Genomic DNA, 72,089 nt, shown 5'->3' on the forward strand with positions numbered 1-72,089 from the left:
ACTTATACATAATAACTCAACAATGTGTAAGGTGATGTAAATACCTTAAAGAACTTCTTAGACAAGACCATGATTGGGACATACAGATTTTTGCCCATTTCCCCAATTTTGCTCTGCTTTTAAACACATTGAACGTCAGTTTGGCAGCTTATATAATGTTTGCATATCTTATGCACATGGCTGTTTATGTTTTAACAGAAAAACTGGCGAAAACCCTGTATAATTTCACATAGCGTTTGAATGTTTTCTTAAAATTAGTTGATTTTTTAAGTTATCAGTGTAACTTTTAAACACAAAAATGTACAGCCTCCTCTAATTGTTTGTGATTCCATTGAAATAAAACTAAATGAAAATCCAATAGGCCTGCATAGAATATGTTTCCAGTAAGTCAGTTTGTAAGTAAATATATATTTTTTGGAAATGTTTTTCTGGTGCACCTTAAAAAGCCATCAGGGATTTCAACATTAGATGTTGCCTAAATGCTGCATAAATTATGTACTATTACAGTGTAACTTGGAAAACCCACTTAGTGCCTATCCTGACCGCAGGGAGGAGTTTTAACATGAGAGGAATGATTATTCAATGCTGCAATATGTCTCTGAGCTTTTAGTAACCAACTGTCTTTATGTGGTCTTGCCTAATCAAATTGATCAAGACCTCTACAGACCTAACCAGCGGTAAGGCCTTGAGGTGAAGTAATGTGGCTTAAACACTTCTGCTCGTGTTAGAGAGAGACATAAATAAATTAATAGCATGTAGGGGAGAGATTTCTCAGGGTAGGTTAATTTCTGTATAGGCACAGACATAAGTCATGGAAACAAAAAGTTATTATTTCCACCATAATTGCCCAGGATTCTTTCTGTTCAGAATACATGTTGACCTGTTGTGACAACATACACCAATAGCAGAGGATGATGTCACAATCCTGCCAGTAAACATTCTAGGCTTTCAGCAAAATGTAAAACAATTATGGAAGAAAAGAAACTTGGAACAGCAAAAAAAAAAAAAAAGGCAATGTACAAAAATATCAAATCATTACTTTGGTCAACGGGAATTGTACAACATATTTATGTAATTTTATAACATTTAAAACATGTCACTTTCCCTGAACCACAAGGAACAACTTTCTTGGTAAATATACATGAACACATTTGATTTTATTGAAATATTGCACGGTTCTCTGGAATACTCAATTCTGATTGGTCATTGGTGCAGTCCAGCGGTCAGATATTGCTCTATAACTACCGCACATCAGGGGATTGAGATGTATCAGAGTGTTCATCTGGGTTCTGTGAGCCATCTCTCCTGCTTCTCGGGTAATGCATGGTCAGCTGGTTGTTATCGCAAAATAAACCCTTTCAGGGTGGAGTAGGTAGTACAAGAGTAGGTAGTAAGTAGTAGGTGGTCCAGGTATTTCTCGCATATACATTTGTGAATTCTGATGATGCTGACACTACTCCATTGGCATAGCCAACTGTTATTGGTATAGGCCTAGAGAAGAGTGTATATTTGGACACAGCCTAGGTGTTTAAAAACCAACGTACAAACCACTTCTAGAGAAAACTTGTGTAAGTGGACGTTTGACTCTACACCTAATAGTTACAGAGATATATACTGCAGTTACGCTTGTGGCAAATTGCACTTATAACAACTAGCGCCTGTCTCCCCAATATATTTGCCGTAGATGTATACAAGCATTTAGAACGTCTATGATGGACATTTCAGGTGATCTGTTGTGTTTGCCAATTTATATTTGCCTAAAATCTTCAGGTCTCAATCTAAACTTTTAAGACATTTTCAAGTCTTACAAGCCTAAAAAGTCAAGACTGGAGTATGTTACACTACAGCTGAGAACTGCGATTACAGCATTTACTAATCAGCCTAAACATTTGCACTATATTTACACAAGCGATATCGATGACAAAGTTTAATGAAATAAACAGGCCTTTGTTGGCGACTGTCCTTGCTGCGGAACGTAGCGTGATGACGTAGTGGACTTCCATGACATATTAGATGTTTTATAATATGCTCGCCCACAGCTACATATTACATTAGATTCTCTTTAAAATATTGTGCTAGTTAGTGTTGTCTGTATGGCATATATCCTATACGCAATTTTGTTTGACAGGTTTTATTAGCCCAGTGGCTAACTAAAAGTTAGTAGTTTGTATAAGCTTTAATGTTTAAATCCATCCATATAATAAATGTTATTTTCTTTCTGGCAGCTTCAAAATTTGGTGTTTAATTTAAAGACTGGATATATGCTTTGTTTTGTATTTTGTCTCCACGAATCTGCTCTACTTGTGCCGTATCGTAATCAACCATTGCATGATACATAAAGATTCTTTTTATTCGCGTCATCTCAAGTGAGTCATATTTTATATTATACCACAGGTCTGTTGAATGCTTGATTCTGATTGGTTGACGGATGTTCTAAGGTGTGCAATTATTTTTCAAGTAAACGCACAGCTATGAAGTAGTTCCAGGTCTTTACCACATAACAAATCCATTTCACTTTGCCAAATTATTTCAGTTATTTCAAAGAGCCCTACAGGCTACCACAACAAAATAACCAATTTAAACATTGATTAAGTACAAGAATGACAATGTCCATAATATCATAACTTTATTTCAATTTCAATTGAAAGGTGTCCTTGGGCTCCCTCTCTTTCTCTCACTCTCTCTATTGTGAATATATTTCTACCTGATCTAACCTTAAAAAATACTTTTGTTGCTAATGTAACCAGGTGGAATAAGACATAATTTGTTGTTCATTTAAAAAAGCATTTAAATTAGATGTTACCACAGCAGATTTACTACACGAGAGTGGTAAATCAGTCAAACAACATCACTGTCCTTCAAAGTCAAAACATAGAAACAACACATTTGAATTAGGTATATTTACACACTTTAGAAGGAAAAAAAAGTTATCCTAAATATATGTGCTTTATTTGGTAGAGGTTTGATTGTCAAAAGTCCAAAATATTATTTTTACGTAGCTGAAAAAAGCCAGTTTAAGGGATCAACTGATCTAGCAGAAAAAGCTTTTTAAGGTAACAGTTGCAGGTTACCACTTTTTAGTGATCTGTCCTGTGACAGATGGGTTTGGTTCAACTACGATTCAGAGGAAACAAAGCGTGAACATTTGAAGAAGATTTGGCTGGAAATAAACACCAAACAATTTAAGCCAGTTTCAGTTTTGGCATAGTTACTCCATTTCGCCTTTTTGGGGCAGAATTTGACAGCACATTTCAAGATATACATTCAATCTGTGATGTCAAAGAATCGCTAATAATATAATGTATATATCTAATGATCATTTAGTGAAGACTTGGAAGCTTTGACTATTTTGTTTACCTATTGTCCCTTGTACCTGCCGTGTGCGACTCGCCCAACCGTCAAAGTGGGCAAATGATCTATGCTCATACACAGTTAAAAATCATGGATCTGAACATTTTATATCCATTATATCACGGATTACGTCATGGATGTCCTTGATGTAGTAGATTAAATCCACTACGTCATTGCACCTATTGGTCTAGATTTGTAGAAATTATTCATTGGAAAAAGGTTTGGCTATTGCCTACTAAATATTTCATTACAAATAAGACATTTTACACTGCCAAGCACTTTCTAACCACGTTTAAGAAAGACTTGGTTGTAAACTGTTCATTTTGTCTAATGCAACCACAAACTGAAACTCATCTTTTCTGGCATTGTCAGTATACAAAGAGGTTATGGTGGGAGCTTTCTAAATGTATTAATGACAAACTGTGCAGTTATGTTTTACTATATGAACATGTCATATTTAGATTTTTCAAATATAACAAGAGTGTGAAAGTCTTAAGCACCAAAGATGTTTCACAAAAACATTTGCCTTAAGATGGTTATTCACTGTATATCTTCACCTTTAGTGTGTAAATAGGAAATATACATATTAGACTCCTAAACATTCCTTTTCCAAATAAAATAAAAGAACAGGGAGCCCTGCACCAAATGGCATGACCCCCACAGAGCCCCCCACTGAACATTGAGTCAGTCTGGGATTACATGAAGCAAATGAGATAGAATAAATAGTAGAACTGTGGCGAATTCTCCAAGATGCTTGGAACATCCTATCTGCCAACAACAAAGACAAACTGTGTCCAGGTGTACCTAGGAGAATTGGTGCTGTTTTTAAGGCAAAGGTGGTCACACCAACTATTGATTTAGCTTTCTATGTTTACTGGAATTTGCATGACATAAATTGATCAATGAAATCTATTTATGTCATTATGTTTGAAGACATCCACACTATGCAACATTATTCACAAGTGCCTAAAACTTATGCACAACACTGTATATTATTAATCTAATTAAATTAGTTCAGTTTTACATTCACCGGTGTAAATTTACCAATCAGAAGCCTGTTTTTTCTGTGAAAAGAAATTGAAAATTATATAGATACTATTATGGTGAGGACCAAAGCTGTAAAAACTGTGCTCTTATGTAATACATCTAAGATTTTTGTGAAAGCAGCAAGCCTGATGTTATTGAAGCTCTTGCTCCCCTTGGTGGTCAAAGTATGAAGCAATTCTTTTTACTCCCCTTCACGGCATTCAATGATATATACTGTATATACATAAAAGGGAGTTTCGTCAACTATGGCCACTTTTCTGTATTATTTTGTTACAGAATAATCTTGTCCTAGACCTCAAGTTTCAATCTTAAAATATGAAGGACATTTTTTTCTTTATCTAAACAACCCTGATAGCACATGTAGATCGCCCAATGTCTATTTGATGTATTTACATCTGGAACATCTGGGACGCATCACAATCCAATTAACATCTGCTAAACATCTTAAAGACATTCTAAATCATAAACATCACAAAAGGCATCTGCAGAGTGTCTTATTGACATCCAAGTGGAAATGTCTTAGAGGTAAATACCAAAAAAATATTTCTTCCAGATGTAAACACATCAAATAGACATCTGGGTGATGTGAGTGTGAGGTGAAACTGTGCATTAAAATAAAAAAACACAAGACAGTCATTAACATGAGAATTCAAACTTTTTATTAGTGTATTTATGAAGTCTGCATATGCAACACGCCTGAAAATCTTATCGCCTGAAGTTCACATCCTAATAATACATCTCTCTAATAGTAAAACAAGCTCACCAACTTTTAAATGCTTTGCAAAAAAAGGAGAAACATTTAAAGAAAAAAGTAAAATAAAATTATATATATTCACATTTATATGCATATATGTCTGGTCCACTTTCAGGTCTATTTGGTTTTCTTTCCACACCCTGTCAAAAATGGCAAGCAGAATGTTCCCAGTGTCTTATGGCCACTATGGGTCAGCTTTTCACTAGATGCACTTTTAAGTACAATCGCAAGAGTAGTACAGTCAATGAAGGAACATATGGAGACGAAGGTGGGAAGAGGGGAATGGATATTTGAAACGCCTGGTCACTGCCACAACAAGTAAAGAATAACGGACAGCTATATCACAGTCATTAGTAAAAAGTTGTACAACAAGCACGCACACTAAAGTTGCAGTTCTCCATCAAAGCAACCTGTTTGGAAGTCTTTTTTCCCAACAGCAAACCAAACGAACACTGCGATGCTTTCGTAGTATTTGACGCTAGGCTGAATTGCCCCTTCGGGTAACCACAACCTTGAGGGGTGGTGGAGTACACAGTATTTTTTATTTTTGGGTGAAAATAAGAGGAAAAGCAACTAAAGTAAAAATTCAGATGTATTTCAGATCGATTGGGGTTTTTATGGGCGAAGTGTTCAGCGGGATAACAGCTTGAATTGGAAATGGAAAAAAGAAAAGATCTCTGCTTATAAAACCTTCATGCTTAATAACGTTTTGTACGATCGAACATTTAATTATGAAGCAGTGTTCCTTTAAAAAGAGGGAGAGCTAAAAAAATATTCAATTCTAATAAAAAGGAAGAGCGCTTTAAAGATCTTAAATATATTTATATATAAAAATACATGAAAATACAAAAAGTAGCTAAAAGAAAAAGGGAAATCATGTAATTGTGAAGGACAACCTAGTTTACTGAACACTTAAAGCTTAAATACTTGGATTTGTGTTTTTTTATTTTTTTTTTTATGCAAGATTATGATTGCATGAGACCATTTTAATAACCTTTGAAAGTCTTTGTTCATTCTTAAAAACAAAAACAAAAAAATTTTTCCTGAAGAAAACAGACTCCAAAACCACTCTATAGCTAACTAGTGAATATTTCACCCAGTGAATAAAATGTTAAATAGGAAGGGTGGTTTAACCACACGGAAAGGAAGGTAAGAATTAAACATGGGTCTTTCTTTTTTTTTTTTTTTTTTTTGGTTTCCTGTCAACATTCCTATCAGTTTGCATCTGAATACAAGAAGCACGTCTTACAGCAGCATATCTCAAATCAAAGGCAACACTCTTATATAGTGGTTTGGCTATCTTTTAGCATTACTTTCAGAAATCGAAGTTGAGGACCATGACTTGGTCTTAACGCTTTAATTTACACAATTATTCCACGTGAATAAAATGAAAGAATGTTACTTTTTGCCAGAAAAAGTTAACTCCTTGAACAATCGAATTCAGATTGTTAAAGTCGGAGTATTCACTTCATTGTTTAACAGGGGAGCAGCTTTACTGCTACACAAGTGTGTGAAGTTATTTTCTGCCTTTCAGAACTTCCACACAACATACACACTATCCCTCCTTCTCAAAACAATAGAAAATAAAATAAAAAACCAATATACATTTAAAATTCTACAACTAACACATTTAATATTGAGGGATTTTAGGATAGAAAACAAGAGAATTAAAAGGTGCATGAAGCTGATGTGACAGCAGGTGCCGTGTTCGTTTCTGAATGGTGAGAACATCAGTGTTTTTGGGGGAGGCGTGGCATGCCAAGATAGACATAAAGGGTCACAAGTACTATGAATGGGGGGGGCTATTCTTTGAGTCTGTTATTCTTGGAGTTGTCATTTGAGATGATTGTAGAATCAGTCGTTTTTGGGTCAGAAGAGAGATGGAGCATCTTCATGGCGATTAGGACATACTGGAACATCGTACAGAGGGCGAGCCCATCTGGGTCAGAACCTTATCCAGCCACTGCAGGGGACCGTTCAGATGCAGCTCGATCCAGCAGGGAGTGCTTGTGACTGTCTGCCGTCTAATAAACACACAAGAACAGAACAGATAAGATTCATATACAACAATAGTTGGGACAGTATGGAAATGCTAATAAAAAAACAAGTGAACGGGGACATTTTTTAGGGTTTAAAAAAGGCAGAAATATGAAGCACTTGCATTAATTCTTCTGTAAAACCTCATGTAATGAGCTGTAAAGTAGTTAAAAATGTCATTTTAGGGTTTGTTGACATTACATCGTCATAGCAATTTACAATTAAGTTGTAAAATTGACTAACTTTACACAGAAAAGGTTAGTAAGTGATGTTATCACACTAAAATAATGTTCACACATACAGTGGATATAAAAAGTCAACACCCCCCGTTAAAATGCCAGGTTTTTGTGATGTAAAAGAATGACAAAGATAAATCATGTCAGAACCTTTTTCTACTTTTAATGTGACCTATAACGTGAACAATTCAATTGAAAAACAAACTGAAATCTTTGTGGGGGAAAAATGAAAAACCTTACAATAACCTTGTTGCATAAGTGTGCACCACCCTCTTATAACTGGGGATGTGGCTGTGTTCAGAATTTACCAATCACATTCAAACTCATGTTAAATAGAAGTCATTACACACATGCCATCATTTAAAGTGACTCTGATTAATCACAAATAAAGTTCAGCTGTTCTAGTAGGATTTTCCTGACATTTTCTTAGTTGCATCTCATGCTTCCAAAGCATCAGAGGGATCTCATTGTTGAAAGATATCAGTCAGGAGAAGGGTACAAAAGAATTTCCAAAGCATTAGATATACCATGGAACACAGTGAAGACAGTCATTAGGTGGAGAAAATATGGCACAACAGAGACATTACCAAGCACTGGACGTCCCAACAAAATTGGTGAAGACAAGAAGAAAACTGGTCAGGGAGTCTTCCAAGAGGCCTACAGCAACATTAAAGGAACTGCAGGAATTTCTGGCAAGTACTGGCTGTGTGCTACATGTGACAACAATCTCCCGTATTCTTCATATGAATGGGCTATGGGGTAGGGTGGCAAGACGGAAGCCTTTTCTTACAAATAAAAACATCCAAGCCTGGCTGAAGTTTGCAAAAACCAACATCAAGTCTCCCAAAATCACATGGGAAAATGTGTTATGGTCTGATGAAACCAAGGTTGAACTATTTGGCCATAATTCCAAAAAGTATGTTTGGCACAAAAACAACACCGCACATCACCCAAAGAACACCATACCCACAGTGAAGCATGGTGGTGGCAGCATCATGCTTTGGGGCTGTTTTTCTTCAGCTGGAACCGGGGCCTTAGTCAGGGTGGAGGGAATTATGAACAGTTCCAAATACAGGGCAATTTTGGCACAAAACCTTCAGGCGTCTGTTAGAAAGCTGAAGATGAAGAGGAAGTTCACCTTTCAGCACTACAACGACCCAAAGCATACATCCAAATCCACAAAAGCATGGCTTCACCAGAAGATGATTAACGGTTTTGAATGGCCCAGCCAGAGCCCAGACCTGAATCCAATTGAACATTTGTGGGGGTGATCTGAAGAGGGCTGTGCACAGGAGATGTCCTCGCAATCTGACAGATTTGGAGCACTTTTGCAAAGAAGAGTAGGCAAATATTGCCACGTAAAGATGTGCCATGCTAATAGACTCCTAACCAAAAAGACTGAGTGCTGTAATAAAATCAAAAGGTGCTTCAACAAAGTATTAGTTTAAGGGTGTGCACACTTATGCAACCAGGTTATTTGGAGTTTTTTTTATTTTTCCCCCTCAAAGATTGAATTTGTTCACGTTATAAGTCACATTAAAGGTGGAAAAAGTTCTGACATGATTTATCTTTGTCTCATTCTATCTTTGTCTAATATTTTAATGTTCAATTAAATGTACATTTTTATGGTAATCAATATTATGCCAAAAATTCTGTTGATTGAGCTTAATTTGTATTGAACCCAGAATATTCATTTAAGGCTTTATACTATGCAATGCACAAGCCATACATCAACACTGTCCAAAAGTGCAACTGACTTCTCTGGTGATGTTACAAAGTGGTAAACACTCGAATGTTCCAACTTTTTTGGAGCGTGTTGGAATTATCTGATTTGAAATGAGTGTATATATAAAAAACGAAAAATCTAAATGTTTAACATCCAAAAATGTGTAGTTGTAGTGATTTTAATATAGCACAGGGTTAAAAGAATTTACAAATCACTTTTTTATTTTTTATTAGCAAATAAGGTATTTATAGTGTATAAAAGTAGGGCTGGGCAATATGACAAAAAACAAAAACACAAATGCTGTTGATTTAGGATCAACTTGTAATTAACCCAGAATATTCCTTTAAGACTCTAAAGCAGTGTTCGCATTAACATGCACTGTGTAAACAGCATACCCTTTACCTTCATATAACAAGTGGCTTAGTGAGCAACGTATTCCACCACAAAAGGATATCTAATGCAATTCCCCCACAACTCTGCAGTAAATAACAAACATAACATCTCCGGCCAACTTCAAAAAATATGTTAACACAAAAAAAAAACAATTTCAGTTGCGCTGTTTCCTTAACTTTCCGTCGTAACCTGCTGCATCATTGCACTGCAATAGAAGAGTTTTCCTTTTTTACGTGATACTAAAGGAAAACTCTACTACACTTCAAAACTACACTTCAAAAACCTATCTTTCAGTCTTTCTGCAAAAACCCTGAAATAAGCCCAATGGGTATTAAGTGCATGTAAACAGGGGGTCAAAGACTGACTGGACTATTCATAAAAATTTTCCCTTTTGAGTTCCGCATATGAAAAAAATTTATCGAAGTTAGGATCACTGAGTGCGAGTAAATTACAATAGATTTTTGGGTAAACTATCCCTTAAATTGGAACTCCTATTAAATCAAACTTTTGTTAAATACTGTTTCATAGAACTAAATGTGATGCTTGCCAAACCTCTCCATACCTGTACTCGGCTCCCCAGCCTTTGACAAAACTCATGCGAATAGTGCACATCCTGGTCAACTGATATACAGCTTCAAAGCCCTGGTTCACTGACTGAGCCAGTAGTGCTGCAAACTCCTGGTTATTGAAGATCTTCAGGTTACAGCCTAAAGAAGACAATACAATCACCTCAATATGCATGACATAAATCAAAGTTGAAGCAAATTCTGAGGGATCTCTTACCTGGGGGGATTTTACAGACTGTCGCCGGGTGCCAGCCATACCTCTGATTACAGTTAGGGCTCTGAACGAAGATGGCGCTGTCGCTAAGACATTCAGCAAACACCTCCCCTCCAATATAATACAGTCTGACCCCTCGTCCTATTCAACACAAACACAACATAAAAAAATTATCCATGTGGCTATTGTCATCAACACTATTTCGATGTGTAAGCATAGTCTTTGCATATGACAACATTAATGTCCCTTTAATAAATGAAAGTAATTTTAGAGTGTTGGTAAATTCTATGGTCAACCAATATGTCAGTTTTGCCAATTAATTGGTGCTGATATCTACTTTTGGAATGATCGGTTATCGAAAGAATTTAACGCTGAGAATTTCTTTTTTTTTCACTCGTGGCTGGCATTGGAGCCTCTAGAAGTGAAATACACTCACCAAGCACTTTATTAGAAACACATGTACACCTACTTATTCATGCAATTATCTAATCAGCCAATTGTGTGGCAGCAGTGCAATACATCATGCAGATTTGAGTCAGGAGCTTCAGTTAATATTCTTATCAACCATCAGAATGGGGAAAAAACGTGACCTTAGTGATTTTGACCGTGGCATGACTTTTGGTGCCAGGCAGGCTGGTTTGAGTATTTCTGTAACTGCTGATCTCCAGGGATTTTTCACACACAACAGTTTCTAGAGTTTACACAGAATGGTGCCAAAAACAAACAAAAAAACATCCAGTGAGCGGCAGTTCTCGGAAATGCCTTGTTGATGAGAGGTATGACTGGTTTGAGCTAAAAGGCTACAGTAACTCACGTCAAACCATGAGGTAGCTGGGCTACAATAGCAAAAGACCACATTGGGCACTTTATTAGGACAATAGTTTTCCTAATAAAATGCTAAGTGAGAGTTTAAACAAATCACTGACACCTTGACGTACATGCATTGCGTCTTGAACCTCCTATCTGGTGAATGATGATCAAAAAGTCACCTGGACAATGTAAATTAATATATAGGCTATAAATACAACAACTTTATCTCATGAATGCTTATGTCATGCATTGTTTAACAGATTTAAGTCTCTGACCATTTATGGACAAATGTTTATTATTGGTATTATGGTTGCACAATGCACTATATCTGTGTTCATCACAGTATGGAAAGACCATAAAAATATTTTAAAAGCTATAGGCCAATTAATCGGTTATCATCTTTTTCCACTGTCTTTGTTATCATTACAGGCAAAATCGAATACTGAATTTGGGGTGAACAATTTCTTTAAATAAATGGGAAAATCGAGAAGACATGGCCGATGCACCTATATGTCTACGGGTCATCTCCACAGTGGCGTTGCGGTTGACATTGGACAGGAGACCAAGGCAGAATCGCTCTGAATTGGAGGGGTCTGTGAAGCCGTCCACAGTAAGAGAAGGCTGAGAGGCGTGGAATGTTTCACCAACTCGCTGGTTAAGTTCATAGTAAGCAATGGAGCACCAAAATGCAGGCTCTGAATAAGTCACTGGCTGCAGGTCTGTAACATAGAAGGGGAAAGACCAATATATTGAGAACAGACTTTGACAAACTTGCACAATTTTTTTTTACTATAGCACTGTGCATTGTGATTGTTTAACTGATATTTTTTTAGTTTAGCTACATGTTAGTATGAAATTCTCATCTTGTTCTAGACCAGAGAAGTTCAGTCCTGATCCTGGAGATCTACCTTCCTGCAGAGTTTTGTTCCAACCACACTCTAAAGCCCGTTGCACGCTGTACAATGCTTTTTTTCCACAAACCATGACACAAGTTCTATTCGAAATATGTATAGCTTGTCTAAACAATACACATCGTTAATTAGGGCTTTCCAGATTCAACTTTGCTATGCGTGATTCAAATTAAATGTTTCTTTTTTTGTTGTTTTGTATTCGTGCCATTCTAAACTAAAGTGTAAGAGCAGTATATATCTGTTAGGAGTGAAATTACATATGTTAGCCAGCAGGTGGTGGCAAAAGATCATTTTTGTGTGTATTATGAGCCAGTTGGTGATGTAAAGTGAATCCATAAGTCATTGTTTACATAGAACAGCGCTCTGTGATCGCTCGTATTACCACTACATTACTTAAGCTAGGACGTTGTTTTAAACGGCTTTAAATGAACAATTTCAGGATTAAGGCTCATTGCAGCTGAGAGAAACAACGGACTGTTTGATTACAGAACTCGAGGCACTTACAGAGTTTCCACACTGGATACACACTGTTTAAAAATGGCGGAGGAAGTCGCTGTTTCTATAGTGATCGACTCTTGCGTGGCTACCACGAAATAGGGACAAATACCCCCGCTTGGACACTACTTTTCCGCTGAGAAAGCTTACCTACAGAACGCTGACAGCATATCTGCTTGGGAGTGGCAACAGGTGACACACATGCTCCGTCTCTCTCTCTCGCTCTCTCTAACACACACACACATCAATCCATCCTTGTTTATCTAATAACTTGTTAGAAACAGCACAATACTATTTCTGAAGTGAACTTTTTGAATTACTAACGGAGGTTTGGACGCATCATTTGTTTTAAAGCAGCAATGTCAGATTCTGATCCATCGTGTAAGAAAGTAGTTCCATGCACAAATGCGTTTTTATGACCTTACTCGGTTTTTCCAATTTTTTTTAAAAGTAATTGTTCATTGAACTGTTGTATATAAGCAATATCACACTCACAATCGTGCTATATGGCCCTACATCAGCACTGCTGTAATTACCTACAGAACTCGGCCTGTGGCCAAATCACAGCAGTGCTGATGTAGGGCCATATCGTACTCTTGCTCGTGTGATATTACTTAATTATTCAATGACAAATGGTTCGTGTGGATCTAGTCTTTGGACACACATTACACTGAACAACTTTTACTCTCAACTCACTGTAACTACGTTTCCACCCAAGGATTTTTAGCAAAAAAAATAAATAAAAAAGCTGATGGAAATTTCATAATATTTTTCCATTTAACTCTAGTGCATAAACTAAGTCGATACTTCAAATGTCACGAAAAATTGGTTTGGAAACACTTTGTCGAGAAAATTGGCATTAATGCAAAAATGTTGTTTCATATGACAGAATTTACACCAATCGTTAACCTGTGTTAATTATGACAAGTTATACATCCATGAAAGCCAATGTACATGATTATGGATATTTTAATAGCATATAGATCCGATGTTGCAAACATGACATTTCCAGGAGTGCCAACACATATATCTCAAATTATACACATTGACAGTGCACGGAGATCAAACGTATGGCCACTGTTTGTGATTAATTTAATCGTGGTAGCCATCTGTTTACTTATTAAAGTTTCTTTTCCACACCATTCAAAATAATAGACAGCAGTCACGGAATTAGCCACAATACAATTTATTTTTTATAAATGTCTATGTCTAAAGATATTTAAAATTAAATATAAACACACAATACAAGGAGAAAACCTTCAGTATGCTTTTTGGAAAACTAACATAGCCCAATTCTATAAAAAAATATTTATACATTTGAAAAAATGCTGTCAAAATTCCCAGTATTAAATAAATAAATTACCAAACGAAAAAAGCAATAAATAAAAAAAAAAATTATTACCAAAATTAATTTTATATATTTTTAGACCTATATATACCTTTTCTTAGCTAACTCAAATTAGCCTTACCCTGTTCTTTAGATGAAAAAGTCAGCTGAATGACATCCTCAGAATGTTCTACACATGTATTCAAGAATATAAACTATCAGAATTATTTGTCCAATGAGTTCACATTTTGAACATTTAAATATTTTAAATCTAACCCTCTTTCCCTTGGATCGCATTTGTTGAGCTTATTCAGAAAAAGTAAATTATGACATTAAATTAATTTGAGATGACAATCAAGTTCAGTTGGTCATTAAAAGTTGCTGGACAAATATGCGGGACATAATGCAGTTGTGATGGCAATGCTTTTGATTAGATGATTGTTCAAAATAGCCTACTGAATATCAGGAATGTATCATATGTAAACCCTGGTATTACACCGCATACATTTTTCTTTAATACCTGTGCGCACAGCATATACTCATCGATGGATGATCCTTATACTAAAGACCGAAAGTTTCCCCCACTACTTTTGCTGACAGGTCGCCAGCTTGAACAGGGCCATTCCGAATCGCGTTCAGGTCTGAACCGGTGGCAGCCTGCGATAGGCGCAACATCAGGACCAATATTACAGTCCTATCAGAAGGGCAACTGTTCCCATTTGATTTCAATTCCTCCTCTTCTGATTGAATTTATTTGAGAAATTGAAATGACAGTATGCGGTCTAATTTCAATGAATTTTCTCAATATTCTCCCCGTTTTACCAAAATATAGGAGGAAAAAAATTAGGGACATCTGGGAGGTGAATTAGCGATCAACACACATTTATGTATGGAAACAACTTAAGGACAGATTTCTTTTGCAATAAACAAAAACGTATGCGACACTGTTTTTTTTAGGCGTGACGTCATCACGCACACCATTTGTATCGATAAAAGTTCATTTGAATGGAAACAGGCAGATAACGGCAAATTTCACAAAACTTTTTTTTTTTTACACATTTTCACTTTGTCGATAACAAAACAGCACAAAAAGTGGACTGAGACTAGGCTACTGAAATTATGTAAATATTTACCAGCCGGTTGCCAAAAATATACAGTACATTTTAGTCACATAGCACGAAATTTGGCTGCAAATGCGAATGATTTCCTCTCATTGTAGTGGAAGGTTACGCATAGAGTATAAGACTGATCTTATATTGATTGAATCAAGAATATCAAGATTCAAAATAAAGATCACGTTCCAAAAGAAAATCTATATTTTAACTCACCCCTAACATTAAACCTGTCTCATTAAAAAAAAAAAAAAAAAAAAAGTTTAACATGATTTGCACCCTTTCAATGCAAATATTTGCACTGACAACAATATTACAAATCTTTTTATAAATTACCTAATGATTACGACGCATCGTCAAATCTAATTTGTGGTGAAAATTAGATCGGATTTCATTATTTTGGAATTATCATTTTCTAAAATATACACAAAAACTATTCAAGGTTTTTACCAAACCTTCTTAATTTAAGACAGTACAGACATGCACCAGACTTGAGCACACATGCATGTAGTACCAAGGAAGTCTGACATACGTGTGTGGCTGCAAATATAAACAAAAAAAAATAACCATTATAAATGTCAAGTGCATTATAAATCCAATAGAAATAAAGGATATTTGTTGTAACAATTAGAGGTCGACCGATTAATCGGTTTATTAGGCAGGCGCATCTGTGGGCAGCCTAGTGTTGTTGTGGAACACGTGTTCGACGCACGCTGCCCCTAGAGTCATTTTCCAGCAGAGTGAGCAGACCTCATCCAGTGCCTCAAGGAAGGAGCACTTCTTAATTTTTTTTAAAAAAATTAAAAACTTTTGATATGTTACTGCCAACTTCAAGAAAAAACGCGACAAACGCGATAGTTGACATGACGTTCGGCTACTTTGCATATTGATAGCGTAGTTGAAGTTGCATTATCACAGCAGAAGGGTTGCTATCGTGTCACAATAAGCAAGCAAGCATTTTGCAATTACAGACAGTGAATCTGAGACTTTTATTTGTTCTGTTTCTGTGTCTTATATTTGAGAGGGTTGTCACTCAATGCAGAGAAATAAGTAATAAAAATATACCAACACAGTATAGGCTATTGAAGGACTGGCTTTGGTAAGCTCGGACGTTACCGGTTCTGCTGTCGGTACTGGAGAAATTAAGAAAATACATTTATTATTGCTATGAAGAGAAAGTTATTTTATCTCGCCAGCCATTTCTATGTATAATAATATGAAACCATTTGTCTGTGATGCAATTTAGCTATTCGCAGTCAGAGAGAGAGAGAGAGAGAGAGAGAGAGAGAGAGCGAGATCTCGCTCATGCGGTGCCACAGCGAGCACAACAAGAGCCCAGCTTAATGAGTGACAGAACTAAACATTCAAACATAGCCTGGTTTAGATCTGTGATATTAGTCTGATATTATTTTAGATTTCGCCTTCCAAAGATTATAAAAAGAATATTTATACATAAGTCGCATTCTGTCTAGCACAACTTCCTTCCCTTCACAGCGGTGCACTGACATTTCTCCCTAAAACTCAAACTTAACGTCAGAATCAGCACGATCGGTGATTGTTGTAAAATGCAGTCTAGCTACTGTTGCTAAATTGCGGGACGCGTTTAATAATAAAAAGAGCGCAAGAGATACCGTTCCCAAAGCGACGCAGCTCTGAAACACACGCAAAGAGACAAGCAAAGTATAGGCTACTTTGGGTTTCATGCGTCTAAACGATCAACTATACACAAAAGTATGTCAAAACGACCGGCTTGGAGATTCACTTAAACACAGTTTATGTCTTAAATGGACGTAGTTATGGAAATAGTTGGGAGAAAATATGCTGCATCAGGAGCCTATTAGATCTGAACTCGGTCTTAAAGGGGAAGCAGTCTATATAAACATGCTGACGATTGAGCCATTACTGCGAATCAAACAACAAAAGGCAAAGAGAAAATCACTTCCAGCTCTTGAATGAATAACTTTTGCATTAATGAGCATTAATCAATCTATGATAAAATATGCAGTGTTATTTTACAATTGATTACTTTATTAGATTTCTTTTTAGACCACACCGTGAACAGTAATGTTAGTAGACCTTCCTGAAATTAAATCACTGTGCCTATATAACGTTTATATTTGTGTATATATATATATATATATATATATATATATATATATATATATATATATATAACAAAAAGAACCGTTAAGAATACTGTTAAAGTACCGGATCGATAAGCAGTATCGGTAAGATAGTAATACCATTAAAACCTTAACGATACCCATCCCTAGTTATGCCTGTGCTTCTCTTGGATGCTCTGAATATTGGATTACGTGTCTGGATTGCACCTTAATTAAAGCTGCATTTGGATCTCAACCTTCGTGTCTCTGAGCAGTTCAGTAACACCTGCTTTGTTTATTTAATATATTTGTTATACATTATTTATACAATATGTTTTTACATTATACATTTTTAATTTTAAGTGTACAAGTGCAGATTGGTCACGTGTTCAATAAATGTATTTGTTGAGAAATGTTGTCTATCTTAAGTAATTATTTGTGTTACATTTTATCTTTCAAATAAAAGGTTTAAATAAGAGGTTAAAAACAAGCACATATCGGCCAAAATAAATCGGCAGCATTAATCGGCCATCGGCCGACCCGGATTTCAAAAGATCTGCATCGGCCTGAAAAAACCAATATCGGTCGACATCTAGTAACAATGACTTGATGCAAACACACTCAGCTTGTGTGTAAACTATGGAATAGGCGTAAGAGGCACATTACATCTGTGTATAATGCAGAGTTAACATTTATTGCACTTATTATTAATTGTCACAACTATTAGTTGTTTATAAAGGCGGTATTACACGGTATGCGGTAACAGAGTTCCCTATTCATTTTCAATGGGAGTGGCGGAGTTTATCCAGGCTATTTTTAGTTAAATTCTTTTATGAAGAAATTCCATTTTATGGAGATATAAAAATCTATTTAATGTAGCCGGGGAAGAAAGCACCATCAATGAACTTACAACACTTGGTCAAATGGACACAACAGTTAAGTACACAAAAAGCAAAACAGCAGCATAATCTTTCTTATTTAGAAGCGAACTTTCTTTTCCTTCAATCTCACGTGCACTGTGTCTCTTGAAATAAGTTTCTTGTAAACAGAGGCGGTATCTGTATCAAATCGGGAATGGATATTGTAACGATGATAGACTGTTAAATTGCATAATCTATGCATTAAAATTCTTCTGCCAGATTGATGCATTGCGATTGCATTTTTACACCCCTAATGCAGTATTATTAAAATTTTGTGTGTAAACTAGGAAGTCAGAAAATCCACAGGTGTCTTTAAATGCTCAATCATCATGGTCAATAGTAACCAAGTCTGAGCTAAGATGTATATCATTCCATCTGACATAAGTGGCAACTAATGTTGTGCTTTAACCCAAGACATTATACCCAAATCTGGGATCTTCTTATGCTTTGACAAATAACAAATATAAAAGGACAGAAAACTATCGTACAGTGTGCAATAGGTTTAACACAGCAGACAGGAATTATCAAGCTAACCTAAAACGTTTTGCTTATTTGGAGCTATACTCTGCAGGAACTAGATCTCCAGGACCGAGAACCCCAGCTTTAGACCAATTGTAGATGTTTAAGATGTTTTAAGAGAAAGTTAATCCAAAAATGAAAAATCTCTCATTATTTACTCACCCTCACGATATCCTAGGCGTGTATGACTTTCTTTCTTCACCAGAACACATTTTAAGAAAAAAAAATAAAAATAAATTAAATTTCTCAGCTCAGTAGGTCCTTAAAATGCAAGTGGTGATCTGATTTTTGAAACAACAAAATTCACAGACAGTCAGCATAAACATCATCGATACGCCTCCATCAGTTAATGTGTCTTCTAAAGTGACATGATCAATATTTAAGTACTTTTTCATGAACTCCAAATCATGCTTCCGTTCAGCAGCAGTATGCGTGACGTGTTCGCATTAGCATTTGAAACACGCAAGAACTGATGCATGTGCGTCACAGCCAGAAGAGCAGCGCTGTTTACAAGTGAGGAACATTGTCCAAGGTTGTATGTAGGTTGTTTTGGTTTAGATCTGTATTCATCTGTTTCTTTACTCACAATGGTGCGTTTCTGTTCTTATCCTGGATGTCTCAATCAAGGGGAGAACGTGAGATTACGTCCGTATCATGACAACGGTAATACGTCACACGAAAGACCACATGAAATCCACCCTATCTTGAAGCTAACCAGAAGCGATGGATTATAGTTAACAAGTACTTCAATATTTATATTTTTTCTCACCAAAAGTGACCGTGTCACTTTAGAAGACATTAATTTAACTGCTGGAGATGTATGGATGACGTTTATTCTGGCTGTCTGTGAATTTTGGAGCTTCAAAAATCAGATCACCATTCATTTGCATTTGAAGGACCCAATGAGCTCAGAAATCTTTGGAATTTTCTTCACATGTGTTTTGGTGAAGAAAGAAAGTCATACACACCTGGGATATCATGAGGGTGAGTAAATGAGAGAATTTTCATTTTGAGGTGAACTATCCCTTTAAAAATAAAGATAAGCATTTAGTTCTTACCCATGGCATGATTGACAGGTGAGAGTGTGCTCGGCGACAGTTCCGCAGGAGAACCTGACAAAAAGAGGAGGTTTTTTTATTTACAATAACAGAGCTAATAGCAGCACAGGGTGGTGCTATACAGTTGCTAAGGTGTTGCGAGTGTTTTTTCCCATGTTGCCATTCTAGTGTTCTGGATGGTTGCTTAGTGGCCCAGCCAAAAGAGGCCACGCAAGTCTCCATTCAAAAGCCTATGTATTTTTTGGCCTGTTTTAGGGACCACATTTACATGCACTTAAAAAAACGTTTTTTTTTTTTGTTTTTTTTTAATTGCCGTTCTGAAATGTCATGTAAACGAGAACACCGTTTTGTGTAAGACCATATGCGGCTTACATAAAAGGTTTTTGAGCAGTGCATGAGCAGACCGGATAACAAACATCATAGGATGGAGCCCAACAAGTCAAAACAGCGGAAAGTATTCAACATTTCTGAGTACAGTGGGAAAAACACACACATTATTAACTACTCCCATTTACACTCAACAAGCACTTTATTAGGAACACTATGGTCCGTCTGACAAAAACAATCATGCATTGGTCAAAATTACTGAGATCAAATTTTTTCCCCATTCTGATGGCTGATGTGAATATTACCTGAAGCTACTAACTCATATCTGCATGACTATGCATTGCACTTCTGCCCCACGATTGGCTGATTAGATAATCGCATGAATATGTAGGTGTACAGGTGTTCCTAATAAAGTGCTCCGTGAGTGTATACACACCGACGTGTCCCTAATCAGAGTTTACATAAGAGGGAAACCCCACTTCTGCAGTGCAATTCCCCTAAAGGTCACAATATAAAAAGTTAAGGAGACAAACACGGCAACATATCTGGAATATCTGGAAAAGAATGGAAGCAACAGAAAAACAAATAGCGAAGCTTTACATGGATGCCATGTTTTTTATTTACACAAGCATCACGGGGAACTTGCTGTAAAGAAAGCTGCATGTATCCGGCAGTAAAGAGTACGGCGCTTACACAGTGCATGTAAATGGCAATGCCACTTTTTCACTATAAGCTGCTTTTTGGTGTCTATGTAAACGTAGCCTCTGTCTGTCAGTAGCAAATCTACTCATTTAAGAAAAGCCACATGAATTTGAGGTATTATTAATGTCTAAAAAAACATGGGAAATGTTTTGTGCCAAAGTTTTGTAGTCAGGGAAGGGATTAGAGCAAAATGCTTAACCCTAATTAGAAGCAATATAATTGGTTTCAAACATTCTATATCAGCTTTTAACAACAGAAGCTTAACAGAAAGCCCAACTAGAAAAGAAAACTACTTCGATAAACGCACAATGTTTTATCTAAATCCAAAAACACAAGGATGTCATTTCCATGTAGTGATGCAACTGTGGGAATATACCTGTGTCCATACTTTGATTCATCTGCTGGTCGCTGGCTTCCCCATCCTCACTGATGTATCCCGGTGGAGGAGTTTCTAAAAACATTTAAACAAACACTTCATATAACTCTCAAACTACACAATGACACATCAAGATAGATTTCAAATTAAGCAGAAAATCCCATTCCATTTTGAAGTGTGCACCTGGTATGTAGTTGTTAGGGGGCTCGATCCCTGTGGGGAAGTTGGTGTTTTCAGGAATGGAGTTGGTGTAGTCGTCAAGAGGAGGCAGTTCAGTCAAGATCTCTGTGTGTCTTGGCACAAGAACAGGAGGAAGAACTACAGGAGAGTGCAATCAGAATCAACAAGTCTGTACCGGTACTCAATATGCAAAGCTTAAAGCCCCTTTGTGATGAATAAGGATGGGAATTGTAAGAAATGTAACGATTATGGATTTAATTCCTCTTAACGATTCCAGTTCCTTAACAGTCCCAGTAATTCTTTTAGAACTTTTAAAGGAATAGTTCACCAAAAAATTAAAATCCTCTCATGGCATCCCTAATGTATATGACTTTCTGTCATCTGCTGAACTCAATGAAGATTTTGCGAAGAATGTATTGGCCAAAAGAGACAATGCAAGTGAATGGTGCTCCACAAATCACATAAGCCAGCATCAAAGTAATCCATAAGACGCCAGTGGTTAAATCAATATCTTCAGAAGCAATATAAATTTTGGCACCCAACAATCTTAATTTGTGTTCTGCAGAAGAACGAATGTCATACACATTTAGGGTGGCATGAGGGTGAGTAAATGAGAGAATTTTAATTTTTGGGTGAACCATCAATTTAGGGAAGAACTATTTGATGAGGATTACTAAAATTCTCATTATTATATGAGAAATACAATTCTTGTTGTATTTACTGCCCTCTGAAGTCTGTAGCAAAATGATGAGATCATTTCAGATTTCTACAGAGCAGAAATAAATTTAATACAATTCCTGTAAAACATGTGTTTGCAGACTGAGACATATATACAAATTCAATAATTGATCCAAACTCTGAATTTAAATAAATAAAGAAAAACCTAAACAAACAAGAAATGTGAGGGCATATTTTACTTAAACTTTTATAAAATTCCAGTTACTAAAACAAAACTCATGTATCTTTAAATACACATTGTCATTTGAACAGCCAGTCAGTAACTGCACTGCTTGATTAAAGTCTCATAGGTCTGAAGTAACATTACAAACATAACATTAACAGTTCTTCATGTAAAGCCCACTTAAAATACTCTCGTTCTCAGAATTCTTGTGTAATTCTTAATTATAATGCAAATAAAAAAGTACAATAAAATAAAAAACTGGAAAATTAAGCCACCTAATGTTGTTCTTGAAATGGAAAATTACAAAAAAAATCTAAATATGTACATACCCATGATTCTAAGAACTTTAAATAACTCAATATAGCAAAATAGTGCGAGTATAATGTCTGTGTACATTAGACAATCCCATAAATAACGTGGTTTGTTTATATTCAAATCAGTTATGAATTTCCGCTGTTGGCACTCTTTTAGTAAGATTATTAAAGTGCATCTAATGTGCATTTAAAACAATTTCTCCCTTTTTTATTAATGAATGAAAGTGTCATTCTCCTGTACACTTAAGTTGTGCATAATTCTTAAAATTATTTCTTTATAAATTGCGTCAAGAAATATTTGGAGGGAAATGCATTTTGTAATAATTAAATAAATACATTTTACATCAGGAAATGTTTTAGAACTTGCATCATTTCACAATAGTAAAAAATCAAGCAATCACTTAACACTGTTTCTATTGTGTGTTTGAAAGATGAGGTCTCATTTCTGCAATTGAAAAACAATGACTATTTCCAAACAAGTTTTCAACCAATGGTCCTATGGATGAAAGGAGGAGTGTTTGAAACTTGATATTCAACAATTAAAAATGCTACATAACTATATAACATGATATTGTGCAAACTAGAAATGTAAGAAAATAATTAAGGCTCCAAGACAAAGCCGCATTAAACTGCTTATGTGCATCCTGAACATGGAATGACGCTACATGATATTTTTTCTCTATACCTGGCGTCTCCACCCGTTGGTAGTGGTAGGGGTTGACGCACACTTCATCCTTCTTGAGGTTGAAGGCATACTCGCATGTCTCGATGGCGCGCAGCTCATGATGGCTGTGCAGGTCGGGCCATCGCCACAGGCGACAGTAGATGACATGAGGCAGACCTTTACGGTGAGACACCTGCAGACGCCCGTCCAGAGATCTGACAAGAACGGCCACATAAAAAAGGCGAGAGAAATGGAAGAGAGGGAGCGTGCCAGGTGACCAGAGGAAGACATGCATGAATGGAGAAAAGAGTGAAAGCGGCATGATTAGACAACAGCTCGTGAACAAAAACAGAGAAACATAACAATAACCATATACTGTGACTAAAAAAATATTAATGTTTAGCTACAATAAAGGAATAATAATATTTTCAACCAGTGGTTCTCAACTGGAGGGTGGTGGCTCAAAAAAGTTAATAGGACCGTGGACAGCAGGACAAAATAATGCCACATGCAAAAAGTATAAATGCAACTAACAATAGAATTTGTTACAGTGTTAATAGACTTATCAACTTTTAAAACAAAGAAAAGGATTTCTTGTATATTTGGTTGTTGACGTCAAAGGCTGTGTGCCCAAAAAGCTAGGTAGTTTGGCAGTTGGTAGAAACTAGCCATGAAAGGCCAATGCAAACTTAGACAGGTTGTGTAACATGGCCTCATCCTCAAAAAAAAAAAAAAAAAACCTATGCAAGGTAAAAATAATAATGAAGTGAATTAAATCCCTTTTTTGTCATTTTCTGGCCAACATTAACATCATTCTCATTAAAACAGGAAATTTGAAAGAGACATTTCGAAGAGCTCATATTATTTTTAAATAACATTTCAGCCATGTACTATATTGTTTGTTATTTGCTAGTCGGTTGCAAGTGACATCATGGGGAGGAGCATTTTCATTCTAGATATCGTTTGATTGGGTAAAAATCTGGGGGAAAACAAGTCATCGCTATTTTTGTAAAGTTTTCACCAAAAGAGAAAGAAAATAGATTTTTAAAGGGAAGGGCATTATTAAATAATTTTGTAGTAAGAGTACTCTAACCCAAAAAGAGTAATCGATTGCATGTAAATTTAAATGCAAGGTTAAAATAACAGGTATGGCACATTAGCGACACAAAAGTAACCAAGAACGGTTTCAAACTAAGCTAACGAACTTTGCGTTTCTTTTGGACAAAATTAAATTAATAATATGAATTAATTTAATCCTCAATATTTTTTTTTTACAATTCTCAATGCATTAAGGACTCTGTGAGATTTGGTGAGAGATTAAAAGGGAAAGTACAGTGTAATTCAGCATTGCCTATGGCAGGCAAATGCCCAAAAGAAAATTAATTAGCAATTTTCAAATAGTAGTTTTAATAGTCAATTAGTTGATGCTGTACGAGTACTCGATTAGTCGCACATCCCTTTGTTAATTGTCAACTCTTAAAAGTACAGCATATTTATGGCCACATCCAGCTAATAAACATGGATTAAAAGCTTTAAAAACTTGATTTCATCGGGTTTAAATATGGTTGTCGATTTAATGTGTTAACTCAGTTTGAATAATTAAAAACATAATGTGACAGGGTGAAGGGCAGGGCGGGTCATGATTATACACACCCAGTCCCTTATCAGGCTAATTAAGCCTCCGAGAGGGATAATGGCTGATTGCGGACGGTGGTGCGACGAGAGAGAGATCGTTTATGGACATGTCCGTCATGTGTGTGTGTTTGTCTTTTGTTTAAGTCAATCATTAAAATATTGTTTATATCGCCAGGCCGGTTCTCGCCTCCTACTTTCCATTGAACTGCGTTACTCTGGTACCGAAACCCGGGAAGGAGGGAGGGATACGCCGTAGTAGAGTTCTCGCCACTAACATCCACCCCAACGGAGCAGCCGCGGCCGTCTGCAGGGGGACGGAGAAGCCCGGCCGCCTGGAAGCGTAGGAACGGCCGACGACCGCGAGGGGAGAAGGGGCTCACTGCCGACCGCCTGGAGCTGAAGCACCGCTGCCAGGGGCGGGGGGAGACCTCTTCTGTTCCCCGAGAAAGAGGCAGGGAGTTCCGTCCGCCAGGGGCTGGAGGACTGCCTCCGATCTGCCTGGAGAGGCACAGCTGTCGTCCGTTAGAGGGTGGAAGAGTGGCCGAGGAACAAGCTACGGCATATAGGAGAACATGGCGAGTGAGTACGTTTTTTTTTTCCATCTCTCTCTCTCTCTCTCCCTCTCACTGCCAATGCGCGTTGGCCTTTTCCCTCTCGTTTAAATTTTACAGTGTTTTTTGGGGGTACTACACTGTTACAGGAAGTATCCCCTCCCCCCATTTTTTATACTTCTGTTTCCCTCCCCTTATCCCCTACCTCATCCAGGTAGACGGGGACGACCTGCCGGCAGACGGGGCTTAAGGCACACCCTCCCCCAGGGAAAGGGTGGTGTATGCCATGCCGGGGGCTCCCCTGCCTGAGAGAACGAGGGAGGAATGTGACAGGGCAGAGGGCGGGCCGGGTCATGATTATACACACCCGGTCCCTTATCAGGCTAATTAAGCCTCCGAGAGGGATAAAGGACGATTGCGGATGGTGATGCGATGAGGAAAGGATCATTTACGGACATGTCCGTCATGTGTGTGTGTGTGTGTTTGTCTTTTGTTTAAGTTAATCATTAAAATATTGTTTATATCGCCAGGCCGGTTCTCGCCTGCTACTTTCCACTGAACTGCGTTACACATAATTAAAAAACATTATGCAATTAATCATGCCCCCGGACCATCATAAGGTATTTTCTTGTTTTTAAGAGTCTTAAGCGGGAGGTAGTAAGCGCAACAATAGCGGTATAGGCAACAAACTGCATTGATATTAGACAGCATATGATGAGAACGCTTTTTTCGTTCAACCAAACCTGGATGGATCGCAACTCCAAAATCAAAAGTCTCAAGACCTGTTTTTCAAAGTTTCAAATAATGTTTAAATTGACAGCATTCTACAAATGCAGCGTTTATGATGTGTCGCAATCAAAGTGAGATGCTTCAAAAGTGTCCTTCTGGCACGTTTAAATAGATATGTCCTTAGAAAAGCCTGAATAACATCGAAGTTGGGCAGTTTGATGAATTCTGTTATGAAATTTATTTCTGTGGCAAGTAGGCCGAAGACAGGCTTGTGTTCAATGATATAAAACATTGTCTTCTAAAGCCACTTTTTGTATTGTTTAATCAATGCTTTACTTGTCTGCCACAATAATGTAGTATATTTCAATAATCAGATTTATATATAATAAATATATATTATATATATATATATATATATATATATATATATATATATATATATATATATATATATAAAATTATTAATCATCAGATATACAATAATTTTGATTTGGGGGCCTTTCTCGACAAATATTACAATTAATTAATCAGAATAGCACTTAATATCTTTGTTTAACAGTTTTATTGGATTGACAGCAATAGTTTTTAAAAGGCATTTTTGGGTTCCTTTTGTATGATAATTTGTTTTTATTGTGTTAGATCACCACTTGACATCCAAAGTTCAATCAGAAAAACCTAAAGCACATCCAGTTGAGAACCACCATTTTAAACTTTGCTTTAGATAAATGAAATTATTAATTATGAAAACAGGTTGATCAAGACTGCTTCAAAACTACTGCATAATTCAGAATTAAAACTCTACATTCATTTTTAAGACAATTCATCTAAATTTGAATAAAGCACGTTAAAATGTCGCTGGTACTTGTAGCCCCCTGTGCACTACATCCCCACCTGTGACCCGTGGGGTGAGTGTGGCACAATGTCAGTAGAGGATATTCACCTGGTTTGGTCAGGGTAGCTGTAAAGGCCTGATGTATCCCACTGTTCTATCGTATTTGGTGTACTCAGTCCCCAAATTTCAGAGCAATTGCTGTGCACAGAAAGTAAAATAACAAAACAAAAAAGAAAAAAAAAAGAAACAAAAAATGATAAACATGGGGCATGATTCATTCAAAAATACCAAGATGAAGTACCATGTGGGGGGGGAAATCGAAGGGCATTGTTTGTTTTATTAGAGATGTTTCATGCAGGTCGCCTGAAGTTGGCGAACACCACAGTTCACCTCAAATAAAAGAAGCCACTCTAAATGGAGAATTCACATATAACAGTGAAATGAGAAAACCGAAGAGAAACTGACAAATGCATTTATACAGTAAGAGTTAGGGCTGGGCAATATTTTATAAGTTTCCAATATAAATCACAATGATTTGTAATTTTTTGGCAATTATATTCCCTAAAAGCATGTCATTAATCTAATTTTACAATTCTTCCTTGCCTTGCAATTGATGAGTGTTAATTTGAGATGCTTTAATTGCGTACCTGATTTAAATGTCAAAAGTTTTATTTATTTCTATAAATCAGTTCAAAATGTTGTTTGAAACAGCCATTTCAATTATTTGATTCAAAAAAACTTTGTTTGCGTCATTCAAAAATATTCATGGTGGTCTCTGCATGGCAATTTTCATAAATTGAATTGATTTAGTAATAAACAGCAATTATTTGGCTACATATGTATTGTTATACTGGTGTGCACAAATGAAAGGGATTAAATAACCATATTTGAATTCATTTATTGAAAAACAATGCCATTTTTAACTTGACAGCATTTAATAGCTTACAGTCCATTATACATTTTGAATCTACATTGTAACATTGTTTGTTCAGTTGAAATAATGGTTCCTTTGATTGGCGAAAAAATATCAAATGTCATCAAAAGGCTAAAAACTAGATATAATATTAAATATATCACCCAGCTCTATTTACAGTGCATAATCTCTGCCCTGATCACTATGAAGTGTTCTACTGAGACAGGGCAATTAACGTTATAAAAGACGTTTCAATCAGGGGTTGGTTCAGATAACAACATTTAAACAACATGCAGCACAGGACAAGAACCTACAACCTAGTGTTGTTCAACTAAAGCACACTCAAGATAGGAAACACTAGAAGTCAATTAGACAAGTAGACAGACCTACAGTTGCTCTGAAAAAGAAACATGTGATGAGAAACATGAAGAGACATGGTGATGTGACAGGAACAAGACTCGCACAGACTTGATATGTGATGAATGAAGTTTAGGCCCCTTGTGGTCTCTGAAAAAGATTCGCTCTGAAATGATAGTTCATAAAACACGTGCCAGACTCAAACAATACCTTGGAGTTCTTGAGTAATATCTAATCAAGCCTGCTTTTGAGATCCTTTAATTTGAAATTGTTTATATAGTTTTAAATTGTCTGAATTTTCAAATTTTTTGAAGGTTGCACAAAATAATGCTTTGATATAAAAAAGGAACAACAAAAGCCAAAAAACAAACCTTAATGCCTGAGATTTAGGGTTGGGAAGTAACAAACTAAAAGGGCAATGCTAGCACTCGTTTTAGCAACTGTACTAAATGTATATTGTTTTAAGTGTTTTTTTTTTTTAAATAAATAAATAAATAAATAAAAAGTCCTGGAATATAGACAATACTCCTTGCAGTATACCCACTCAAATAGCTTTAATGAAACTTCTCTTGAAATAGTTTCACAAACTGTTTCAAGAGTAAAAAGACTGTTTAACTCATTTTTAATTTGTAAGTAGCTTATAGCATTTACAGTTTAACACAATGAATAAGCATTTATCAAACAAAGACCATCAGAACATTTTTGAGACAAAAGGAGTAAGAAAGAAAACCCATGGAGAGAACATAAACATGAAAGCAGGTTATTTGAGTACTGTGTATCGCTAACCCTGAACCTGTAAACCCTGTGGCTACCTGCAGTCAAAAGTTCATGTGACAGTCCCTGATGTAACGCTGTCACCTGAGGTATTGTGTGATGCTTGCTCGCTGTATAACGTGTCCTTATTCCTTTAGGAAGTTAACATTTTATGATGCACGGAGAACACCGTTAATAGTACATTTTAGTAAACAGTAGACCAAGATAACCTACAAAACTGTTTCAACTGTTGAGGAACAAACAGCTGTAAAAACATAAGGGCTAAGAACTGAAGAAATTCAGCATTTCTTTTTAATTTATTTTTTTATAGTAACCAGTGCTCAACGCAAAGGATTTTTTCCACTGACACAGTCGGGGGCCAGTGATTCAGATTTGTACTTGCCCTGGCAACATTTTCACTGGCCCCAACACAAAAATGAAAAAATAGCTGTTTTTACCATCAAGGCTTTAAAAAATGTGCCAGAAACTAAACATTTTATATATACACCAATCAGCCACAACATTAAAACCACCTGCCTAATATTGTGTAGGTTCCCCCTTGTGCCGCCAAAACGTCGCCAATTCGGGCATTTTCATCTTTGTGAAGGACCCATGAATTAAACCACGCACAAGGTTATCCTGGAAGAAAACTTGCTACCTTCTGCTCTGACAATGTTCCCCAAATCTGAGGATTGGTTTTTCCAGCAGGACAATGCTCCATGCCACACAGCCAGATCAATCAAGGTGTGGATGGAGGACCACTGGATCAAGAGCCTGTCATGGCCAGCCCAATCTCCAGTCCTGAACCCCCCATTGAAAACCTTGGAATGTGATCAAGAGGAAGACGGATGGCCACAAGCCATCAAACAAAGCCGAATTGCAAACATTTTTTGCAGGAGGAGTGGCATAAAGTCACCCAACAGCAATGTGAAAGACTGGTAGAGAGCATGCCAAGATGCATGAAAGCTGTGATTGAAAATAAGGGTTGTTCCACCAAATCTTGATTTCTGAACTCTTTCTAAGTTAAAACATTAGTATTGTGTTTAAAAATGAATGTTTTCTTTGCATTATTCGAGGTCTGAAAACACTGCATATTTTTTGTTATTTTGACCAGTTGTCATTTCCTGCAAATAAATGCTCTAAATGACAATATTTTTATTTGTAGTTTGGGAGAAATGTTGTCAATACTTTATAGAATAAAACAAATGTTAATTTTACTCACATACCTATAAACCGTAAATCCAGAGAAACTGATAATTCTACAGTGGTAATTTTGAAGACAAATTCCCCCAAAAGTGTATAAGATTTAGAATTTGCAAGCTATGATTTATGGCATATATCAGCACTTTACACATATCAAATTCATTAATGCATCATATTAACCTCAGCCATCCTACTATTTACATAGATTTGTAAGCAAAGAGATCTGTGCAGGAAATGATGGGTTTTCGGTCACCCGTTTAGTCATTCGGTCAACTTTGGGTCCTGTATAGTTTTCACAAGCATCAAAGTTTAAGTAACAGAGTTAAAGATTTGATTATTGGCTGAATGTAATAAACATGAATCCCTGAGAGAGGAGACATTGCTACTAAACCGGCTGTGATGTAATATAGCAAACAGTAGGTAGATATTAGTCCTAATTTATGAATTAAGAATGCCGATATAAACATGAAATTAGACAACCTATACAAGACCAACACTGACTGATACACAAAGCACAAATAAAATAAAAAAATATCTGTAAATTCCAGAAATGAGAAATGTATCAGGTGTGTTATGAGAAGGATATGAATAGACTGTTTTAAATAGTCATCTTCACCCTGCAGCTGAACAGCTCTGAAAATAATAATATAGTGATACTGTTTATAGCCAATCAAATGTCATTAGAATGTCAAAATGTTTACATTTTGAAAAACATTACCTAGGCTAATTAAATGTATACTTGCAGTTTGGATACTGTGTAGCTCAGATTTCCAGCCATATGTAAAACTGGGGTTTAACAAAGTTTATTAGGTTTCATTCAGCACTTCATCTCAAAGGCGAAATAATGAGAAAATGCGAAAAAAAAATTACTTTTACTATGGAAACAACACTTGTGCTTTGTCCCATTTCGAGTGCCCGTTAAATAGTGTTTTATATTCGCTCGGTCCGACAAGCCAGATCCAAATCCGATACTGTGTGTTAGTCATGTTCATTACTGTCAAGCTCCAAAAATGACATAAAAGACACCATTCAAGTTGTTTATATGACTCGTACATTTTATTCCAAGCAACTTGCCATATCTCTGTGAATCGCAATAGGCTGTGTTTAATAAGTAAATAGTATTTTATAGTAATATAGTATGCATGTGCAGTGCAAGCACGTTAGTGAGTGGTGCTGCTCTGACACACACATAAGCAAACGCAGCCCTAGGTGATTCACTTGCCGCTATTTTTACCCTTCACGCAGTGCGCAATATTTGAGCGTAACTCATGAACAACATCTCAGATGTAGATGCTCAATATTTCGGTTCACTTATAATATGCATTTAGAATGGCACTTGAGGTGCATTTTACCAGAATTTGAATAAGAAGTGAATTAAACAGTGAACTTGCCTACAAACAGATACATACAGGACTTCCAAGATAGTTCAGAATGTCAAAATAAAAGCGTGAGGTTTTAAAAAGTGCACGATTGAAATATTACTGTTGTATTTATAATTAAGTCAATAATGATAATATTAATAACAATTTATTATTGTCATCATTAGTATGTGTTTACAATTTATAACAATATATAAGTTGCATAGGTTACAAAAAAATAACTGTGTGAATGAAACAAAATTTAACACAAAAAGAGATCTGAATCCTGTAAAAGTTTTCCAGATGCAAGTTGAAACATTTTTGGGGAAAAAAGAAGATAAAAAAAGGCAACATGTTTCTTTTCTACTGAAGACTTGAATTACTGATAATGATGCTACATTATCAAGTATACTAGTTAATACTAAAGTGTTTCTTAGTAAGCTATACATTTATATTGAAATAATGTGTAGTTAGAGGTTTGTGTTTCTTTGCATATTAAAAAGTACTCACAATTATTTCCACACAATACTGTAAAGATGTTCTAAACTGATTATGCAAAATAAAAAAAAGTCAAGTCAAATGAGCACTTATACAAAAAATATAATTTCCAACCATTCTGAAAATTGAAAAAATTGTGCATTATTCATTGAGAAAGATTATTTTGATAAAAAACGGGGAAACTTTATTAATTGGCTGAACAACCATGGCAATCTGCACATTCAATGTTCTCAAAATGGCACTACTAAAAGTGTTAAAACAGATATGCATCATACATTAACAATGGCAATTTTGGAATTGACACAAGAGAGAAAGCCTAAGCTTAATACTGCCAATGCCAAAATATATGGTCAAATATCGACAGACTTCTCAAAAACTTTTCTATAAGCCATGCAAAACTTCTTATGTCAACTCTTACTACAGTGCTGTGAAAAAACATTTGCCCCATCCTGGTTTCTGTGTATAGGTCATATTAAATTGTTTAAAAATTCAAACAAAATAAATTAAAACATAAAACAAAGGCAATCAGAGTAAACACAAACTTCTGTTTTTAAATGATAATGTTATTTATTGAAGCAAAACGTTATCCACTTTACATCAGGGTTACAAAGCTATTTCAAAGGCTCTGGGAGTCACAATGAGAGCCATTATCTCCAAATGAAGAAAACTTGGCACAGTAATGAACCTTTCCTGAAGTGGCCGACCTTCCAAAATTCCATCAAGAGCACAGTGACGAATAATCCAGGAAGTCACCAAAAAAACCTAAGGACAACATCCAAGGAACTGCAGGCCTCTCTCGCATTAATAAAGGTCACCGTTCATGACTCCACTATCAGAAAGAAACCTGGCAGAAAAAAAAAAAGAGGCAAAAACCACTGCAAACCCAGAAGAACATTAAGGCTCATCTGAATTTTGCCAAAATACACCTAGATGATCCTCAAACGTTTTGGGAGAATGTTCTGTGGACTGATGAGTCGAAAGTGCACCTGTTTGAAAGACAGGGGTCCTGTTACATCTGGTGTAAATCAAACAAAGAATTCCACAAAAAGAACATCATACCTACAGTCAAGCATGATGGCGGTAGAGTGACGGTGTGGGGATGCTTTGCTGCTTCAGGGCCAAGGCGACTTGCAATAATTGAGAGAAACGTGAATTCTGCTCTCTACCAGAAAACTTCTGGTCCTCAGTCCATGAGTTGAAGCACAAAACATAGAAGTAAATCCACCACTGAATGGATCAAAAGAAGCTAAATTAAAGTTTTGGAGTGGCCTAGTCAAATTCCTGACTTGAAATCGATTGAGATGCTGTGGCAGAAACTTAAATGGGCAGTTCTTGCTCGAAAACCCTCCAATGTGGCTGAAGTAAAGTAGTTCGGCAAAGAAGAGAGCAAAATTTCACTACAGCATTGTGAAAGACTGATCCACAATTATTGGACATGTTCAGTTGCAGTTGTTGCTGCTAAAGGTGGCACAACCAGCTATTAAGTTTAAGGGGGCAGTTAGTTTTTAACATGGGATATATAGGTGTTGAATAAATAATAATACAAAATATGTATTTGAAAAATGTATTTTAGGCTGCCTTTGTTTTATGTTATTACTCGTTTGAAGATCTAAAAACTATTTGGAAGGGGCAAATATTTTTTCACATCACTGTATACTAATAGTGAAACTTGAAAGACTGTGTTAAAAAATAACTGCCTAATGAATGTATATGAAAAACCATTAAAAAGTGAAACCACAAGGTTTACATAAACTCACATGATCTGTAACAAGGGGATGGGGACTTCAGTTTTAACACCAGTGGATGGAGGGTTTCCCAATACTCTCAAACACACACTCATGCTGTCACAATAGTGCAACAATTCAGTATTAACCCTCAAAATAACAATAGAGCAGATGGCCAATCACAGTGATATGAACAGGTGTGTAATCAAGCATGATAACGATAATTCACATAACTATGTTTAGAGATGAGTTGGACACATTTATATGTAGGAAAGAGTCATTTACTACACTCAAGCCCAAAAAAATCATTTTACTCACCAGTTCTCTGCTGATTACGAGCAATACAACATCAGAAGACTCATTGAGCTATTAACACTGAGAACTGCTTTGACCGAATTGGTACGATTTGTGAACTGGTTCATTGAAAAGAATGACTTGGTGACCACAACCAAGTTTATAAATGTGGATTGCACACCAGCATCAGTGGTCATCTGTGTCCCAGACTGATGACACACTTATGGAGGCAATTAATCCTTGTTTACTTGTGTGTAGAGACCCCATTCCCACTTTACCACTGAGGGTCCATTTGCAGCCTGCCTGCTGTATACCCCAACAATCAGCTAAGGCTATACTACATTTGGCTCAAGATAAAAGCCAAAAGATAGTCGAGTTGTAAAATTGTACCTCTCAACTACCAGTTTACCTGCTAATGATAACTAACTGAGTGTTAGTGCAGAAATAAAAGATTTCACTTGCAATCTGCATGGGAAACAAAGGGCTGTTTGTTGCATCACAAGGGATACCATATGTCCATATCAAATAATCTCAGGTTTTGATTCCTGAAAATGAGCAGTCAGTGGGTGCCATTTTGGGTTCCCTCTTCAGGACATGTGGCAAGCGCCAATGTCTTATTACTATAACAGATTTTTCTACATTATATTTTAATGCATGATAATATGAATGCAAGGAAAGAATTTTCATACAATTCTAATCCTTCTATTTTAATGGCTAATATGCTTGCCTTTTCCAATGATCAATACTACTATGATTGAATCAGTGTAGTATGTGTTTTGGGTTATCAATGGCCACAATTCAGTAGCTAAATTAGTTCTGCCTAATTTTTGGAAACGTAAATTCTGACATGAGGACTGCTTTTATTCTGCAATTACTGGGAGCTTCTAGTCCCTATTACTTCCATTCTAGAGTCATTCTTTAAACTAAAGTAAAGCAGGGCTTTAATTATTGTATGGCAAGCCAGACAGACAATGGAGTCTTCAGGTTACAATCAATAGACTTGGGAAAAAAATAAAAAAAAACACCGGCTGGTTCTCGGTCTTTACAGAGAAGAAACCCTCTTGACATTCTTACGCTCATTGTAGGCATCTTACAGATACACTATCAGTACTTCTACACAAAGACCTGAGCTGATAGCATGAGCTGCCGAGATTTGACAGGAAGCAGGTCGGCATAGATATGGGTTTGTTTTCCACTTGAAAAAAGACAAACAAGAATATACAGTGGCTGCAAGCAGCAATAATCACACTCAAAGAACCATTTTAGTCCATAAGCTCACAAAATTATTCATTTTCTAAAATAAATCCATTTTATCTGACTTTTGTTAAAGGGTTGTGTAGTTCAAAGCTGCCATATATATATATATATATATATTTTCAATATTCTGTGAATTCAATATATTAGATGCAAAGCACACACACACACACACACACACACACACACACACACACACACACACACACACACACACACACACACACACACACACACACACACACACACACACACACACCAAAGATGCCATCATAACTCCTTTTCTCATTCAACACATTGACAACACCAACAAATGCACAAAAGAAAATCACTTTGCGATATTGCGAGTAGTGTTTTTAGTAGTTGACTGGCTGGTGCAGAACAAGTACTCGATCAGTCATTTACTCCCTAATAGACAAGCAACTGTCCTCATAGAAACACTTGGTACCTTTTTCAAAAACAAAAGTTTTATAGTGCAACCACTGGCTGAGCCCATTCACGATCAAAAAAATTCATATTGTTTCAACCAAATGTATAGATGTAATGTCTAGAGTGAAATTAGGGATCGCAAAAATCTTTAAAATATCTCCTCCTGTGTTCCTGGATCGTATCGGCTCCAATACTGACATTTTTAAATGGATAGGGTATAGGTCTGACGAGCCCCATCCAGATCCGATACTGTGTGTTAGTCATGTTCATTACTGTCAAGCTCAAACAATGACATAAAAGAACCACAAAAACACAGTTAACGCAGTTCATATGACTTGTGCATTTTATTTAAAGCCACTTGAAGACGTGTGATAGCTCTGAAGCACAAAAGGCTGTGTTTTATAGGTATAGGTTTTATAGGTTTCCTTGCATATTAAAGAGTACACCCAATTAGTTCCACACAATAATGTAAAGATTTTCTAAACTGATTATGCAAAAAAAAAAAAACAACACTGGTGTCGGATTGACTGATACTGAGATTTACGATATCGGAATAGAAAAAGTGGTATCGGTGCATCCCTATTTGAAATGACATGAAGTTGGCTAAATGACAATTTTCATTTTGGAGTGAACTATTCCTTTAACGCTATCTTGAGTTGATAAGTTCTGGATGTGTGTTTGTGGGACCTTACTGATGGAGTCCATTTCGAACTGATGAAACACATGGTGCGCAGCAGTATCTGGCAGATTTCAAGATTGATTTCCCAAGAACTAAACTGAATGACAAATCAAAAGCATCTAAGAGAAAGTAGTGCGACTTATTCACCTCCTGATGTTCCTTTGAGATTAGCAGCACAATTATTTCAGTTTAATGTACTACTACCAGACAAATATCCTTTGAGAGTACAAAACCTGCCCTAAGAGCCTCTGAATTGCATTTAAAAAGTGTACAATATATTCTTTGATTGCTTTTTCCCTACCTCACAAAGACAGGAAGCTTTTTTTTTGTGGTGGACTGATAAGGGTTTTTCAATATCTAGATAGCAATATACTGATTGCCGTTAGGAATGCCAATATACATAATACAATTTAAAAACAGCAATTCAGATGCACTCAATTGTTTTCATTTTATTCAATATTTACTCAAATCTGCTTGAACGTGAAAATAAAACTCTTGAACACAGAAGTTGTTTACTACCCATTGGCAAATTTATTGGTAGATTTTGGAATGAACACAAGAGAAAGTCAATATATCTGTTAATTGCCAACACTGTTACGGTCACGGACGATGCTCGCAAATAAAATAAAAATAATGTTTAATTGGTCTGGCCAATATATTGGTCTATAGCTAGCTTTATAGAATGAGTCCATCAAAATGTAGTTAAAAGAATGCCCATAAGTTGTGTAACTGATGCTTTATCTACACATTTTACCATTCTCGTGTACCTGCTGAGATTGACGATAAATTTAGTCACCAAGGCAGTCACATAATAAACCAGCTAAACGAGTAGCATTTTCTTGCCATCGCTATTCATGAAGAGTACTCAACGTGTACTAACTCAATTGTGTAGTCAAAGTTTTACACATCCCTCGGGAGCTTATAAAACTGTAATTTTCTTGATGTTTAAATACTTTATTCTCTCTCAACTAAATCATTCATAGTTTGATTTCCCTAAAAAGCCTAAACACTGTAGTGCTTTTCAAACATTGATCTGTTTGTTTGAGTGGCCCGCCAAGCCCAACATAGGAAAGGCAAATGTATCCTTCAGTTGTCCGTGTTGGTGATTACTCCACGTATACAGTGAGCGTGACACAAATTTCGGCATCAAAACAGTCCTTGCGAACGGTCCATGTGAGGCCCAGATTTTCTCTACATGCGGACAATCTGTGTGCATCTCATGTCCTACTGTGATTATTAAACCAAAAGTGGCTGTCATTTAACGTGCTACTCATATGCTGAAAACTAAATTTTATGAGCATTGCGCACTGTGCTTATTATATATGTGCTTACTGCATACTATGTTTACACTACAGTATTTTGCGCTTCAATTATCATAGTGGGTCATAATCAATGTCTTATCTGGATGTGTGAAACTACGTTTAATTTAATCGTTTAATTTTACTGGTCTCGGTACAGACTACTGAATTGTTGGTCTCGTGACAACAATAATTGTGCATGTTATTATTTTGATCAATTCGATTATGGCACCATTTTAACATGAAATGTGCTTTCATCAAGATGAAAATCACCAAAAAGTTAATTTAATTCTGATGTATGACTGGATGGGATTTACAGCATAAAAATAAAACTCAGAAATCAGTCTTTGTTTAATCTCATTTGCAAATGAAAGATTTTTTTATTAATCAAAATTTAACAAATTAAAGAACAGTCTAGCTGTGCCATTCAATGAGCATGTGCATGTGCAGGATGCTGGGTAGGACACATTGTCTCATTTTAACGTAGCTATTACAAACACATGAGAAGTGGCAGAGACAATGACTGATCCAGCCGTTCCCACCAGCCTCCAAGGTTAGAGAGGAGATTAGCAGCAGAAAACACATGTTGGAAGCAAAGTTTCCCACCCTTTGAAACCACTCTCAAGGGAAGACAAAGCACTCTGGATGACTTGGAGGCACTTTTGAAGGTCTGATCTGGCCTCTGCATCAATGCCCAGACTTATAAAGACTTATAAAGTTTAAACTGAAAAAGGTGGGGGATTACATTTATAAATATTCCGGGTTCAATAGAAGTTAAGATCAATCAACAAAATGTGTGACAATGTTGATTACCACAAAATATCATTTAGACGGTCCCTCCTTTTAAGGCAGTGTTGATACAATCAAACATAGATATAAATCGCAATTGTAGCGTTTCTTAGATCCATGTATCGTGATACAGTATTTCATGATATTTTTTCAGTGTAGTCAGAGATGCTTCTATGAGAAACGAAAGAGACTGAAACTGATCCTGCAAGATGCACAGTTTCTCTCACGGATAAGCTGGACCTCTCTCACTCGTTCTCCATTTGTACGATTCCAATGTCAATTTGTAAAATGCCAAGATCGCTCTTTCTATCTGCAATCCCTTACAATCATATGCGTGATTTCATCGTCATGGTAATGAAATTGTAAACTAAGATATACAGAGAAAAGAGGTTAGTAAGAGATTTAATCAAATAAAACTGTGTTACCACGCATGTAGTTTGTCTTGTAGCTATACTTTTGAAACAGTGAGCATTTTATCGTTTAGGGATAGGCCCCTTTCAATTCCATTCTAAGTGCCTTATTGTAACTTTTTTTTTTTTTTTTTTCAAGAAAAGCAGTAACAAGTCATTGCTCCAAATACATTTTCGTGGTAATGAACATTATGCTACAAACACTGTCAACTAAGCTTAACTTTTACTGAACCTGAAATATTCCTTTAACATTTATTGTACTTGCACCTGTATTTACTGTGATTTATACAGTCCAAGAAGTAATTTGTCCTGATCAAATATCAGGACAAAGTGCCAAGTTGCACACTGGTTTCGTCAATAAATACGGTTATAATGGATGGACATATGGGTCAAAGGCACATCCAATATCATCACAAATTTGAAAAATATCTCGTTCTTCTAGCTATATCCCCCCCAACCCTGTGTATCTATAAAGTATTGGTTTCAATCTATTGAAATTTTGTGGCTGGGGCACAGCCCATTCTCTAACATCCTGTGCTCTTAGCATTTCCCTAAAATAGCAGCACTGATATCCCACCATGTGTCATGATAAATGAAATAAAAACAGCCTGATGCTTGATAAAGCAGACATTCAAACGGCATGAGTCTAAGTGATCTCAGAATGGAGGTGATGTGAGGCGGTACAGAATGACCTTATCTCAAGCTAAGACGGATGGAGCAGAACTCATTTAAAGAAATAAAGGGGAGAAATGCTGATATTTTGAAACTGTAGATGCAACTCAGCTTCATGCCTTCATATTCACTCATGAGGCAACACATGCAATGATACCAATACGGTTACTTCGAAAAATGTGCCCTTTCTGATTTATACTAGCTTTTTCAATGTTTTAGTAGCGATAAGAATATGCAGACTGAACTGCTACAAAGCATGGGATTATAGTCAGGAGTTCGTAACTATGCAACAATATCTTCTAGTTGACCCAAAAGTGATAAATTTTTAGGGCTGGGCAATCAAACGAATTTTGGCTTCCAACGATTATGAAAATAAGTTAATTGAGATAAAATTATTATTGTGCCGCATTCCGTTTCGCATTGAAACACCCCGGCATAATGTCTTTAAAGACTCCTTTATTTAAGTTAAAATAATAAGGAAGCAGGTTATGAAAATAAACTCCAAAACAAGCATTTCTATGTGCGGTCAGCGCCACATCTATGAGTTGCATGAAGTGACCGGATAAGAGATTGAACCTTCTCCCGGCTGATGTATTGATGTTACTCATGCGAGTTTGCTGCAGCTAGATTATAACATGATGGCTTGCGACATAGTGAATCATAATGTGTGTCTCAAGTTCACTTATTATGAAGTCGGTGATACGCAGCTCTATTAAGAGAAAGTTTGTTTTTTGTGAGTTAAAGGTGAATCGAAGTGAGTCTTAGCCCATTATAAACTGGATATATACAAAACCATATATACAAAAAGAGAACCTTTGACCAGGTATAGGGCTAGGTATTGGCAACCACCTCACGATACGATACGCATGGTGATACATCACGATTCAATACATTGCGACACATCACAATACATTTGGATCATCATTGCGGCCCCAAACACGTTAGACAGTTTCAGCATGTCCGTGACAGAACGTTTCGCTCTAGCAGATAGTAAATGCATTTCTGACCGCACTAAGAAACACCGTCTCAGAGTTTGCACTTTAGACATCCGGCTTTGTTATTATAATTATAACTGTTGGATATGGTATGAAAACACAAAGTGATGAATCAAAATATCAATACAGGGATCTAATGTATCGCTACAACATCATTAGAAAAAGGATCGTGACATAACGATTGTAGAGTATATATCAGTTTAACCAGTTAATCAGTTGGTTTTTTAAACTATTGGTTATCGGTAAAAATCTATACCAATATTCTTTTTTGTTTTCGCTTTTTCCTCTGTGGCTGGAGCTGGAAGATTCTACAGATAAAATGGCTTGTTTCTACGATATAGCAACGGCCTCTAGAGGTTAAATAAAAACCACTGACATCGTGAGGATTTGCTGCATTTAATAATTCATCACTGACAATATTCATTAATAAAAATAAAATTCAACAGCAGAATTTTCAGTGAATACCGATTTAAATTTCACTCTGCTCCTTAAATAAAGCTACTGTATGGCTTCATAAGACTAGGATTTAGCCTGCGAGGTCATATGGCCTATTTTTATGGAGCATTCATTTATAGGTGTTTTTTTTTGTCCTTTATGGAGCTTGAAAGATGTGGCCACTATTAACCGTTGTGGTATACAAAAGAGCTCCATAAAGATTATTCAGGAAAAAACAAAAACAACAATCATGATTTAAAAGGGATTAGGGTAAAAGTAATGACGTTTTGTGTGTGTACGTTACTCTATTAATTAGGTTATATGTTTCAGAGATTTAAATTTTCAGACGACACCGATTTATGGCCAAAATGTGAACAGTGTTTTGTTGCTGGTGTACCTGGGGATGGTGACACACTTGGTGTTGCAGTTCTGTGAGGTGATGGCTTTCTCCAGCTCGTCCAGCTGGCCTGTCTTCTTCAGCTTCTTCACCAAGCTTTTGACGGCCTTCTCGCACCATTTTTCCTCCTGGCCGTTCTGCTCCCCGCCCGCTCCACTCGAACCACTAGCTGACTTCTTCCAGCCCAGCAAACGCTTCACCACGGGCGGAGTGAAAGGCAAGATGGAGGACATGTTTTGGGGTGTCCAATGAGTGGTCAGCCCCCTACTGGCCAAGTGGAATTACAAAGACAAATGGAGGCTTGGAGAATGGGACGGAACAGACCCACGTTCCTAATAGGCCTTTAGGGGGACAGGGAAGCTTAGGAAACAGGAGAGGAAAAGGTGTGTGGGAGGGGGGGAGGGGGAGGGGGGGAGCGAGGGGTTACCTGAGTGGAGAAAAGCAGAAATAAAAAATAAAAAAAGCTGATGACAGACTTAAAGGGATGAGACAAGAAGCTCCTTCCTGTACTCTGCACAAATAAAAATCTAGCCAATTTTATTTAGGATGATATTTAATGGCTGGGATGACTTAAAGGGGTGATATAATTTGACAGCCATTTTATTTTATTTTTCCTTGAGGTACATTTGGTAGTTTTTGTGCAAAACCATAAAAAAAAATATTTCAAATTTTGAGCATACTGAAAATTACAGAATGTTTTTATAGCACAACGAACTAAGACGATCAAGGAAAATGTGTGACCTCTTTGGATGATTCTCACAAAACTCAAAGCATTTGAACAATGATTTTTATTTTTGATTAGGCCTATTAAAATCAGCAAAAAAGAAAAGGTAGTACCAAGGGAAGACTGCTTTGCTGTATGAATTTTTACATTTTAATAAATTTTTCCATGCTGTGGACTGTCTTGACTAGCATAATGTACAGAATAATGTTACCATGTAAAAAATCAGAATGAACATAAAAATAGGCTTAATTTTTTATATGAAAAATAAAATCCATTTCTTTCTTTCATTTTAGATTAACATAAGACCAGTACATTTTCTTGACAGGTCTTACGAGAATCACCTCTTTAAATATTAAAATATAAAAACTGTTTTTTTTTCATCTTTGTTCTACTGCACGATTGTTTACTTCATTACTGATGTTTTACTTAAATGCTTGCAGGAAATACGTCATTGAGAACTCCTTAATATAATATCTAATATAAGTGTAAATGTAAAATGGACCAAGTCTTAAGTCTCAAGACCAAAAGAGAGTAACAGTATTTTGATATTTAATTTTTTATATAATATATCAAGTTTTTCATACATGCCTATTATATGATGATTCTAAATTAAATATGAATAAATTACTTTTAAAAGGACAATTACTCACCCTCATGCCATCACAGATATGTATAACTTTCTTCTGCTGAACACAAACAAAGCTTCTTAGAATATTTGAGCTCGGAAGGTCAATACAATGCAAGTGAATGGTGACCAGCACTTTGAAGCTTCAAATGCACAAAGGCAGCATAAAAGTAGTCAATAAAACTCCAGTGGTTTAATACCTTCTTCAGAAGCAATATAAGTGTGGGTGAGAAACATAATATTTTTTTTTGTTTGTTTTTTTTGGTGATTCACATTATTTGTGCATTTCACAACCTACTTGTCAGGGAGGAGAATTTATTGAAAACAAAAAAGAAAAAGACTAAAATCAGGTCGTGATTCCACACACCCGGCCCCTAATCATGCTAATCAAGCCTCAGAGAGGAATAAAGGCCATCTGGAGACTGCAGTGGGACAGAGAGAGAGGTGTACGGACAGCTGTCCGACACCTGTGTGTGTGTTTGTCTTTTTGGTTAAGTTCATAATTAAAATATTATTTATATTGTCAAGCCGGTTCTCGCCTCCTCCTTTCCCTTTAACCCCCTTTACACTGGTTCGGAAGGAGGGGCATGCGCCGTAGTGAAGTCCTCGCCACTACCATCCATGGCCATCTGCCCAGGGACGGAGAAGCCTGGCCTGCTGAGAGCGGATGAACGGCCGCTGACCGCCTGGAGCGGTCAAGGCCACTGCTAGGGGCAGACCCCTACCAGCCGCTAAATGCAGCGGGGTCATGATGACCACCGATCGTGAGCGGAGAGATGCTCCTGGCCGACTACCTGGAGTGGGAGAACCACTACCAGGGGCGGAGGGGCACCCCTTCTGTTTCCCGAGAACGCGGCGGGGAGTTCCGTCCACCAGGGGCCTGAAGACTGTCTCCAATCCACCTGGGGAGGTGCAGCTGTTGTCCATTGGAGGAGTGGCCGAGGACCAAGCTACGGCATATCGGAGAACTAACTAACTATTGGAGTGATGTGGTGTAGTGGTCTAAACCACATAAATGGTAAAACTGGTAATCAGAAGGTCGCTGGTTCGATCCCCACAGCCACCACCATTGTGTCCTTGAGTAAGGCACTTAACTCCAGGTTGCTCCGGGGGGGGATTGTCCCTGTAATAAGTGCACTGTAAGTCGCTTTGGATAAAAGTGTCTGCCAAATGCATAAATGTAAAACTAACTAACACTCTCTCTCTCTCTCTAAATGTTATGTTAATTTGGCACTATAGCCGTTACGGTGTGTAGGTGCCAAATTTTTGTTTCCCTCCCCTAGTCCCCTCCCTCATCCAGGTAGATGGCGGAAGGCAAGCCCCTCCCCAGGAAAAAAATAAATAAATAAAGACTAAAATATTGACTTGTTTCTCACCCACACCCATCATAGTGCTTCTGAAGACATGGATTAAACCATTTTTTATTTAATTTTTTGGATTACTTATTTTGCCTTTACTTTTCGGAGCTTCAGATCCTGTTGATTTGCATTGTATGGACCTACAGAGCTGAAATATTCTTCTAAAAATCTTCATTTGTATTCTGAAGAAGAAAGAAAGCCACAAATATCTGGGATGGCATGACGTTGAATAAATGATTAGCGAATTTTCATTTTTGGGTTAAATTATCCCTTTAAGGTGTACGTGTATGAAGCACACATCCAGCAGAAGTATGAAAGAACATGGCAATTAAGTATGGCAATTAATTGTCATATTCATGAAAGCCCTAAAACAGACAATTAATCAACAGTCACAACTATTTGTATGACAATTCATCGTCAGACAAATTTCATAAGCGTGACAGCCCCAGATTTCACTGTTGTATCAAAATTGATTAAGAATCATAAAACTTCACTGGAATTGTTATCAACTACTTAAATGTTTTTATCATGACATCCCTTGTCTGCAAATGCATTTAAAAGGAGTGATTGCGGGTTTATAATTTAATTTGAAAATAGGTCCAACAAGGGACAAGCTGCAGCGATGCCAGACTTTTATGTGTTCAGCTGAGTATTGCTGTGTTGTGAACATGGGGAAGAGGAACTTAAAAATCTCTTGGATTGTGATGGATTTACAAAATACCCTTCTCCTGGGTCTGGGTGCCATTTTTCATAACGGAAATGACAGACTATGAAAATATTTCTTTACAATAACCAGGAAAGCAACTTTGCCAAAATGGTGCTAAAGAGGAACTTGGACAGTCTTGGACAGCACTATTACATCCTAATACATCATTTACGTTAAAAACATCTCAAAGAACAAAAGATGTTAACGGTCAACCGATGGATGACGTTTCAGAACGCACTTTTCTGATGTCTTGAGCCATAAGCCAAGTTTGTTTCGCCAGCCAAATTGTACTACAACATAAATCTTTGAACATAACTGGACAGACCTGAAGTCAAACCGGTCTTTGAAATCATTTTGATCTTTAATCCTATGTCTGGACATGTATTAGTTTTAACATGGGGAACAACTGACCACTACATCTTCCATACCCAAACGGTGCAATTTATTGAGGTGAGCCTACAAAAGTGTAAACACTTTTGGAACTTTCGAATTAAACTTTAAAAGCATTTTGGGAATCATAGACTTGTTCATAGCGTTCAAATCTAACGGCTGACGTATTTATTAGCATCATGAGCATCGTTCGACCATTCGAACCATTTGTAAGTGCGAATGGAACAGTAGAAAATATCTGGGGCGTCATAGGATGGTTTGGATCGTTCGAATCGAACGTTTAAAGCCTCATCGTGAACGTGTTTGGAAGATTCGAATTACTTTGCGGGGATCATAGGCGTGATTCAGATGTTCGAAGCATTTTTGTTCGTTATAAGAAAGATTCGATTCTAATGTTTTTAGCGCGTTCCGAGCCAGCAGCACTTTTGTGAACGAGTCTATGATGCCCAAAAATGCTGTCTAGGTAAACATGTCACTAGATTGAAACACAGCCAGAGACTAAATCAAGCTAATTTGAGAAAACATTCTTGTTAGTGCATGTATGCACAGATAGAAAAACACTCTGATATCCAATAAACTAAACTGACAAATTAGGAAAGAAAACAAACCACCAGAATTGCCCTCAACATGATTTTTCATCGATGTGCTGTTATGATATTAACGTAATGATGCATATTAATCAGGCCAAGCACATCCTCAGCATCATTACCTCTCATGCACGTTTGAAAAAGCGACTTATTGTAATTAAATAATTGTTTACCTCCTCCAGTGATGTGATGATGGACCAAGGGCTCTTTATTGCAGCATGGGCCGCTAATCGACTCACAGTCCCGGTCTGCCAACAAATATAACAAGCCCCGGGATCAATGCATTCACCTTAAACGCTTCATTACACGCTTTTTCAATAGTGCAGTGGCGAACAGTTGCACTGAATGCGATTATGCGAGATGGTGTGTGAGTTTGTGTGCTCACTGTTTGTGTGTAAACCGCTAGCAGTGTGTGCTACTTTCTTTGACAGAAAAATAAACAGCTTTCAAACCGGTTTGCGATCGTTATCTTTTCACTAACGCCTCAACTCACACTTTTAACGAAACGCCTTTTCTGTAAGGAAGGTGCAGAGAATAATCCAACCGAAACTGGTCGTTCGTGAGTGTGTAAAAGTCGATTTCAACCAATATTTTCCTTCCCACTGAAGCCGAATAACAGCAGCAGAAGACGGCCTCTAACGCGCGTAACCTAACGTTAAAGAAAGCCCCGCCTTCTAATTTTCTATTGGATGAACAAGAAGTATGTCATGGAAATTCTCTTTGTTTATTGGTTTTTGTAAAAGTAAATCTTTCTAAAATTGTAATATGCAAATTACCTCGATTGTGATTGGCTAATCAGATTTTGACTTGTAATCAGTGATGTTTAAGAGTCAAGCAGAGAGGCGGTGGTTTGTCAATATGTCTGTCCATCTATTGACTTCATAATAGAGTCAATCTAAACGGGGCGGGATAGAACATTACTACCAGATTGTGATGTGATGTGATGTGATGTGATGTGATGTGATGTGATGTGATGTGATGGTATTCGTCTGCCATTCAGTAAAGAACAAATAGGATTGAAGCTGCGTTCACACTGCCAGTTACTTTGTCGATGCATGTCGCCAGTGGCTGGTGGTTAGGTCGCTAGTGGTGTGTATGGAGAGTCTAAACAGCACTGTTTCTTTACAATTAATGCTATTATTAAAATATTAGGATCACGTGAGCTCTACCATCTTCTCTCGTTTTGGCTGTCAATCCCGAAAGTCACTCTTAATTTGAATAAAGTTAAACATTTCTCAACTTTGTCGCATAGCTGATTTTGCCCACATCCGGTCGCCAACGGTCGCTGTCACTGATATTGCCGAAAGTCGCCAGTTCTCACTGAAAATGAGATGAGGTTGTTTTGTCACTGGCAGTGTGGACAAAGCTTGAAACGGTTTCTAGGCTTTCACTGTGTGCTGTTGTTAACTGCCTGTGCTCCATTGCATTCATAAAAATACTAATTTATAAAGCAATATAATGAGGCACCGCATTTGAAATATAGTATTTTCTTCCCCTATGCTTATGGTTCTCTTCTTCGCTATAGCCTAGTTTCCATTCACATTTCGCTCTATTTTGTTATTGACAAAGTCAAAATGCGTAAAAAAAAATGTTTGGGAAATTTGCCGTCTTCTGCCTGTTTCCATTCAAATTAACTTTTATCGATACAAAGTGTGTGCGTGATGACGTCATGCCTAAAAAAACACTTTGTAGCATACGTTTTGGTTAATTGCAAAAGAAATCTGCCCTTAAGCCATTTCCATACAGAAATGTGTGTTTATCGCTAACTGTGTACCTTTCATCTACCAGATATCCCTAATTTTTGGTAAAATGGGGAGAGACAATTCATTGAAATTAGACAGCTTACTGTCAATTTGATTTCACAAATAAATGCAATCAGAAGATGGAATTGCAATCAAAAGGTTGTCCTTCTGATAGGACTGTCGTGGCACTTTTCCACTGCACGTTACAGTTTGAACTGACACTGCTCGCTTTACTTTTCTGAGCATGCTTTTCCACTGCATTTTAGTGCCAACTCAACATGGGTGGGATTATAGGCTGATCGTCATAGTTGCACCGCCTCTACTGCCATGGCATCATCTTAAATGTGACACAAACATTACTGACCATAAACAATTACACGACAACTAGTGTTAGCTACTAGCTCATTGTGCTGCATAAAGCAATTGTTGCATGGTGATTTTACACAAGTGTAACATTTGCACTGGCCTGGTTGTTTTAGAAGCAAGGTTTCCAGTAGCTGGTCAACTAAATAAAGTGAAACTTTCTAGCAGAATATTGAGTTAACGTAACCAAACATACATAGACTTTTTTGAACAATCATCTAATCTAAAGATGTTGTCTTTGTCTTTTTGGTTAAGTTCATAATTAAAATATTATTTATATTGTCAAGCTGGTTCTCGCCTCCTCCTTTCCCTTTAACCCCCTTTACACTGGTTCGGAAGGAGGAGAGATGCACCGTAGTAGAGTCCTCACCTCTACCATCCATGGCCATCTGCTGAGGGACGGAGGAGCCCGACTCGCTGAGAGCGGACAAACGGACAAAAAGCGGACAAAAGCTGGTTCTCGCCTCCTCCTTTCCATTAATCCCTTTACAGACATATGTATGGATATGGAAGTGTTCAGTAAAGACAGAGTCATGGTAAACATGAGTGTGTGTGTCGAGAGTGTTTCATGACATGGTGTCAGAAGCGGGATTTAGCTCAGTGGACATTGATAGATTGGAAAATGAGTGCCTCAGAGAGAGAAGTGAAGAGCTATACAGTTGAAGACCATGCTTACATTTTTGCTGCAATAGAGTTCCCAGTTTGACATTGACACTCACAAGTGCAATCGAAATGGCACGTAGCCACGAGCTCATCAAAAACCAAAATATAGAGCAAAGTGAAACTAAATTAGAGGATGTTAAATACTCCCAATATGATTGTGGCAGAGGAAGGAAAATTAGCGCAGATAGACAAAGAGGACAAGGCTACAGAATTGAGCGGTGTGAGATGAGGAAATGCACAAGATGTAACAAAACACATAATCAGAAAGAATATTGTCCTGCCCAAAAATTTTAATGTCGAAAAGTGCAAAAAGATTGGCCATTTAGCGGTGGTCTGCCACAGTGCAGGAAGTAACATCTCATGAAGATGCAGGGTCAAAAATGTTTTTGGGCTCTGTTCAAAGACAGGAAGCGCCCATTCCACCATGGTCGGTTGATATTGTCATGAATGGCAAAACAATTAATTTAAAAATTGACTCTGGCACAGATGCCACCGTAATATCTGAGAAAAGCTACAAAATCCTAAAGAATAAAATACCATTGATCAAAACAAACATTATCCTGAGCAGCCCTTGTGGCAAGCTGGAGTGTATGGGCCAACTGAGAGCAAAAGTAAGTGTAAAAAAATCCCACATTGGAAATCTGCTGGGACGCAGTACTGCAATACAAATGGGGCTAATAAAAAGAATAGATGAAATAAGAGAGAGAGTGTTTGGCTCTTTGGGACTGATGGCTTGTAAACCAGTTAAAATAATGCTTAAAAGCACAGCTGAGCCATACAGTGTCCATGTAGCTCGTAGGGTACCAATTCAAATGCTCACGAAAGTCAAACAAGAAATGGATAGAATCGAGCAGCTGGGTGTGATTGAAGAGGTTTCTCCATGGTGCACCCGAATGGTGCTATAACAAAACGAAACGAAGACATCAGGAAATGTGATGACTTCAAACGACTGAACGAAGCCATTATCCGTGAAAAGTATGTTCTGCCTACTTTGGATGACTTATAAACTACCGGGGGCGACAGTCTTTTCCAGCTTGGATGCGGCCAGTAGTTTCTGGCAGATCCCGTTAGATTTTGCTAGCAAGAGGTAGACTACTTTAATAACCCCTTTTAAGAGATAATATTTCTGTCGAATAACATTCAGGATAACTACTGCTCCAGAAACATTTCAGATGCGCATGACTGAGCTACTTTGAAATGTTGAGGGAGTATGCTGATACATGGATGATATCCTGGTATTTTGTCGTACACGCGAAGAACACGACTAGAGACTTGATGAAGTACTGATGGCAATTCAGGCCTTAGGGCTAAAACTGAAAAAAGGAAAAATACAACATTGCCAAAAGGAACTGAGTTTTTTGGGACATCGCCTCAGAGTCAAGGAGATATTAGTCCCGACCCAGAAAGGTGTGCTATACGCAACCTCAGCCAACCTCAAAACCTGACTGAGTTAAGGCGGATGCTGGGAATGATTAACTACCTCTGTCGCCACCTGCCATACAGTGCTACTGTGCTTCAGTCATTGAATGAGCTACTTAGAGCCGATGCAGCATGGCGATGGGACAAGAGTCAAGAGGAAGCGTTCATGAAAGTGAAATAAATGTTGTTCGCGGCCCCAGTGCTGGCATATTACAACGTGAACAAACCAACAGTCACGGCTGACACCAGCAGTTACAGATTAGGGGGCTCATTGCTTCAAGGGCACGATGGGAAGATGATTCCAGTGGCCTTCTGCTCCCGTACTCTGACAGCTACAGAGAACCGCTACACCTAAATGAAAAAGGAGTGTTTGGCTTCAGTTTGGATGAGCGAAAAGCTGTCACGATAATTCTGTGGCTTGGAGTCTATCAAAGTACTCACCAACCACAAACCTCTCGTCCCATTGATAAACCAGAAAAACATAGATGAGGTTCCCATCCGCTGTCTGCGATTCCTAATAAGGATGATGCGCTTCAATCCATTGGCAATATATACTTCAGGAAAGTCACTGCTCATAGCAGACACACTGTTCAGACACCCCTTGGCCAATTCAGAACAGTCAGATCTCGAGGTGGAAATTGAGGCTTACATAGCTGGAGTTGAAAAGCACCTGCAGGTTTCACCCCAGAAGCTACAGCAGATAGCTGACACTACGAAAGCAGATAAAGAGTTGCAAAGTGCGCTTAAAAATGTCTGACAAGGGTGGCCTAAACATGTAAAAGCAGTGCCTGTCAATCTGCGAGCTTACTTCTGTCACCTGTGCTTTTTAAGTGAACATACAGGACTTCTCTTGCATGGGTCCAGGATCGTGATCCCAACCAAGATGAGGGACGAAGTACTTACTCACATTCACCAAGGCCATCAAGGATTAAGTGCCGTGAGAGGGCATGTTAGTCAGTTTGGTGGCCAGGTATCAGTGCTGATCTGAAACGCAAAGTGAGCCAATGCCAGTCTTGTCAGATTAATAAGCCTACTCAGAGCCATTGCTTGTGACAAAGTTACCCTCAGGGCCATGGAGATTCCTTGGGGTAGATATCTGTGAAGAAGGTGGCCATCAATACCTTGTTGTATTGGACTATTATTCAAGAATTATTGAAATAGCATACCTGGCAGACATGACAAGCAAGAGAGTGATTAGCAAATGAAAAAGTATGTTTGCACGTTTTGGCATCCCAGAAAGGGTGACACGCTCAACAGTTTACATCAGCTGAGTTCAAGTAATTCGTAAATCAGTATGGGTTCGTTCATGTGATGTCCATTCCTCACTTCCCACAATCGAATGGAGAAGCAGAGAGAGCTGTTCAGACAGCAAAGAAAATATTAAAGCAGAACGACCCTTTCTTGGCCCTTCTCGCATATAGGGCAACTCCAATGGCAGCTACAAAGTGCAGCCCATCACAACTTCTCATGGGTAGACACCTCAGGACCACAGTTCCAATGTTGGCAACAAGCTTGGCACCTGAATGGCCTGATTTGAAAAAAGTAGAGGCAAAGGAATGCAAAGTGAAGGAATCCTACAAACACCTCTTCAATAAACAACATGGTGCTAGATCCTTATTGCAGCTAAGTCCTGGGGATTCTGTGTGTCTAAATTTGGATGGCGAAAAGGAGTGGACGACAAAAGGGATTGTGAGTCGTCAAGTGGAACAACCGAGGTCATGTTATGTGTCGACTGACCACTGAGAATTCCATAGAAATTGTAAACATCTCCAAGTCATACCAGAGAGTATTGCTATTCAACCTGAACATGATTCAACTGATTGCACAACAGACGCTGAGGAAGGTAATTCACCCATGGTCCCATGCAAGCAATTACCTGAGGTGAGTCTGAAAACCTGAGTTCCTTCCTTGGAAACTCCTGATGCTGTGCCTCATACTCCACAACACATAGTTGACCATATGCTGTGGGCGTGTGATAAGAAAGCCATTGCGCTATCAATCGTTATGATATGATTTTATGGTTTAATTAGTGCATCCTAGTGACACTAATTTTGGAAAGATTAGTTTATATAACATGTTTATGTTAGTGATGTTAGCAAAGAAGGGTTGAATTTTTGTTCTAATTTGATACTTGAAAAGGGGGTGGGGGGGTGATGAATAGTTCTTGGATTTTGTAATAAGCTTTCTCATTGGTCATGACATATGTATGGATACGGAAGTGTTCAGTAAAGACGGAGTCAGCATGTGTGTCGAGAGTGATTCATGACACAGGGTAAGGCTAATTTAAGTTTGTGTAAAGAAAAGGCATATATAGGTTTAAACATAATAATTTTGTTTGATAATTAATATGTTTATTTAATGCTTTATTCATTCGGTAGGCTAATTTATTTTATTTAATTATTTAATAGTGTTCCAAAAAAGCACACCTATGCTTTTCTCCTATTATTGTATATATATTTTTAATGTAAAACATCTTTGTGCATAGAAATTATATGGATTAATTTTTTTTTGGGGGGGTATTTTGGGCTTATTCCATGACAGCCGTCTATTATTTTGAAAGGTATGGAAAAGTAACTTTAATAAATAAACAGATAGATTAAATGAATCGCAAACAGTGGCCATTAATGTGCTCTCTGTGCACTTGTCCATGTGCATGATATGAGATATTTGTGTTGGCACTTCTGGAAGTGTCATGTTTGCAGCATCGGATCTGTGCTATGCCATTAAGATCAATCCATAATGCTGGCTACCACACCTGGAGTCGCAAGTTCAAATCCAGGGCGTGCTTAGTGATTCCAGTCAGGCTTCCTAAGCAACCAATTGGCCCGGTAGCTAGGGAGGGTAGAGTCACATGGGGTAACCTTCTCGTGGTCACCATAATGTGGTTCTCGCTCTTGATGCTGCAGAGAAGCCTCCAAACACGCTATGTCTCTGTGGTAACAGCGCTCAACAAGCCACGTGATAAGATGTGCAGATTGACGTCTCAGACAGGAGGCAACTGAAATTGGTCCTTCGCCATCTGGATTTAGGTAAGTCACTATGCTACCACGAGGACTTATAGTGCATTGGGAATCAGGCATTCCAAATTGGGGAGAAAAGAGGAGAAAACAAAAAACTAATTGTCATGATTAATGCACGTAAATTCTGTCATGTAACACTATATTTTGTGTTAATGCCAATTTTCCTCAACAAATAGTGTTTCCAAACCAGTTTTTCACAACATTTGAAGTATAGAAATTTTGCTAGAGTTAAACAGAAAAATATTATGTCGAAATTGTAGTTATAATATGCGTTTCCATCAGCTTTATTTTAATGCGCTAAAACTTTTTTAGCAAAAAAATCCTTAAAGAGTTATAGAGAAATTGAAAAGGTTTAAGATGTACACATCACAGATGCCGAATATTGATAAAAGTCAGCATAGCAATCTATTATCTATAATCTATTATTAAGATTTTTCCAAAATATTTGGAAAAGGAGGTATTGCCCCAAGTGAAGGAGTTCAAGTACCTCGAGCTTGAGCCGAAAGGCAAAGCTCTCGGTCTACTGGTCAATTTTTGTTCCTACCCTCACCTATGGTCATGAAGGTTGGGTCATGACCGAAAGAACTAGGTCGCGAGTACAAGCGGCCGAAATGGGCTTCCTCAGCAGGGTGGCGGGATTCTCCCTTAGAGATAGGGTGAGGAGCTCAGTCATCCGTGAGGAGCTCGGAGTAGAGCAGCTGCTCCTTTGCGTCGAAAGGAGGCAGTTGAGGTGGTTTGGGCATCTGGTAAGGATGCCCCTTGGCTGCCTCCCTAGGGAGGTGTTTCAGGCACGTCCAGCTGGGAAGAGGCCTCGGGGAAGACCCAGGATTAGGTGGAGAGATTACATCTCCACACTGGCCTGGGAACGCCTCGGGGTCCCCCAGTTAGAGCTGGTTAATGTGGCTCGGGATAGGGAAGTTTGGGGCCCTCTGCTGGAGCAGCTGCCCCCGCGACCCGACTTCGGATAAGCGGTTGAAGATGGATAGATGGATGGATTTTTCTTCTGTATAACTTGAATGATTATAACCAACATGATGACTAAGTGTAATAGGCAATGTATTTGATATTCCTTCCAGATTACTTAAGAGTGTATTTTAGTCACTAACATTACAGACCTGGTAAATTATTGGTGGTAGTTTTTTCACTTGTTGAAACAGCTGTTTATGTAATATGTTCACCTGATTTTCTTTTATTCTGTTCTGTTGTATTATTTATCAAATGGATTTACAGAGGTGTTCAACATGTAACATGACTGTAACACTTTCCACTAAGGAAGGGACAGGAAACAGCGTCAAAGGTAAGGCTTCTTTAATCTTTTTTTACTTTCACACAATATTATCACACAATTCGTTTCTCTTGGCTTGGTGTCGGGCTCTCCCTCTCGAGGCTCTCCGTTTGCTGCTTTTTATGCCGCTCTCCTCACGCTACTGCAATTAGACACAGGTGTTAGACATAATCTAGCTCAGGTGTAAGCGCCCTTACCGCTTTTCTCTCCCAGACGGGCGCTTGACCACGCCCCCGCTGCCACAATGACTTTCAGATCACAGCCAGGGGCGGACTGGCCATGGGGAGAACCGGGACCTTTCCCTGTGTGCCTACTATGAAATAGGGCCAAACACATCCCCAAACAAACCCCATCTCAACAACTTTTGGGAAGATATGTATTTGTATCCATAATATAATTCTATTTAAGTGTTAAAGCTATATTTTTTTATTTACACATATTTAATATATTTGCATGTACTGTATTACCATTTATACAATATCATTTATATTGTTCATTTATGTAGACTGAAATAATTAAATATTTAAGGAAAAGGCATTAGGAACAGAGAAAGCAGAATCTGAGACTGGACAAAATGAGCTCAGACCATTAGACACTTTTGAGACACCTGGACCTCAACTACAGTTGTAGTCTTCCAAACCAAACACTGAATCAGTGAGCACCAATGGAAGGTAAGAATAAAACCAGGAGCAAATAAACAGAACTTATGTTACCGAAAAATGCTATCTTTCCAAAATTAGATTGCAGCATAACGTTTTCACAGATATACATAGGTGTCTCGAGTTACATGGCTAGACTCGAGTCTGACTCAAGTCACAAATTTCATGACTTTCTTGATTAAATGCAGAAAACTTTTGAGTTGTATCCTGTACAACTCAGATTGAATTCAGGTTTTTTTTTTTTTTTTTTTACATTGACAGATAATTCAAAATGCTATTCATAATTTTTAGAGATGAAAAAGTGCACTCGGTTGGTTTTTCGCCTCGACATTGTGTATTGAACTTGTTTAATGCACACCTAGCCACGGATTATCCCTTACTTGTGTGTCAGACAAAATTGGCCAGTTAGTTAGTGCATTTTATCTCTGCCAGATAAAATAGTTCCAGAAGTAGCCCAAGCCTCCACGCACTGCACTCATACTCTGGTTTTGAATTAGTGGTTTAATTCATATACAAATCTGTTTTTGATCTAATCGTTCTTGGTCACTTTCATTGTTTTGGTGGAGATTTTTTAAACAATCACTAGAGTCAATTGATTAACTCATGAAATTTAAGATGCTAATAGGTCATCACCTACTGGAGTAAATATGCAATCTCCATGGTCACAACCATTCAGTGAATGAAATCAACATGAATGATGAATCAAAATCCCCACCACTATTTGGAAAGTCACAAACATGGAGAAGTGGAGAGACACAAACCGTGAAGCATCCCAGTGCTGTTTGACTGTATATCAGCAATCTTGCAATGCTGCTAGTCCAATCAGATTCAAGGATAAAAACTAACTGTTGTATAATTGCAAACAACAATTGATTTGAAAAATGCAATATCATTGGGATATGACTAGGTGTTCTTGACCTCCTGCCTCCACATCCTGGACAAAGAACCTCCTCAAAAATGTGTGCTGTCAATGTTTGAGGAGGGGAGTTCATGATTGACTGCAAACTCAGCGGGGGCCTGGGTAGCTCAGTGGTAAAGATGCTGGCTACCACCCTGGTTAGCACCACTAGTTAGAATCCCAGGGCATGCTGAGTGACTCCAGCAAGAATCCTAAGCAATCAAATTGGACCGGTTGCTAGGGAGGGTAAAGTCATATGGGGTAACCTCCTTGTGATTGCTATAATGTGGTTTGCTCTCTGTGGGGCGGATGGTGAGTTGTGCTTGGATGCTGTGGTGGATGGCGTGAAGCCTCCACATGCGCTATATCTCCATGGTAATGCACTCAACAAGCCACCTGATAAGATGCGCAGGTTGACGGTCTCAGACACGGAGGAAACTGAGATTCGTCTTCCGTCACCTGGATTGAGGCAAGTCACTATGCCACCACAAGGATTTAGAGCACATTGGGGATTGAGCATTCCAAATTGGGGAGAAAAAGTGGAGAAAATAAAAAAAATAAAAGGTGCACTCAGCGATTCCACTAAATCTAACATCACAACAACAGCATATATTAGTTCTGTGAAACATATCAAAATGTATGCTACCCAACTATCAAGAAGAAAAAGAGCAACTTCTGCATCCATCTTCAAGCCTTTTACCACACGAAGGTCTCTCCACTGCTGAAAAGCTTCACCAATGTAGACATGGCTCCTAGCCCTCAACTTATCATAATCATCCTATTTCTAGTTTAGATTCATCAGTCCTTTTCCTTTTGGTCTGTTTCTCAGCAACTCCTTGGAGTTTAGAAAGTTTGCATAAGCCAGATTTGCCATTGCTCTTCTAATGAATTTCCCTCTCACTCTGCCCCCACCCCCCATCCTGTGCATGTGCAAGAACCACCCCCTGTTGTTGACTGGCTGGAGTAGTGTTGTGCGGATTGGTCTGATCCACTTTGTTTTTGTCCCTTTTACAGAGCCAGGGCTGTGTATAAATACTAAATATTTTAAGAATTTTACAAAAAAGTGTATTGGATTAGAATTACTGAGTACAGGAGTGAACGACGAGCTCTTTACTAATTTTTAATTCTCTTTGTATCATAAACCGGTGAGACTGTGTCGATACACCCTGCTACATAACTGTTCTAAGAAGTCATTATGTCAAACAATTCAAAATCCTCGGGTTCTGGAGATATTCAAAAACATTTTCTTGCTCTAGCTGATACCTCAGACAGGGCCGCAGACAAGGGACTCAGTTTGGACAGTGTGGTGGGATAAATCTAGTGGCAAATGGCAAACATGTCTGCAATGCTGGCGAGGGTCGAAGCAGTCCTGGAGGATCTTGCTGTAATACGTTGATCGATTAAGGTGATGGAGTTGGTTACAAGAATCGGGGACGTCGAGAAGCGGACCGATTATCTGGTGTCATCGGAGGAAATTAGTTTTTAATCCGCTTGCGACCAAAGTAGATTTGGAAGTTAAGTTATACCACGTTATCTCGCATTTACACTCGGGATGGACAAAAGTGTCCAGAGTGTTTAATTCAGACATTTATTTATATATTGCCTCAAGTATCTGGCTTAACCCCAAATGATGTATTAATAAGTCTTAATAATAAATAAAATGTTCTATTGGCCAGAGTGGATTGTGAGGGGGGTTACTACACTCAGAGACCTATATGAGAGTGGAGTGTTGAGATCCTTTGAAAATCTGTTTCAACATTTTAGGATTCCCAGATCTCAGTTCTTTAGATATTTACAGCTGCGACACCTGCTCTGTACTATTTTTGGGAGCAGCATACACCCTCCTAAAGTGGCAGATACTCTTTATTGCTTTTGAAAAAGGTCATGAGGCATCAGAGTATTATTCCATGCTGATTCGGAGTTTGCGGACAGAGCTCTCTCAAGAGATTATGGGAGAAAGATCTAAACTTGGTATTGGAGGAGGAAGAGTGGGATAGGATTCTAAAAACATCTAGAGATGCAAGGGTGCACCTTATGCATTTTAATAGTTTACATAGATTTTATTGGACCACCTCTAGATTGTATAGGCTTGGTCTTAAAGACACGATGCCAATCAGAGGATGGAGACATAACCCATGTCTTTTGAGGGTGTGTTAAGATCCAGGAGTTTTGGTTGAAGGTTCAGAATATTGTATATGATGTATTGGGCACTTGGCTTTCATTTTGCACCAGAATCTGTATTTTGAGTGATGGGGTGGTCATCGATGTTAGGCACATAAAGTGTTGGGTCCTAACTAGTGTCATGATTGCCAGATAGGTTCTTTTAAGGGGTTGGAGGGTGGCTGGAGTGCTCGCATTTCATGAGTGGTGCTCAGAGATGGGGAGGGTGGCGGCCTTTGAAGAAGGGTCATTTAGAAGGCTATAATTATTGTATTTGTTTATAGAGAAATGGGGCAGAGACCTGACATTACTGGGCATGTAATTATATATATATAATTTTTTTATTTTTATATGTGTCAATATTTATTTGACCACAGGGATGTTTGTTGGGTGTCAGGGTGGGGTAAGGATTTACAAATGTAACTTTTCTGATGACCCAACGTTTTTAAACTTTACATCTATACCAGTTGAGTGATGCATTCAAAGTCATAGTGTGAATATATAACCTAATATTTCTAATTAGCAGGATTTGTTTTTTAAATAATGCTTGTCATAATTATTAAACCCCTATTGCATGTATCTGGTTCTTAAATATTTAAGGCTAATTGTTTAAAAACAAAATGAAGTAATCAATCTGAAATTGCACTTATTTAAGTTTTAAAATTTAAGTTTAGCGTTGTAAGCAAACATGTATTTCTATGCAAAAAATGCTATTAAAAATAAGCTGTCTCAAAAGCTAATAGTGGAGATTATATCATTACACAAAAAAGGTCATGGCTAAAAGTACATTTCCAAGGCACTTTAATTTCCAATAGACAAAGTTGGCAGCACCATTCATACATTTTTGAAATATGGTACAACAGCAACCTTCTTGGGGCGTGGAAGAAAGCAAAACTTCCCCAAGGGAAATGTTGACTCCAGTTGACTGAATTTTCAAGTAATTAGGAAAGACCTGTGGAGTTCTGGAAGGTTTTATAGATGTATGACACTAAACAGAAAATGAGTTTTAGGCCCACGGGTCAGCAGTATGTCTGGAGTAAGATGACAAGGTGATGACAAGAATGACACCATCCCCACAGTCAAGTATGGAGGTGTTTTGCGGCTGCAGGAAACGGTTATCCTGACTATTTGACTGACAACATGGATTCTTTCAGGTATCAGGCCATTTTGGCATGAAAAATGTGATTCCTTCAGTGTGCAAATTGAAGCTTGTGATCACTGGACTTTCCAGCAAGACAATAACACCAAGGATGCATCCAAGTTGTCCAAAATCTGTTTCATGGATAGGTCGTGGAATGTCATTAAATGGTCCTTTCAGTCCATCATTAAAATCCTATTCCAAACCTTTGTTGGGATTTCAAGAAAGCAGTGGCTGCACAGAAACCAAACAATGTTATTGAGCTGGAAGCTTTTCCTCATGAGAAATGTGTAACAATTCCTATAGAGAGGTATCCGAAGCTGAGAACACTACCTGAAACATTTATTTGCTGTTATTAAGGATAAAGGATGCTCCACAAATGATTGACTTTTGTGGAAAGAATTAGTAATTTTTTATTAAAAATGTGGGTAAACTGAACTCAAATTCATCCAAATGTGTATTGAAAACTTACTTTGACTGTTTACTGAGGTTTTAGTTTATGTTTTTAATTCACATCAACAGACTGTATTGCTGGTCAGGGGGATGAAAAATAATTCTCATTGCAACTATATATATATATATACCTTCTTGCTTCATACTGGTACAGAAGACACACTTTTCACTATCCAATCAATCAGTTCCAATCAATGAATGCCATTTCATGTTGATTTTAAAAATGTTATAGCTGACATGCTCCTGGAACATCAGAGAGACAATCCGATTTTAAACAATTATCCAATAACAAGGTGGTTAATGAGATTTAGTGAGTAGTATTCAGCTGGTCGTGTGATCGGAACATGACAGAAACCATGATGTGACCCTCTTCATGTAGAATAAAACAACTTTAAAAGGTTGCTGATATGACTGGAGTCTTCATCTCAAATGAGTGGTCATGATTTCATACAAATATTTCACAATTAACACAAATTTCAATGAGTAAAACTTTTTCAATGATGAAAACAGAGTGCACCATTTAATATATTAGATTTGTTGTTGTGCAGGACAAAAAGAAAATCAAATACAAATAATTATTATGATAGATAATGTTTTTAATGTTGTAATAAATACCTGTAGCATAAACAAATAATTTTCTTGATAACATGGTTTTTAATTTGTGACTGCTCTTTAAAAACATACAAATTTGAAATCCTTTTTGAGTCCTTTTTTAGACAGGAAAAATAGGCTCCAGTTATGCATCATAAATAGTATAATATATGGCTGAATATTATAAAAACTACAATTATACAATAATATAAAACAACACATAAGTTAATTTATACATATCATACATTTATAAATATATATAAAGTATCAATACACTACAAACATAACCTGAAAAAGAATGGACACACATGGCCACTTTAGCATTCTTATAAGTTAAAACTGTTTGCATTTCTCAAAATGGTAAATATTTACTTAAGGTAATTACAATTATTTCTGTCATAATATTTTTTTTTTTATATATATAAATCAACAGCACACCATTTTTTTTTAAATGAAAAAAAAAATAATGTAGTATATTATTTAAAATCTTTTCAAAATAATTTTAGATATTGTGCCAACGGATATATTAATTTCGAGAGCGACCGGCATGACGTCATGATTGAGCGGAATCATTATAAAGGATTTCGATTGGCCCGCTCCCGCGCGTGTCAAACGAGTACAGGTGTAATGGATCTTCGGCATCTAATCTGCTGCACCGCAGTGTTTGCTGTACTCTCAGGTATTATTCATGGCTCGACTATTAAAGTTGCGCATTTACTCATTACTGTTTGTATATTTGACGGTTTTTTACACTTTATATTATGCTGGGGAGACCGGGGCAGTTACACGGGGAAGTTGTCACGAGAGCTGGCATGTACCTTGTACTTCAAAGCAGCAATTATAAGATTTTGGGGCTAATTGCACATTTTGTTTAGTGTTCAACACCTTGTTTATTTCAGTCTTTAATGATGATATTTTTTTGTGCATTGTAAACTTTAAACAAAAGTTTCAATATTACCAAATGTTTGTAATAGCTGTTGGGCAAACAAGTAAACACAATATAATCACACTTGCACACAATCAGGCAAGAGTTGAAGAACTGTCCTCAGCAGGGATGGGCGGATCGAGCCTAACGTGTCGATACTTCCGATATTGATGTTTTATCGAGAATATCGATCCTCGCCTAAACTAAGATCTCCCCTGCGGCTAAATAAAAGTGATACTTGATTTTATTTAAATTCCATGAAAAAAATAAATAAACTGGAGTTAATTTATACTAAATGACAAATCCATATGCGACTTTTTTTTTTTTTAAATGGGTTTGTGTGATGTTGGTAACAATTCAGTTCTAAATTTAAGGTTAAACTATTGATCACGTTCTCTAGTTGTTGTTAACAAATGGTGAATAAAACAGAAGTCTTCTAATCTTCAGTTTAAGCCTATAGCCTACACTTATATAATTATATATATATTTTAAAGTAATGGTTAAAAATGAATTGTTAAAATGACTAATTTTGTCCCAGGAAAAACAAAATTGTTATCGGAATCGCTATATTGGCCTTGATAGTTCTCTGTATCGGGCCGAAAATAAAGTGTGTTAGGCTATCACCAATCCTTGGTTCTCTGGGACAATGGTACTTATCAGGTCAGGGTAAGCTGTCACATGTTGTAGTTCTATAAAAATTATGTTTGGAAAATTAAGTAGTTGGGCATACTATTGTATTGTCTCTTTAAAAGAAAGAGGTAATACTGAAGCAGTTTTGATCTGATGAAAATTAGTGAAGTATTCAGTAATGCATAAGATCCAAATTTAACAACAAAAACATTGTTTTTGTTTAGTTGTCTTTGCGTTTTGTTAGTTTTCAGTGCAGCTATTGTTTTCTCAGGTGTACATTGCGACTGCAGCAGAAATCAGTGGCAGTGTGATGATGGAGTGTGTGTACCGCACAGATGGCACTGTGATGGTTTCAGTGACTGTCAGGATGGATCTGATGAGATGAACTGCTGTATGTATCACAAACCACCTCTTGCAAAGTTATGCTTATTCACTAATAATTATCGCGTCCAATTGTTCACATTTTTGTGTGTGCAGATTTCGCACAAAATTTCCACCAAATTCACAACCGGTGCAAAAACGCACTTCTTCCCGTTTTTGTAATGTTGCTGAATGTGGATAATTCTAAAACAAGTCGCATAACGGCCAAACCACCTTCATGTACCGAAGGGCTTTCCATACAACACTTAACACTTTTCAGAAACAACAGCATCAGGATGTAACTTTTTATTCCACTAGCATGTCCAACAGGAGATTTCGAGTGTGCAGATGGTTCCAGGTGTGTGACTGGGTTGGAGGTTTGTGATGGACGACCCCAATGTGTTGATGCTTCAGATGAGCAGGACTGTGACCAGCGGTCAGGCTGTCTGTCGGGTGACTGGAAGTGCAGGAACAAGATCTGCATCCCACAAGATCTTCTCTGCAATGAAGTCAATGACTGTGGCGATAATTCTGATGAGGACAATTGTGGTGAGATGCACTAGAAGTGTCTAAAAGCCTTCATATTTCACGGTCTAGAATCCCACAAGTATCTCTGAAGGTTGATGTTGCATATCTGTCTGAAATAATTGCAGGTGCCTGTGGTAAGACAAATATCCGCTGTCCTGATGGAATGTGTCTAACTTCAAGAGAGAGGTGTGATGGAGTTGCTCAATGCTCAGATAGGAGAGATGAGCCTCTCACTTGTGGTATGTCAATATCTGTAAATTACTAAGAGGATCTGTTGCTTAAAGCATTTTTGACATTGACAAGGCTCAACATTTAAGGGTCTTTACAAAAATGTACAACTAATAGTTTTACATGTGCAATTTAAATGAATAAACAAAATAAATTAACCTAAAATGAAGTGACAATGGCGAGGAACAGTTCTGAAAACTAACCCAAATCTCGCGCTGGCCCCAGGCCAATGTTTTTGCTGAACCCTGATCAAACTTGTAGTTTATTTTGAGTTCTAGGCTAGCTCACTGATTGCATTGGTCAATTGGAAGTTTGTTCTTTCCTGAAAGTAAGTCACTTTCCACTGTCTTCTAGGTAAAAGTTGTCAAAATGCCAATGGTGGCTGTAGTCATACTTGTGTTGACCAGCCTTGGGGAGCCTTGTGCACTTGTCCAACTAGAATGACCCTTTCTGCAAATGGACTTGATTGTGAAGGTAGGTACATGTATGCATCTAAAGTTTGGCTATGTATTGTAAAAACATACTACAATACTAGTAGTACTATTTCTTCAGGATATTCTGTGCAAACCAGGGGTGTGCAGCAAAGCCATTATTTCTACTGTTCATATGACAAAATGATCAGTCACCATTCAGATAAATCTGGATATGGGCGGGGCTTAAACCGGAAATGTCAAATGAAATGCAACATTTTAAATGTTACTCTTTACATTTGATAGTTTCTATAATTAATACATGCCTTCCAAATTCCTTTTTTGATGATGATGATAATAATAATAATAACTATTATTGTAGGTTACAAATATATAACATTTTTATTTTTTCTTACCAGATGAAGCTGAATATGTATGCTACATTAACTGTGGTTTCTGTGTATTTCTGATATTAATATCTGCTGTTTGTCTGTGCATATATAATATTACTCTGGAGGCAGGAGGTGTCAAGCAAAATGTGGAATGTCAAGCACATTTTGCAGTAAATATCAAATACAAATTCAAACATTAAAAGCTTTTATATAGCACATTTTCAGAGCTCAAGAACACTTAACATTTTCAAATTTAGCACCAGTTTAAAGAAGACTGGACCGATCATGTTTCAGTTCAATCTTTTTACGCGAGCAGGAATATTCCGACTAGATTAATACTATCTGGAGCATTTAAACATTTAATGGAGCATTTTTTTTTTATTTATTTATTTTTTTTTTATTGTATTTTTTTTTTTTCCAGAATAAAGTCTTAACTAAATAATTGCCTTAATCGCTGATGTGAATATAAATGTGGTCCAATTTAAGAGGTGGATAAATAAGCTCCGCTGTGAAATCATTTCTGGTTTAGGCTATAAATAAATACATGAGTCGTGTGTAATACATTAACATGGACATTTTAAGAAGTGGAACGTTTATATGTTGTATCTTAATGTAACACTTGATGAGCTTCAGACATGCACAATTAACAGACTGCCAGATTGAAGACTACGCCCATCCGATCTGAAATCACACTATTAGCATTTTCATAAATAAGGTTTATGCTTTAAACATTTTGGCTTTACAGATTCATAAGTTCATTGTAATTTTGTATGGGTTTATTTAAAATGTTGCTTTATCCTTGTGCTGTTGGATAATCAGTCAAACTAATATTTTCAAATTAATTCGTTATTCATTTTAAAGTCATTATTCGTGTGTTTCTGAATAAGGTATTTGGCTTTGGTCACATCCTTGGTGCACACTGTCTGTGCATTGTGAAAGTAACATTTTGGGGGGCGGTCGGATTTGTACCAAAACATCTGAAATTTTATGGGTGTCTTTTTTTTCTCTCAATTTTTCCTTTGGGTATTTATTCAGTTGGAATTATTTTTAAAAGCCTAGTTCACCCTCATGATATCATAGGTGTGTATGACTTTCATCAGCAGAACACATTTTAATACAAATATCTCTGCTCAGTAGGTCCTTAAAATCCAAGTGGATGGTGGTAAGACCTTTGCAGCTCCAAAAAGAATGGGTAGTCCACATATATGTCATCCATACGACTCCAGCGGTTAAATTAATGTCTGTTAAAGCAACACGATCTCTTTTGGTATGAAAAAGATAAATGAGGTACAGTACTTATTAACTATAAATAATCACGTCCAGTCAGCAGCGGTATGTTCCTGTGATGTGGCGTGTTCAAGCGACAACTGACGCACGTGCGACACATTTGGAAGAGCAGCTCTATTTACAACTGAGGAGGAGGAATGCTGTACAGAAGCTTCATTGGGTTTTGGTTTAGATCTGAATTTGTATCCGTTTGCCCGGTCTTTAAGATTCACGCTTTACAAAATCAGTAAAAGCAGACCATTCCTGTCTAAATATGCTACACCGTTTTAGGCTCCTGTCATTTCAAGACTGGACCACTGCAATGCTCTGTTGGCTGGTCTTCCAGCTAACACAATTAAGCCACTGCAGATGGTCTAGAATGCAACAGCGCATCTGATCTTCAATCAGACTAAAGGGCTCATGTCACCCCACTCTTGATTTCACTCCACTGGATACCTGTAACTGCCCACCTCAAATTCAAGGCTTTGACTCTGACTTTCAGGACAACCAATGGAACCTCACCCTTTATTCACTTCAGGTATGTGCTCCAACTTGCTGCTTGCGGTCTAAAAACGGGCTACACCTGGTTGTCCCATCACAAAGAGGCTCGACGTCTATCACAATCATTCACTTTCTCTGCTCTGTGGTGGAATGATCTTCCAACCTCCACACATTCTGCTGTTACCTTCGCAACACTCAAGAACCAGCTGAAAACACATCTGTTCCATGAGGACTTAACCAACCCACACTAATTGCACATACTACTGCACTTAACCTGCACAACGTACAGAGAGGGGAAAAAAAGATCAATCTTCTGTGCTAGCATCTTTACTACTACAGCCACTGTGAGAACTTGGCAGTCCTATACTGCAGATGTTAAACTTTGTATGAAAAATTGCTTTGTGTCATTTGTACATGGCTTTAGATAAAGCATCTGTTAAACTGCTAAATGTAAACTAGTTTACTCTCAATGGTGCGTTTGTGTGCTTATCATGGATGTAACATGCCAATGCAAATTCATCACATGACGACCATGTGAACTCTTCACTCTCGTGAATGCGTACTGCTGCTGACAAGAAGCGATGGATTATAAAGTACTTTTAAAATGTTCTTTTCTTTCAAACCAAAAGCGATTGTCATTTTAGAATACATTAACTGCTGGAGACGTATGGATGACATTTATGCTGACTGTCTTTTTTGGAGCTTTAAAGGTCTGAAAAAGTTATGCACATCTGGGATGGCATGAGAGTAAATGATCATTTTTGGGTGTACTATCCCTTTAAAATATATAGCAGGGCTCGATATTAAGCATTGCCATGTGAATTTGTTAGTTTCTTGTCCAAATAAAAATGTCAGAAATTTTACACGAGTAAAATGCTACATGGATAAAGGTGCAATAATATGAGCCGCACTGTGATTAAAGCAAAACTAGACTGCTCCAATGTCACGCGTTTGCGCTATATATATATATATATATATATATTAATTAGTCCGCTTAATTATTATTTTTTATTTTTTTAGCTGGAACGATATTTTAATCATGACACTTGCTTACAGAGACCCAGCATCAAGTACTTGTCAAATTTACAGGTTTTATATATGAGAGCGAGACTAATTATTTGCGCTGATTCTGATATTATGATAGACCGTTTTGATTTGTACCTCTGTGTGGCTTTGTTTACAAATTCTCAACTACTGTACATGTAAATGTGTGCAGGAATTTCCTGTGTTATAAACATTGAACTTGCGGAAATGATTAAAATTGCATGCAATGCTGAATTTCAGGCCCTGTTTGTCTTCAGATGTTACTTTTTTTTATATTTTCTGCTTAAGTGAGTCAATAGGAATCTATCAACTTCAGATTTCCAAACATTCCTTTTGTAAAATAGAATACAAGGAGTCTTGCAATGGGTGCTATTGCACCCACAGAGCCCAGATCTCCACATCGAGTCAGTCTGGGATTACATTAAGAGACTGATGCAATTGAGAGAGCCTAAATAGATACTCCAAGGTGCTTGGAACAACCTGTCTACCAACAACCTTGAAACTATTCGCAAGTGTACCTACTGTTGGAGAATTGGTTTAAAGGCATAGTGAGATCAAATATGATTGAGGTTTTTTTTTTATTATTAACTGCACTTCGTAAAGTTAATCAATAAATATACATTTTTCATGTCATTATTTTTGAAAACATCCTCCCTAAAATCCTTCAATAAAAAAATGCTAAATTACTTGGCTGTCGATTTTTAACAATTTTCATTTTTGATGTAGTTATTTAGAGCGATTCATTGTATAAAATGGCACAATGACACATGAGCTGTGCCTCCTGACCCGAATGCAAATTCCGTAATGAACGTATTTTCTAATAATGCAAGGAATTCAAATTTGAAGGTACATTTTTAAGTTCATGTATTTACAGTATGAGACTCATCGGCAGGTGGCAGTCAGTGTGCCTCAACTAACAAAAGCAGCTACACAATGAGAGCTGGTAAATGGTCAACACCTCAAAATGCACGGTTCTTGAGACAATTTTCAACGTTTCAACTACTTTTGACAGAGCATCCTATAAATATGGCATTTTTGATATTGAAAACCAGTGTGATTCTCAAAGTGTCTTATTTGTAAATGGACCACAATAAAAAAAAAAAAATAAAAAAATAGCACAGATGAAACTTGACGAACAATTGCCAAATGCATTTCTGGGGACATTAGGCTTTTGTTCAGTGGTATAAGAATCAAACCGTAGATTAAGTTTAAAAGCCACTTTATAATTATTGTTCTCATTTTCCACAATGCAATCTTTATATATTTATTTGGAGGCTGCTTTAAATGAATATTGATATTCTTTTAATTATAATTAAGATTTGCTTTTTGGCAGGAAAAAAAATAATAATTTAAACCTCTCCCCTCTCCCTCACCTGTAATTTTCACAATTTGAAAATTTTGCAATTGAATACAATTCACACAACATTTTCCTATTTGACTGAAATGTTTTCACATTTAAGTCAAATGTGTTGTGAATAGTGGTTGACTGCTTTTAATGACTGATATCCAGAGATCCGGGTTGCCGATGTAATGAATCGCATAATTTAAAATGGTAAACATGTACATTAAATTCCAGATAATTTTTTTTTTTTTTTTTTTTACGATTCCTTTTACTCAATTATACAACTTTAACTTAAAATTTTTGCATTTGGCAGACGCTTATCCAAAGCGACTTGCAGTGACTTGTTACCGGGACCAACCCCCTCAGAGCAACTTGGAGTAAAGTGCCTTGCTTAAGGACACAATGGTGGTGGCTGTGCGAATCGAACAGACAACCTTTTGCTTAAGAGTTTAGTGTCTTGGCCCACTACGCCACCACAACATTTGTAAGAATATAAAATAAATATAGTTTTAAATGGTAGTTTCTTCTGATTACTGTTTACGCATCCAATTATAGTAATTTATTTGCACAAAGGAAAAAGTTAAATGTATTCGGAAGAAGGAAATCACAAGTGCACACAGTAGTCTAACAGCCACCGATTGCATGTGCACATTAGCAATTGCATTTTCTCACAAAAGATTGAATCGTATACATTTTACATACAGTGCGTAGTAAATATGACATTTACTAATGGTGCACGTGAAGCATTTTTACTTTGAATATGCACTCGCGCTCATACAGATCCAGCAAACCATATATATAGCCAGAGGCGGCGGCAGCCGATTTTGCCGGGGCTTCAGTCCCGAATGTTTTGAGTGTAGCCCCGAATGTATTTTGAAAAGTTGACTGACAAATATGAAACCGGACAATAGCCTATGTAAACCTCCGAAATCATAAGTTGCCTTATTTCATTGTGCTTTGGCTTTGCACATACTGCATACAGCCTGTAAAAATAGACATAGGCATAATCTAGCCTATAGAATAAGTTCCTTTGCTGTCGGTAGCCTATGGGCGACTCCGTTTCTTCCCCTCTGTTGAATATGCAGCAGGTAGGGGAGGAGCTGACATCAACTTACTTTACTTAGTGGCGAGTTAACAGCAGTTAGCAGGAAAGACAGCAAAAATGAAGCAAATGAGGCGTCTAAAATTTCCGAAAGAAGTCAGTGGGTAAGAATTCGCATTTGTTTTTGTCCTTAAAGTCTAAAGATCATCATCTGGCTGGCTTTCACCCACAGTAGGCTAAACCTCAAGATGTGTGCTACTGAGTGATCTCACATGTTGTAACTTCTAGCCTCGTGGTTAGCGCATCTGCCTCTCACGCTGGAGACCGTGGTTCAAATCCAGTTTGGAGCATAATTTTCTTGTTTATCAAGTGTTATTTTCTCTAAGGATAACCAATAAGTATTAGCATAAAATGTATGTGTGACTTGTTTTGTGATATTAGTTTGTTGTAAATATACACTTTGAGGGTAGCAAAGATGTGCCAGAATCAGGCATGGAAACTGGTAACTATTAATCAGTCACTTTACTTTAGAGAAAGTTAAAAGTGAAACATTTCTTATCCCAATGATCCTAATGAAAGGATTTTGACAGATGAACATGGAGAATTATATACAATTCGATGCCATGGTGTGTCAGTGAACTTAGACTAAAGTCATTCATGTATTGCTTTAACTTAGGATCTTTACATCATTTTGACTGTAAAAAATTAAATTATATAAAAAATTTTTTTTTTACTTTACTCACTATAATATAACTCTTGTGATGACTTTATTGTAATGTACATGAAAATTCAAGAATCATGATAGATCTTAGGGCAATCCCACTGATCTGCTCTTCCCAATACATTTTCTTCAATGGTATTGGTCTACACTTTGAAATATGTAGCACTTGATGAATTAGTTGTTTGAAGCTGATTTGCAATAAGTTATGTGCTGTATCTGTTCTTTTGCATCACAGATGATTCAGGGAGGAGAGAGGATGTTGAGGATAGAACTAGAGTGGAAGATTTAGGAACTGTAGAAACAGGCCCAGCAAGAGCAGAACTCAAAGAATACCCTCTCACCAGCTTTGAACTACAGAGAAGTGGTTGCTAGTGTGAAAATAAAATTGTCTGTGCTAAGCCCCGGATGTCCTTCAATGCTGGAAACGCCTCTGTACATAGCGGTTAACACAATTGCACGTGATGACAAAACAAACTGATTTGGTCATTTACATGTCTCTGACAGCTTCACTTGCAAGCAGGTAATTCTCGGCAGCCTTAAATCGGCCAAACTGGAAAACGTATCTGCCATGAGTTTTTTTAATTTATTGCAAAATTCAGAATAGCAGCCAATTTACTAGCCTCAGCGACATATCGGTCGACCGCTAGTTGTGAACAGTTTCATGTGACTTTTAAAAAGGATTGTTGGTTGTACACAGTATCGAGTCAATTTGAGTAAAGTTTGTTCTCTTCAACTTTATACTCCACACAAGATGTTGATGAATGTTCCCAGTCTTTTGGACCCTGCATGCAATTGTGCTCAAATACACCAGGATCTTTTCAATGCCGGTGTCAGAATGGCTTCAAACTTCTCAGCAACGGTTCTTGTGAAGCTCAAGGTAACTTGTCATTAATTATCATTACACAATGTTTCATGCATTCAATTTCATGATTACATTTAAGTTGTTTTCACAAGGGGCCATGATGAAGATTTTAACCAGCAGGAAGGGTCTCATTGGGTTACTGAATGTGAAGACCAAAGTATTTGAGCCCTTTACAAGCGATAGTGACCCTATAGCTCTAACCTATGATATTCAAAGGAAACTAATTTTCTGGGCTGATAAAAATGGGAAAATCTACAAGACTTTCAGCGAGAAGAGCACAATTCTTTATTCAGGTTAGTTATTGAGGGATTCTTGCTAAATGTGCATTTTAAAAATTCTTGAAATATATTGGTTAATACCAAAACCTGTTTGTTTCCCCCTAATTAGGACAGACTGGTTTGAAGAGTCTAGCCATTGACTGGCTTACTGGGCAACTCTATTGGACAAGTGCTACCCAGAAAGCCATCTTCATGGGGGCATCAGATGGTAGTGCTGTAGGTGTAGTCCTATCCAAAGACATCGACCCAAGTGATATGGTCCTCAGCCCAACTGAGAGGTATACACTGCTTCACAGTTTACTAGAACCGCTTGGAAGAATGTTGGCATGAATCTGGCTTGTTTTCTTTTTGCAGTTTCATATTTTGGTTTAATAAAGGAAATAATGGAGAGATGACCATTGAGAGGGCAGAAATGGATTGTTCGAATCGCACAACACTAATGTTCATTGCTGCTCAGTTACCGAAAAGTCTTTCTTTGGATGTGGCCGCTAGACGTTTGTATTGGATCAGTGATTTAAAAATGGTAAGTTCTATTTGATACTAATTTGTACTAATCAAATGAAAACTATAGTGAGCTCTAATTTATACAGATCTGGTCATTGTATTCATATTGAATTCTTGAATTCATTGCTTTAGTCGATTGAGAGCATCAGGACAGATGGCACTGGGCGACACACATTTTTGGATTTTTTTCAAGGAAGTCCTGCTCAGCTTCTGGCCGTGTTTAACGGCTTTTTCTTCTGGGCTGATGAGAAACGACTTTGGCAGGCTCCTCAAAATCTGCCTTCTGCCAAACAAGATGTATTCAACTTAAAATCCTCACTTCCTGTCATGACTATCTACCATGAACTTCAGCAACTCCAAGGTGAACTAACACCCATAAACGCCTTGTTTTGAAGTAATTTGTGGTTACAAGATGTAAATTGGTCCATGTCTCAATAAAACATTGGGATATTTCTTCTAGGTTATTCACCATGTAAAAAATCCAGCTGCCAGCTGTGTTTGCCCTCCAATAAAAGTCCTGCTGGATTCACTTGTTTGTGTCCTGAGGGAACATTACCCATGCCTTATGGATCTTGTGAAAGTGTGTTTTTATTAATTGTTTTACAATTTTTTTTTTATTTTTTTTTTTTATTCAACAAAACACTGTCTTTGTTCACATTTATCATTGTTAAAACCGAGCCATAACTTTGCTTTGAAATATTGACTTAATTTTTTTTTTTGTCAGATTTTAAGGTTGCCTATGCAACCGCTACGACCATATACAATCTGGAGTTTAAAGGAAAGACACCCTTAAAAACTGAGCTCCTTACTTCAGGCGAAGGCATTCAGTCCTTCGACATGCACTGGAGGCGAGGATCTGTGGTTTGGGCTAATAGGACGGGCCATGTTAAGACTAACACACTTTCTCAGGACTTGTTTGAATACATTCCAACTTTAAAACCTGGTATGATGTTAGTATTTTACCTTCGGCCCAAAACATACTCTACAAAAGTACATGAACGCCATTGCTTCTAGCTACACAAGCTTGC

General features: G+C 37.4%; 1 protein-coding gene across 1 annotated transcript; it reads right to left on the bottom strand.

Annotated features, from left to right (window-relative positions):
* Window positions 1-6,026: 6,026 nt before the first annotated feature.
* On the bottom strand, window positions 6,027-46,264 carry LOC127635725 (mothers against decapentaplegic homolog 2-like). Its single transcript, XM_052115960.1, has 11 exons — window positions 45,811-46,264; window positions 41,248-41,674; window positions 26,898-26,987; window positions 23,064-23,257; window positions 21,167-21,301; window positions 20,984-21,058; window positions 19,579-19,632; window positions 11,641-11,853; window positions 10,328-10,465; window positions 10,107-10,251; window positions 6,027-7,176 (listed from the first exon to the last, which is right to left on the bottom strand). Exons 2-11 carry the CDS (start codon window positions 41,478-41,480, stop codon window positions 7,053-7,055), a joined length of 1,401 nt encoding a protein of 466 aa, XP_051971920.1. The 5' UTR covers window positions 41,481-41,674; window positions 45,811-46,264; the 3' UTR covers window positions 6,027-7,052.
* Window positions 46,265-72,089: the final 25,825 nt, after the last annotated feature.

This window comes from Xyrauchen texanus, chromosome 43 (genome assembly GCF_025860055.1).
Source record: "Xyrauchen texanus isolate HMW12.3.18 chromosome 43, RBS_HiC_50CHRs, whole genome shotgun sequence".
NCBI classification, from domain to species: Eukaryota; Metazoa; Chordata; class Actinopteri; order Cypriniformes; family Catostomidae; genus Xyrauchen; species Xyrauchen texanus.

Excerpts from the sequence above, each read along its gene's own strand:
- LOC127635725 (XM_052115960.1), bottom strand. The coding sequence starts at position 41,480 with ATGTCCTCCATCTTGCCTTTCACTCCGCCCGTGGTGAAGCGTTTGCTG. Across the intron at positions 21,302-23,063 it reads CCAACGGGTGGAGACGCCAG|TTCTTCCTCCTGTTCTTGTG; the intron begins GTATAGAGAAAA and ends ACTCTCCTGTAG. Across the intron at positions 7,177-10,106 it reads GGCTGGGGAGCCGAGTACAG|ACGGCAGACAGTCACAAGCA; the intron begins GTATGGAGAGGT and ends TGTGTTTATTAG.